This window comes from Solanum dulcamara, chromosome 5 (genome assembly GCF_947179165.1).
Source record: "Solanum dulcamara chromosome 5, daSolDulc1.2, whole genome shotgun sequence".
NCBI lineage: Eukaryota > Viridiplantae > Streptophyta > Magnoliopsida > Solanales > Solanaceae > Solanum > Solanum dulcamara.
This window is the reverse complement of record NC_077241.1, coordinates 12,712,958-12,785,046: the sequence shown is the minus strand read 5'-3', so window position 1 is coordinate 12,785,046 and position 72,089 is coordinate 12,712,958. Positions and strand designations below refer to the sequence as shown.

At 34.0% G+C, this 72,089-nt stretch overlaps 1 protein-coding gene across 1 annotated transcript; it reads left to right on the top strand.

Annotated features, from left to right (window-relative positions):
- The first annotated feature begins 17,086 nt into the window (after positions 1-17,086).
- On the top strand, positions 17,087-36,362 carry LOC129889041 (uncharacterized). The gene is made up of 4 exons (XM_055964148.1): positions 17,087-17,301; positions 20,860-21,011; positions 22,330-22,434; positions 36,290-36,362. The coding sequence occupies exons 1-4, from the start codon at positions 17,192-17,194 to the stop codon at positions 36,325-36,327; spliced, it is 405 nt and encodes a 134-aa protein (XP_055820123.1). The 5' UTR covers positions 17,087-17,191; the 3' UTR covers positions 36,328-36,362.
- Positions 36,363-72,089: the final 35,727 nt, after the last annotated feature.

The window sequence follows — 72,089 nt, the reverse complement described above, 5'->3', positions numbered from 1 at the left end:
GGTATTATTCATGGGTTCTTCCACCCATAGATCCCAAGTATTTTCTAAACCTAGCAACTCAAATTATAAATGATGAATTTTATAGGTTTTTCTTATTATGATTTCAAATGTATAGATCATTAAATATTTGAAGTTTATTTATCTATATTAGTTCATATTGACTCTAAAGTCATGTTTTATGTTAATTTTAAAGATCTCATGTTCTATGCATTTCAAAATGTCATTGTATTCATGTTGGGTTGCTAGTCTTCATTTCATTTCTTTTCTATGCTAATGATTCTCATTCAAGGATGAATGATCCCAAGGGAGAGATACTGTAAGACCCCATAAGTCAAAAAGTTAAAATGAATGAAAACCTCTAAAAAAAGTGATCTTTCCAGTCTACGAGTCTACCTATAAGTCGTAGGTACTTCTACGAGTCGTTAGAACAACTAGTAGAGAGGGTGCTGCGGAAAAGAAATTAGACCAAATATGGGGCAAATTTACGAGTCTCTTTGACGACTCATAGAAGTTTAGACGAGTTGTAGAAATGACTCATCTAAAAACTTCAGAGGCTTGGATTTGAAGGTTTTCCAAACCCTGCAAGACGACTCGAGTCTATGACTCATCATCAATTCCACGACTCATAGAAATAAGTCGTAAAGGAAGATCAGAGACTCAATCCTCAGGGTATCTTAAACCCTACAGGAGAGTCCCTTTGACAATTTTTAGAAGTGTCTACGACTCGTAGAGATGAGTCATAGAGAAACTTTGAGGGTCAGTCCTCAGGGTGTTTCTCATCCCTACAGGATGAGTCCTCTCTACGACTCGTAGAAGTTCCTATGAGTCATAGGGTCAGTTTCGGCCAACTTTTTTAAAGCAAATTTTAGTCTTTTCCCGCGTTCTAACATCAAAGTATGGTATTTTGGGGGACAGAATTGACCCTATCAAAAAACCCTAAACTATCTAAAATCCCTCATTCTCACACTTAGACTCAAACACAAAAATTCTTTCCTCTCAAGCTCTCCCAAGGGTCCCATCTTCCGAGTCTAGGATTCCACTTCAAGATCTTTAAGACTCCATTTTCAAGGCTGCATTAGGGCTTTATTCCCCAAGGTATATGGGTCTTATTCATGGGTTCTTCCACCCATGGAGCCCAAGTATTTTCTAAACCTAGCAACTCAAATTATAAATAATAAATTTTATGGGTGTTTCTTATTATGATTTCAAATGTATAGATCATTGAATAATGAAAGTTTATTTATCTATCTTAGTTCATATTGCCTCTAAATTTTATGAAGTGGTTGATTTATCAAAGGTTCTTATGTAAAATCAACAAAGGAATTTTAAATTGTATTGGTGGATTGTTTTAAAGATGTCTTAATTGATGCATTTTTATTACTCGCATGCATGTTAGCATTGATTTAAATAATTTGAAAATTGATTAAACAGAACCCACCTAGTTTCACTATATTTCAATAAAGTCTGAATTGAAAGCTTTGACTCCAAAATGAACGTTTATGAAAACAAATGTCTATTCTCAAAGGGAGTCTTCTAAAATGAAAGAATAATGAAATGATATGAATGAAGGATTCTTTATGTGATAAGGACAATTCTCACATATTTGAACAATAAAGTTTCTAATGAGATATTCTACATAATGGTGCTTTAATGATTTAAATTTATGTAAATTATTATGTTCTGATGTTATTATACTGTTCTATGGGATTTAACTTAGCACCGACTAGGGCATTGAGGTGGATTCGGTAAGGAAATCCTAGTAGCAACTCCTTGTCTCATTAACTATGTATCAACATAGAAGCCCTTGTAGGCTTAGGCTAGTGGATCCACAAATAGCCCTAAATGTTAAAGAAATGAATGAAGTTTGACAGAGCTCTACCCGAAAAGTAGTCTCCCCGTACCAACGTAGGAGATTATGTTGGATTTCATGTAATAATTCGTATGGTCTTAAATGTCGGTTCTAGTCATCTTCCCACAAAGTAATGTTTCATATGATCAATACTTTATTATTCATGCATGCACTCACTCATGTACTTTACTTATAAATGTCTTAATGCTTTTCATTATAATGCATGTTCATATACTTAGTACATTAAAATTATTAATGCATACTCCATTGCCTACATGATGTCACAATGTAGGGACTGACATTCCTCCTCATTCTCTTCTACGTGGCTAGTAGAGATCGTTGAAGGCTACTTTTGGGTGAGTTCCCATATTTCAGAAATAATAGTCCTTGTCTTTCTAGCTTATTAAATGTTGAGACTTTTAGACATTATATTTTGACTTTCTTTTTATTTTTATTGAGGGTGAGCTAAGGACATGTCTTAGCCCCTTCTAAGTCTATGATATATAGGTATTGTTGGACATAAAATAGCAAGGTTTGAATAGTTTGGTTCTCATTTAAATGTTGCCCCTTAGTCCCCATTTTCCCTTTCATTTCCGCTTATTGTTTAATGTCATTACCTATGAAAAGCTAAATGAATGCTAAAAGGATTGGGTGGGGTACCTCCATGTGTCTCATTCATCATGTTGTGTCTAGTCCTTAGGCTTGGATCGTGACAAGATCCATCTCCAACAATGTCGAGTCCCACTTGATAATGAAGTCTCCATCCTAATGATAACTTTTCAACATAAATACATGAAATACTGGATGGACTCCAGATTATGTAGGCAGCAAGGCTAATCTACAAGCCATTAGCCCCCACACAGTTAAGAATCTTTATGGGACCAATGTAACGAAGGCTAAGCTTATCCTTCTTGCCAAACCTCATGACTCTTTTCATAGGAGACACCTTCAATAGAGCTTGCTCACCAACTGGAAATGTCATGTCTCTTACCTTGCGCTCTGCATACTCTTTTTGTCTACTCTAGGCTGCCAAAAGCTTGGTTTGAATACCCCTTACCTTTTTCTGAGCCTCTCTTACCAAATAAACATCTAATAGTTTCACATTGTCAACCTCAAACTACCCTATGGGAGATTTACATCCCCTCTCATAAAATGCTACAAATATTGCTATATCAATGTTAGAGTAATCATTGTTATTATAAGAGAACTCACACAAGGGTAGAAACTGATCCTAATGACCCCCAAAGTCAATCACACATGCTCTCAACATGTCTTTCAATACTAGAATCATTCTCTCTGACTGACCATTGGTTTGAGGGTGAAATATTGTACTGAAAGTGCGTTGAGTACCCAACTCCTCATGTAACTTACCCAGAACTTCAAAGTAAACTGAGTACCATAGTCTGAAATGATAGAAAGGGGCACCCCGTGCAATCTTCCTATCTCCTTGACATAAATTTCGCCAACAAAATACGCATTATAATCCACTTTGACTGAAATGAAGTGGGATGATTTAGTCAACCTATCAACAATAACCCGGATTGATTCATACTTCCCCAGTTTCTTAGGAAGACCCACCACAAAATCCATGGCTATCCTTTCCCAATTCTATTCAGAAATAGACATTCTCTGAAGCAAACCTACAGGCCTTTGATGTTCATAGTTTACTTATTGACAGTTTTGAAACTTAGACACGTACTCTGCTATGTCTCTTTTCATACTCATCCACCAATAAAGCCGATTAAAATCCCAATACATCTTGATTACACCTGAATGAATTGAATATCATGAACCATGAGACTCTGCCAATATATTCTAGATCAAATCATCAACTCAGAGAACACAAATCTTTTCCCTAAAACTAAGTACATTGCCTGCATCAAGAGTGGCATCCTGAGCCTCACCATACATCGCCTTAATTCTAAGCTTGTTCAGATTTTCATCTATAAAGTGCTTAGCTTTAATTTTCTTAATAAAAATGGGTCTAACCTCAATACTAGCTAACACCCTACCCTTCACTGATATTCCCAACTATATAAACTTAGACTCCAAAGTGTGAAACTCCCTGGTCAAGGGTCTCTTACGCACCCTCAAGTAAGCCAGATTGCCCATGCTAATTGTCTTCTGGCTCAATACATTTGCCACCATATTAGCCTTACCTAGATGATACTGAATGGTGATATTGTAATCTTTAAGCAACTACATCCATCATATCTGCCTCAGATTCAGATCTTTCTGAGTGAACACATGATGTAGACTGGATGATCAGTGAACACCTCACACTTGACACCATAGAGATAGTGTTGCCTGATTTTGAGAGCAAATATTAACGCTGCCAACTCCAAATTATATTTGGATAGTTCCTCTCATAAATCTTCAACTTTCTTGAAGAATATGTTATGACATTCCTGTCCTGCATCAAAATAACACCCAAGCCCGAATGTGAGGCATCACAATAAATAATAAAATCCTTACCTTCCACTAGCAAGGCCAGGATAGGCATTATAGTCAACAAGGTCTTGAGCTTTTGAAAACTCTCTTCACACTTATCAAATCACTCAAAAGGTACCTTATTTTAAGTCAACCTTGTCAAATGCATAGCAATAGAAGCAAAATTCTTAATAAACCTACCATAGTAGCTATCAAGCCCCACGAAAATCCTAACCTCAATCATAGAACTAGGACATGCCCTAAGAAGGCAACCAAAGATAACTAGAATTCAGACTTAGGGAATTTAGCATACAAATTCTACTTTTCTAGGACACATCATAATAGTTCAAAGGTGATTTGCATGTTCCTCCTTACTTTTGAAGTAGATCGAATGTCATCAATAAAAAAATTCACGAAGGACTTTAAGAATGGTTTGAACACCCATTTTATCAAACTCATAAAGGTTGTAGGCGCATTGATAACCCAAACGACATCACTAGGAACTCATAATGCCCATATTGAGTCCTAAAGGCCATTTTAGAAATGTCCTTATGCCTAATCTTTAACTGATGGTACCCCGACCTCAAGTGAATCTTAGAGAAAACTAAAGCACCCTACAAATGACTAAATAGATAATCTATACGAGGCAATGGTTATTAATTTCAGATGGTGACCTTATTCAGTTGTTTATAATCAATGCATATTCTCATGCTACCATCTTTTTTCTTTAAAAACAATATTGGAGCACCCCAAGGATAAGCGCTAAGATGAATAAATCCCTTATCAACAGTTTTTGAAGCTGTCTTGAGTTCTATAAACTCTAATAAAGTCATGCGATGGGGAGGAATAAAAATCGAATAAGTACCCGAATCTAACTCAATGCAGAAATCAATGTCTCTATCCGGAGGCATACCAGACAAATCAAAATCAGTAGGAAACACATCCTTAAACTCAAAAACTACTGAAATAGACTCAATGGAAGGGGACTCTACGCTAACGGCCCAAAGATGAGCCAAACAACCCTATCCCACTAGCTTGCTCACCCAAAGAAAGGATATGATCTTTATTGTATTTGGCTTGTATACCTCTTCTAACTCTAATATTTTCCTACCCAGGATCTCTAGAGTCACAGTCTTAGCATTATAATTAAGCACAACAAAATAGGAGAACAACCAATTTATGCCCAAGATCGCATCAAAATCAGTCATATCTAAAATGACTAAGTCTACCCAAGTCTGAAATTCCATAAACAAACCAGACAAGCACGATATATATGGGTAACAACTATAGACTCTCCAATTGGGGTAGATACATGGATAGGGGCATCAACAATATCATATATCAAGTCAAGATTCAAAGCAAACCTAACATATATGTAGAACTCGAATCAAACAATATTGTAGCTATCTGGTCATAAATAAAAATAGTATATGTGATCATGCATTTGATGCCTCAACCTCATTCCTGGCCAGAAAGGCATAACATTGTGCTCTATCATCATTATAGACAACCCATCTACTTGGATGCGCCGCTACTTTACCTATATTACTATTTTTTTAGCCTTCACGGCCTCTCTGATTTCCTCCTCGCCTACCTTATGGATGTCCTCTGCTATTATTACCTCTGCCTGCCGGTATTACTGCCTTTTTCTGCTGCTACGCCTGATCGACTGCCCGTGGGTTAGGGCATTCCCTTCTGAAGTGTCCTTGCTCCCACAATTAAAACATGCACGGTCAAGGGATGTCCTGGTAGCTGATGAGTAAGAGGCTCCTAGGCCACCTTGAGTCAAAGTTTGTTGTGGAATACCTGAATAACTCCGTAGAAGTGGGCATAGCTGACTAAATTGAATGCGCTAAATATACTTGCTAACTTGAACCCCTGAAGTAAGAACCACAGTAGTTTCTCGTATTCTTGAGTTTCATAGCCAAAGCCTTGGCCTGCCCAACCTACCGAACTCCCTCAATTCTCTTATTAAATCTCTTTTCAATAGAAGTTAGGTGAACAGACAATACCTTCAAGTCAGTGTTCAGTCTTCTAACATACAAATAGATTCTCTTCTCCTTAGTGTTTACAAGTTGAGTATCAAAATGGGACAAGGCATGAAACTTAGCCTCATAAGTTGCAACTATAATACTACCCTGCTCAAGAGCCAGAAACTCATTATTCTTCCAATCTCTCAAAGTATGAGGAACATACTTCTCAAGGAACAAAGCGTGAAATTGAGTCCAAGTCAACGACGGCAGAACTAATGAATGACACTCCACATAAGCTCTCCACCACTGCTTGGCATCTCCCTAAAATGTCACGAAATCCACCCTATATTGTTGCACAATGCCCAACTTATGTAGCCTCTCATAAAATTCCAAGATGAACTCAAATACATTCTTATTCTCTAACCAGTGAAATACTAGCGGGTTTAACTTTAAAAACTTGATCAGCATCTCATGCTCAGTGCCAGTTATCACTGGGCCCATTAAAGATCGGAAGAATACATCAATACCTAAAGTTCCCTCCACCCTGAGGGTTTTAGTAGCAAACAGCTGAGTACCTTCAGCCTGAGGAGTAGAAACAGTGGGTATGGCTCCAGTACAAGCCAACTCACTCAAAATTGCCAAAACGTGTTGAACTACTGCATTAGACATGGGGAAGACCCGTACCCCTAGCTTGTGCTGCTACCTTTGGCCTGGCCTCTTCCTTGATCTAAATCTCAACTTATTCCTCAATATGGTCCTGTGGTAGTGGAAGGCGTCGCTTTCCTTGGTGCTTCCCTTGCCGGAGCTCCACCCCTAGCATATGTCACTCTTTCTCTACCCCTTTCCCTACCACGACCTCAACCTCTATCGCATCCTTGTGTTGCTGGCTCTATCACTGGCTCTGCTTCTGGAGCTACTGTCTTCATACCATTACATCATGTGTCAACCATATGTGAAAAAAAGAGCAAAGAAAGTCAGGTACCAATTTGGATCACTAGATATCAATTGGAATTAAGTTATAGCCCGAAGGAATGAAGAAGAAAGTTTTCCTAAAGTCGGGTAACCTCCTAAAGAAAAGTACAGATGTCTCCGTACCATTTTTCAAAACTCTACTAGATTTATTTTGGTATAATGAGATTAATGAATCTAGGTCTCTGATACCAACTTTGTCACAAGCCTGATCCGCCTTGAGTGGCACCCACATTAACCCTTCGGTGGGAGAATCAATTTCTAACCCAACTATACCAAGATAAGAACCAAGACATGCATTTAGACAAGTAAAAATAGTTTAAACAATTAAGACAATTGAGTTCCCATAAACTCAATCAAGATTTAAAATAAATATCGTGGAAATTAACTCCCTAGAACCTGAAAGTCATTGTACCAAAACTCTATCGAAGTATTAAAAAATAAGGGGATGCAACCTCCATCAAGAAAATAATAGACTAAATGTTTGAATGTCTATGTCCGAAAGAATGGACAAGAGCTAAGAGGAATCCATGGCAGCTTGAACAAATGGCCCACCCATGGATTCAAATATAAGTAGTCTCACAGTTGAGGTCTTCGAGCAGTTGCCGGAATATGTCATGTATTCAACAAAAATAGAGTAAATGCAGAATCAGTACATAAATATAGTGTACTGGTAGGATCACATGGCTATTTCCAAATATATGAAATATAAACAGGCAACCACACAGTAAAATAGATGATACACAATTACATCATAATAAGCAACACTCGAACTATCAGTCCTTAACTTGAATCAGTTCACACAATAAGAGTGATTAATCACAATTACCACAATCAATATGGTTCTCTCATGGAATCCACACACAAATTGTTAGTGTATCGGTGTGGTACCCGATCCAAAACACAGTTAGTATATCGGTGTGGTACCCGATCCAGTTATACCGGTATGGTATCCAATCCAAATATGTGTGTGGTACCCAATCCAATTGTACCAATGTGGCATCTAATCCATAGGAAACCACATATCACAATTACAACCACAATGAATAGCAATTACACTTGTACAGCCAAGTAAAACATTCATTACATGCAATTTGATCACATTTACCATTTCAACTCATATTCTTTTCTTTTCCCTAATCATATGTTATGAATGTAATACTAATGAAGTAGTTAACAAGCACGTATAACATAAACGGAAAAACAACAATCATCATCTACCTCGAATCAAGCCTGAATGCTCTAAAAAATCTGAGCTTTCCCTTTTGGAAGTGTCTTGGGTTGTTCTTAGTCTAAAATACTTATAAAATACAATAATCAATAATGCCCTAAAATACCCGAATTATGACTCAAATCCTAGCCCTTGGCCAATTTCACGACCATTACAAGTTAAGTTAGGGGAGTAATCAAATTACCTTCGCCGAATAATTTGATGGAAAACTAAAGAAAAATATCCCTAAGTCGTCTCTTGCTCTCTCAAGAACGAAATTGCAAAAATAAAAATGGTTTTGAGATTTTTTCCTATTAATTCGCGATTGGACCGCATAGCGGCCACCATCCCGCTATAGTAGCCCCGCCATAGTGGCTTACACAGAGACAAAAACTCAGAAATTCTCCCCCAAACCCTTATTTCACAACACAACCGCAAACCTTCACGTTCTAAACTAACTCTTTTACGCCAAGTTCGATGTCGGGAGTTTTACTCGCACCAATTCACTTTCAAATAGTCCTACGGACTCCTTAACTCCTTAGCTATCATAAAATCAAACTCTAGCTTAGACATTAACTCCAATTCATTCTCGGATTGCCTTAGACCTCACCTTACTCAAATTTCGTCTGGCATTGACCTAGCCTGAAAATTTTAAGTTACAACCCAAAAAGGTTTTAGGCCCAATTCTTTTACCATTTTATCTACCCTTAACGACAGGGCCCCTAAAAAAATTAAAAATAATAGTTTTAAAAAAATGATGAATACTACTTCTATTTAGCTAAATAAGCAAGTCCTCATAGTCTTAAATCAAATCATATAGTCATTTATTAATTGAAAGAATATTTTATTTACTTGAAAAGAATGCTAAGAATTGGTACTGAAAATTTATACCAATCATTCAGCTTTGCATTATCATTGTTGAAGTGGATTTGCATTAAAAGTATTTTTATTAGTATTAGTTTATTTCAAACACTAAGCAATGTTTTTCTACACCTTTGAAATTTGAAATCTACCTTTTCAATTTTATAATCATATTTAATAGCAGTAGACTCTATCACTCGATAAATAATCAATATTTACGAAAATTGAAATAAAAAAATACAATTTTATTTTATATAAGTATGATTCCGACAAAAAAAAATATTAACTTGAACATATTTTATGTGCAAATATATAATAAAACCCCAGTAAGACCAATATGAATGAGAAATAGAATTCAGAAAATTATTTTCAAAATCGCTCTTAATCGACACGAAATCTCAATACTGCACTCTACATGAATCTTCATTTCATAAGCAAAAAATAATTGAAGAATTAATCAATAATGACTTATATAAATTTTGTCATATTATTTAAAGAAGATAAGAAGGTCTAATAATTTTACGATGACAACAAACATATTGACAAAGAAAAGATTAAAAAAGAGAACAATAATATTCATGAAATATTAGATATATTGAAAAAATAGTTTTCCTTTCTATTTTAAATAAGAGGAGATATTTCTAACAACTCAAAATAGAAAAATAGTTTCTAACAATTTCAACGAAAAAAAATATTTATCTCTTAGCAAACAAACAAAAAACTCCCTCGTACCATCATATGATAAAAAAAATGGTTAAAATTTTCATATCTATTTAGCATTGGTATAGAGTTGAGACTAAAAATAATATTACATCTAAGCTAAAATTTTAAGACCTTCAAAGAACTAAATATAGATAAATAGTCTTTTTTTTCACTTTATCATAGTTACTTTAACAATTTATACAGGAAAGGATCTTTACTTTTATTTTAAATCCTAAATATATAGATACTAGTGGGGCTAAGTTCATGCTAAGTACGGGCACAATATTTATAAGAAAAATATATTTCTTATTAACCAACTTTTTAAAGAATAAATGTTTAATTTTAATTCTTTTAAAATAAATTGTACAACTAGCATGTACCTTAACTTAAACTTTTGATGATGCATGATATATTTAAGTAGCAAGGAGGGAATATAGAAAGAACACAAAATAGTATCATAAGCTTTTACATGTTCCATCAAAAAGTACTAATGCGGTTAGACCACTTGGAGATTTAAAATATACTCAAAGTTGGTCATATTTACTAAAATGTACGTATTGATGATGATATAAATTTAAAAATGAAGGGCAAAATGAATCCTAAAGTAGTGGATACATTTGCAATAATGGAAAGACACATGGGTCTACGGTCAATTCAAGCAATAGTCCAAATTTTCATTCAATGATGTACAACACTAAAAAGCACGATTTTTTTTTGAACTGCCATGATTGCCCTCATGATCGGCAAGCACATTGACCATGAGGTGTGTTTATATATTACTAATACAGAGAAAGCGCTTGGGAAGCAGCTAGCTGTTGTCTTGCCAGCTTGCTGACCAAGCCTCTTCTCTGTACTTCGAATATTTTGAGGGTAAAAATTATTTTTAATTTTCAATTTTACTTTACTAATATATAAAAGGTGTTTGGAAAGCAACTGGCCGTTGTCTTGCCAGCTTGCCGACTAAGCCTCTTCTCTGTACTTCTAATGTTTTGAGGGCAAAAATCATTTTTAACCTTCAATTTTACTTTACTAATATATAAAAGGTGTTTGGAAAGCAACTGGCCGTTGTCTTGCCAGCTTGCCGACCAAGCCTCTTCTCTGTACTTCTAATGTTTTGAGGGCAAAAATTATTTTTAACCTTCAAATTTACTTTACTAATATATAAAAGGTGTTTGGAAAGCAGCTGGCCGTTGTCTTGCCAACTTGCCGACCAAGCCTCTTCTTTGTACTTCTAATGTTTTGAGGGTGAAAATCATTTTCAACCCTCAATTTTGCTTTCAAAATCAAAATTTTCTTCTAACTTTAAACAATAATCAAACTCCCCATTTTATTTCATGTATTGTCCATTTTATTATTTTATATCACATCTATTTAATATTTCTTTATAATATATATAATTTATTTTTTAATATAGATATTTATAATTTTTTCTTTAAGTTCTTTAACATTATAGGTAAAACAATATTTTTAAGAATTTATCACAAAATTTAATATTATTCTTATGACCGTTATTTCAATATAATATGCATTAAGTGTGTGTATATGTATGCATATGTATATTTTTTATTTTTTCCACTCTTAAACTGCATGTGTTTCATATTACTTATCTGTTCTTGATATATATAACACCCCTTAAAAAAATTAATTAGAGGTATATTTTACTAAACTAACATTATTAATAGGCTTAAGTCATATGCGGTTTCTTAAAGTTGTCCGCATATTTCATCTAGACACCTCAACCTAGTCTTGTACCCATTAAATACTTTATATGTTCAAAAATAATTCCTATTAAACACAAAATATTGACGTGGCAAAAAATGTATTTCACCTTCCTTAAGCGCGTAGAACACTTAAAAATAATATTTTTCTTTTTTTTTCATCTTATACACCCAATTTAATAAATAATAATATAATAATAATTAATTTTAAAAAAAGATAGGAAGGAACGTCTTCTTCCTATCCAATTGTTTCCCTCAGTGAAATTATTCCATCATCTCTACACCCCTTCGACCTCTTCCTCTATCCCACTGTCTCTCTTTCTCGCTCCCTCTCCAATTCTTCTTCTTCTTCTGCCTTTTCTATTTTTTTGTTTTAAAATATGGATTTAATTATAGTCTCAAATATTTCGACGAAACTTCATTATTTTCGATGAAAATAATATGAATTAATTATTTTTCTAACAAAAATTCATTATTTTTTCTTATAATTGTGATAAATAATTACTAGTATAAAGAAGATAAAGACAATGGATAGAAGCTTTTAATGCTATTAGAATGAAAGGTAACTGGGGAGTTAGCTTAGGTGGTTAGCAATGGTGTATCATCGGCGCTGATGAAAGCGATAAGATTTGATGGAGAAGAAGAAAAAGATGGAGGCGCAGCTGCCCAGTGAAAAGGAAAACAAGGTCCCACAAGAAGAAGAAGAAAGTGAAGGCGATGGTAACGTTTGACTGAGAAGAAGAAGAAGAACTAGGGAAGGGTGGGGTGGGTGTGGGTTATTTTAAAAATAAAATTTTGTATTCTAATTTTTTTAAAGATTATTTAAATAGAGTATTTTAAAAAAAGTAATCCAATTGACAGCTGTCATCATTTCATTGGTCTAATTGTTGTGTATATGCGGTTGAGATACACGCATATTTTTCATTTTATTGATTGTCATTTTGTGTCAAATAGGTATAAATTTGTTAAGATTAAAGTGATCAATAGGTACAAGGCTAGGTTGAGATGTCTAAGTGAAATATGCGGATAACTTTAAGGTGCCGCATATGACTTCAGCCTTAATAATAATATTTTGAAATCTTAAATTTGATTATTGCTACTTTATGCAGTTATTTAATACTAAGAGTAGAAATAAAAAGATATTAAAAAGTTCTTTAATTTCATAAATTGGACAAATAAATTAAAATAATTATTTTAGAATGAGAGTCAAATACTATAATGGCGGTGGGTATTCTCTTCAATATAAATAAACAAGTTTTGATTAACATTGATGATAATTAACAACTTGAAATATTTGAAAGACGTATCAAAAATTGGTTGACTCTTAAAATTTTATCTGTATCATGTAAATTGGGACATATAGAGTAATATATATTATTTGAAAATTATGTAAAAAGATCAAAATTTGAATGATTCTCCGAATTCTAAATGTGTCACATAAATTGAAATTTTAAAAAAAACTAAAATGTAATGGCCCGTGCTAGCACGGGTTCCCAGGATGAGATAGTGGTCATGGCAGATGAGAAGGCTGATAGTATTGGTGTTTAAGGTGGAAGAAGTGGTAATGATTATTGTGGCGGTGGTAGAGGAAGAGGCGGAGGTGATAGTTATGGTAGAGAAGGAGAAAAATGTGGTGATAATGATGATGAAGGAGGAGGTGACAATAATAGCGGAGAAGATGATGATAATGACGGCAACAACGACGATATAAGGGGTAAGAATGATGGTGACGTCAGAGGTAAAGGGGAGAGGGAGTGGTGGTGGGTATGGAAAAATAGAATTTTTATGTAAAGAGTAAATACATCAAAACCCTCCTGAACTTGGCATCAAAACTTATTTTAACACTTTAACTACACGGACGTTTAAATACCTCCCCCCCCCCCTTAACAATTTTGAAGTGATTTGAATATCCCCTAAGGGGTGACGTGGAAAACTGAGTGTACTCACTTTTCTAAAAGCGCGTGAAAAAGAGAAAAAAAAACTAAATTTAAAATCATACCCATGACCTTTTTTTATTTGCTAATATATAACTATCATTTTAAAAAATAATTCTTGATATATTAATTCTTTAAAAAATATATAAATTTTCTTAATTAGAGGTAAATGAAATTTATGGGTCTTCTTTTTTAAAAAAATAAAAATAAATTCTTCTTCTCTTTATTTTGTTGTCTTCCTCACTACACCTCTTTCTCCATTAAAGCATTTTTTCCTTCATTTTCATCTGACCTTTATCAATTATTTTCATTCCACTAGGCTTTTAAAAATATATAAAATTCAACACCAGCACAATATTATTGACGTTGATTTAACTCTATATTATGTAAAAAGTGAAATTGATATTCTAGAATTTTGAATTTGAGAATACTTGCAAAGTTTAAAGGTTTTGAATAATGGAGGGAAAAGGAAAGAGGAAGGAGGGGAAGTTTCAGTTATTTTTTTAAAAAAAAATTATTGAATGATGGTGAAGAAGAAAAAAATCCACTAAAGATTAAAATGGTGAAGAACAAGAAATAAGAAAGAGAGGGAGGGGGGGAGGGGGAAGGGCGAGGGTTGGAGGAGAAAAAATAAGAAGTTGGGGCTACTTATTAAAAACATTTAAAATTAATAAATTAAACTTAATGAAAATGGCCCATATTTTAAATTTTGATTCTTGAAAATGTATTTTTTTAATTAATTAATTATAAAAAGTGTTTAAGAAAAAATGGTGAATAAATAAAAAAAAAAAAAAATTAATGACATGGTGCTTACATGGTAGTGATGTGGTGGGTGTGAGTGGTGTTAGTTAGCCTCATTTGACCCGCCAACCTCCTAGGCTCAATCCACCAGCCTTAGAGGCCAGTCCATGAATCGTAAATTTTAAAAATATTTATTATATATATATTCTAAGCAGTGTTTTATTTTGCCAAATCTTCAACAACTAGGCAATTGAAATTGTTATAACTATGAATCTTTGACCTCTTTTACTTTTGTGTTTATGTCTAATTTTTCGTTTCTCGTTTCTCATTTCTTGTCTAGGTATGAAAAAAATAATCATGTAATGTATATTGTTCTGATGAATCCTATGAATGTTGACTGTTGTATTTTGAATATTCTGTTGTTTTGTAAGTATTCCACTAAAGTGTGTGCAATTTATGAACATATGAATTTTTGACGTATTGATGTTGTGTTCATCAATGTTCGATAGTCTTTCTAAGAGGCCAATATTGTTCATCTTTTGATTGAAAGACCAACTCGTAGCCCGCTTAGGGCTGAGTTGGACTGCTATTTTATAAGCACTTTAGTTAAAAGGGTCAGCCCGTCCTAACCCATTTAATTCACTAACTATTTAGGATTGAGTTGGACCGGCCCATTTTGACAGCTCTACAAAATAGTTATGTAAAGTCCTCAATAAAAATAGATTTAAAAATAAATCAGTTGGGGTAAATGTGTAATTTACTATTTTAATGCATGTACAACTAATACACATAATTTATTTCATCTTCTATCATGCGTCACTTATACATATATATATTTTCTCAAAAGTTATGTAGATATTAATTGTTATGTAGAATTAAAAAAATGCAACTAAACACCGTATGGATAAATTTTATACAACATTTAGAAACTACCAATCAAATATAGTTTAAGTTATGTTAACTTTTACACCTAATACAAAACATCTATCAAACATAGTATAACTAATACAACTTTTTATATACGAATAATATGTATCTTAAGGGGGCATTTGGTAGCTGATTAGAGTTATGCAGATATTAGTTATACAAGAATTATTTATGCAGGTATTAGTTATGCATGTAGTATTTATGCAGGTATTAATTATGCATGTAGTATTTATGCAGGTATTAGTTATGTAAGATTTTTCAGAAGTATTAATAAAAGCCTGAAATTTGAACCAAAAAAAGAAGTTATGCATTATTTAATTATACAGGTATTAGTTACTTATGTATTAATTATGCATGATTTAGTTATATAGATATTATAATATATTAGTGAACTCATTCTTATTTCTTAAGTTCAAAAATATTTAATGAGATAATATTTATCATACTCATTAAAATAAAAAACTATCTAAATAACACATTAAATTATGTAAATGCTAATAACTAAAAAAAAAATTGATAACAAATAAGTAGCAATTTAAAGTAATTTGTATTGAATAAGATTAAGCAATTAAGTAATTTAAATTAAAGTAAATAACAAATAACTATAAATAAATTAATAGATGTATTGACAAAATAATTAACAAGAAATTAAGCAAAAATATTAAAATTAATTAAGCAATTAACAAGACCCAAAAAATCAATAGTGTTTTTTTTATATGTATTAATTATTTGATTTGTTGTAAATTAATAAACATTTAAAAGTAAATTGATAGGCGTAAATGTGTAATTTAATACATGTATAACCAATACCCGCATAATTTATTCGACATGCTATTCCACATAAATTATACATAGATTCACTTATAAGTTATGTAAGTATTAATAATACATGATTACAAAAAATGCAACCAAATACCGTATAAAATTAATATACAACATTTAAAAATCTACCAACCAAACATTGTATAAAACTAATACATGAATAATTTTTATCCTATTTTCAAATCAAACATAGTATAAAAGTAATACATGAATAACAAAAATTATTCATGTATTAGGTGCCACTTAAACTAGCTACCAAATGACCTAAACGGATCGTTTGGTTACTGGTTAGAGTTATGCACGTATTAATTATGTAGGATTTAATTATGCATGTATTAGTTATACAGATATTAGTTATGCATAATTTAGTTATGCATGTATTAGTTATATAGAGTTTAAAAAACATTAGTGAGCTAATTCTTATTTCTTAATTTCAAAATGTTTAGTAAGCTAATATTTATTATACTTATTGAAATAAATAATTATTTAAATAACATATTAAAATTTAAATAAATACCAATAGCTAAAACAATAAAGTAAATAACAAATAACTAAAAACAATTAAATAATTTGTATTGAATAGAATTAAGCAATCAAGACAAAAAAGAGGTAAATGTGTAATTTATTATTTTAATATATGTATAACTAATATCATTGACGGAATCAGAATTTTTAATAAGGGGTTCAAAATCTGAAAAAGTAGACACCGAATTAGCCGAAATGGGTTCGACATCTACTAATATTTTAATCATATATAAATTGTATAATTTTTCGCCTGGACACCATGTGGATCCGCCACTGACTAATACCATATAACTTATTTCACCTTTTATCCTGGATAACTTATACATAAATTTCGTCATAAATTATGTAAGTATTAATTATATAGAATTAAAAAAAATATATAATCAAATATTATATAAAAGTAATATGCTGATAACCATAAATAAAAAAATTATTTATGTATTAGCTTTGTGTTTATTCCATGACCAAACGATCCATAAACCCTATCAAGCTGTCATCGATACTCTGTTTGGCTTTATCTAAATCCATCAATGGAGGCACTGAAAGAGAGTACTGCGAATTTGGTTGTGTATTTACATCCATCGAAGGCAAAAAAGGTCGAGGCTGCTGTTTATCGCGAACTCAGCTCTCTTCTTTTCAAGTAATTCCTCCTCATCCTATTCACTACGCTTTCGTACGATTGATTGCTGTTTCCAATTTGAAGTTGCAGATTTTGGGTTTTGTGCTTCTCTCGTTGAATCTACAAGCGAATTTATAAATAAAAAAAAGTGATTTTTTTTGTATGAGGAATTTTGGTGAATGATGCATTTATTATTGTGAAGCTAATTAGTTGATGATGCATGTTTCAATAGAGTGTTTATCAATCCAATTTTAGGTGATGCTAACCTTCCCACGGTGGCTGAAGCCAGAATTTTCAACAAGGGGTTCACACAAACTAACCCGGGGGTTTCAACATATACCTATAACTATGTATAAATAGTATAGCTTTTTCCACTGAATCACCTGGCCGTAAGCTGGATCCCCGTATGTGAGCTTTTATAGCCGTCTCCGAGCAAGCATAAAAGAGGAGAATTGTGGTAGGTGACTGCCTGGAGAAATAGTCATAATATGATGAATCCTGGGTTCTTATTTAGAAAATAAAGAGATGACATGTTGGACAATTGCAATTAATGAGATAGAGAACTATATGACTTTCAAGAATGGCCTACTTATCTTGAAATTTCTCAAGAAAGTATGTATGGATATTATTCTTGTATACATACTTTGATCTCTTGATAATTTTCTCAGATCAAGTTTCAAGTTACATCTTAAAATAGTTAACTTGGAACAATAGCAACCACTAAAATTAGTGAACATCAGCTACATCCACAGTAACATTTGAAAGTTGTTTGTAAATGAAAATGTCTCATCGAAACAGTTAGTCATATATATGATTGGAGAAAAAATATTTTAATGAATTATATGAGAAAGGATGAATTACTTACTCTGTCTGCAAAATGATTCTGCCTATGGCTGCAGCTGAAAAGAGGTTGGAGAAACTCTTCCTGCATTGTAGATTAGGAAACATCCACAATTTCACACCCAAAATGCTTGAAATCATTAACTGCTATGTAGAATGAAATAGAGTTGCTTCACAGAACTATCTGAGTCTTCAGAAACATATCCAAGATAAAACATTCTGTTTCTTTTGACATTCTTAGCAAAACAGTAAAAAACGATTGTATGTTTTGGAGCATGACAAGACCACAGGTGCTAGGCTCTAAAATATGCGAGTATACAGGTGGAATTACTATATCATTGGCCTTTTCAGGAGGACAAAAGGAAGTAGGAAGGGAAACAGACAAAGAACTCGAGGAAAAAATTAACTATTTTGTTTATCCAAAATTTACAACTGTAATACCTCACAGAAGCAAACACCATAGCTTTCAGTATTACGTTGTGTTGATGCATTGTTTGAACTGCCAAGTAATTCAATTTGCTTTGTGTCACTGCTTCTTTTGTGTTAAAGCTCATACATACAAACAACTATTTCTTAAATGAGTTAGATACAATGTTTTGCAGTCATATGTGATGGCTTATTCCGACGTGTTCAACTAGATTAGTGCCCTCAACTGTCAACATCTCTTGCTACACAAGTTCTTAACTAACTCTTAACTTTTCGATAAAAATACCTAGTGAATAAGGCCATCATCAATTATGGAGTTGCTTAGCTACTTGTATAAAATATATAAGGCCTCCACATCATTGACAATAACTGCACAGAACATCAGAGAAATCTAAGATACTAAATTCCACCTTAAAACGAGTACTTATGGATAATAATATATAGTAGTGGCTATCAACATCATACAAGTTCCATTTTACTCATTATCTGCTGGAAGATCACAAAATCAAGAAGACATCTCACATCAGATAGGGAATTGCTTGAAGTAGCTAGAGTAAATAAAATAATTCTGAGTTACTTAGAGGAAGGATAAGGTTTCTGAATGCATTGCAAATATAACATAAATGCTTTAAATAACAACGCCTCACCGTCCAATATAGAATTTAAAGTTGGTTTTCTTTTTGCTTGCATAGTTTCCCATGTTGGAAAGGATGTTGTTGAGGATATATCCTGCTTTTTTTTTCGTGAATGTCCACTATTGAATGGAATATTTTCGGATTGGATGTTCAATTATCCAATTGGTGAAGTATCTAGATCATTGCACACCTCTCACCGGAGCAAGTAAAATGGGTAAGAACAGGGAAAAATATCATAAGGATCTTAAAATAACAAATTTATTTTACACTAATTTAGATTTATAGAGGACCAAGTGGTATTTCTGAACTCTCAACAAGTCTCAGAAGCAAGAGTATCATAGGCCTCAAGCAGATATATAGTTTTCTTCAAACAAAAGCAGTTCTTTAGAGAATGCATAATCCAGCAGAGGACTTAGAGCCTGTTTGGATTGCTTTTGACTTATGACTTATAAGTCAAAAGCCATAAAGTTAGGATTTCTAATTTATGACTTTTGGCTTATTTTGTCTTAAAAATAAGTGCTGCACTTTTTAACTTTACCCAAACACTTCAAAACTGCTTTAAAGCACCTAAACTAAGCCAATCCAACGGGCACTTAAAAAGCGACAGTTTGAGATCTTCACCTATACAGTTGACAATCCAACAGAAAAGTTAAATACCGATGCCTTCAAATAACCTAAAGTCCCCCCCCCCTTTTTTTTTTTGGGTATAACCCCCCGGTATCTGAAGCCCACTAGCCCAACTGATCCGGATTCGTGTTGTGTATGGCGCATTAAAGAGGGAAACACTCCATACTAGGGATTTCTCTATTCCTGAGCTCGAATCTGAGACCTCTGATTAATGGGTTGAGGGATCACAACCATCCTTCCACATCTGTTGGTGATGCTATTCATAACCTAGGTAAATTAAACCTCAGAAGAAATCATCATAACCTCAGTCTTAGAAAAGGGCTATTCTGATCATTTGTGACACAGAATTTAATGTCTCATGTATACTAAGGTTCAATTAACCATTCTAGTTTCAGGGAAATGCTAATTTAGGTATCTCAGCAATCAGCGCATCAGAGGACAATGCTTATAATCCAAAATAAGCAGAAGATTTTCTCTAGACAATGGATGCTAATTGTACATGTGTTCAAGAATTTTAACGGTTACATTAGCGTTTAACAGGAAGCTAAGAGACCATGTAACCTGGAATGCAATTTGCTACTCTTTTTTAATTATAACCATTAAGAAGTATTTGGAACCTACTAGCCCCATTATTTCAAAATCATGCCTTGTGGACCCATTAACGGGACATGCTCACCTACCTGGATGTACTGCTTAAAGGGCAAGAGGTTGCATTACATCTCTGCAAGTAGTTAGGGATTGATGTTTGGCTGGTTATTACATTTTTTTTATCAGTTGATGTGCAAGCAATTTACTTATTCAGCTTGTTCAATCAATTGGACAGATTATTGAGTTTATTTCAGGAGGTATCCGATGGCCGTCGCTTTACTGCCTGTTTTATTTTGGCTTGACTATCCTGCTATTTAATGCTCCTACTTTTCACGGGTTAATATTTTCCTTCTTCTCTTCCCTCCCTCATTATCACTTAGGATTTGGTGTTTGAGTGTATTTGGACTTCTGCCCTGCTTGTTTCTTAGGTACTTTTGTTCATAAGGTTCCTTTCTTTTAACAGGTTTAATGAATCTTTAGATGGTGTGGTATTGACTTACAAACCGAAGTTCAGTAGCAATTTGGCTAAAATTCTTCCTGGAATTCACCCTTATTTTGGTGTGAGATTTGAAGCAAAGTTGCTGCTTTTTTATCCAAAGCCAGAAATGCTATTAGGTAGTCTTGCAACTTAATTCTTATATGCGTAATATCATGTAGATTCAAGCACATTATGTGTATTATCATTTTCAACCATTTGATTCCTTCTATATGTGTTGTTTCATATCCCTTGTTTATAAATTATTAAAATCATAAAAATTAAGTCAATCAAACAAGTAAATGACATTTATGTATTAAAAAATAATAATAAAATTTTACATACCAATGCTTCATATCTTCCTGTGATTGGTTGATATCCAGCTTGAACAACAAATTGTGGATTTCCAATCAACATGCGTGTATGCTGTAGATACCAATAAAAGTAGTCAATTTGGTTTGCAACATTATTTATATGTACAATATGTTCAACGCGATGATTCCCTATATTTTTAGTATAAACTAACATTTGATGAACATCTTATGATATTCCTTTGCGCTTATGGAGCTTATAATGATCAGTAGAATAATTCACACTTTCTGGTATATGTTTTATAAAATCACACGGTCAACCATGTGCCACCCACAATGAATTTCAAAAATAAGTGGAACCTTGACCATCCAAACATTAAGTCCCTGCCGTCATCATTCGGACAACGCATTAAGAACTACTTCAGAAAGGCTGTCAAATAAACTATAAAAAAGATTAAAAAAGCAAACCATTATAGGATTTTTTTTTTCTATTTTAAATCTTGTAATTAACTAAAACATTTTTGTTATATTTGATCATGTTGTAGGTTGTCTAAAACATCTCTAAGTACGGGCAAAATATTTTGAGTCTCATTCTGATGAGTCCTTCCTCGGGACCACTTATGTGCAAGTGGTGCCTGATTGTTGTTGGGAGGCAACGTAGAAGCTGCAGTGGAATAATATGCTCTCATGCCCACACCTATAAAATAATAAATATTTTGTTATTAGTATTAAAAAAATAGTCAATCAAACAATAACAAGTATAAAGCTCACCAATTTGTAGTAATGATATAAAATCAAATACATCTGTAGTGTCGTATAAAGATGCACGATATAATGAATGATACAAATAAAAAGGTGTGACACCTTCCCAAGCTTGCATCTATGTAACCATTTTATTGAAAAAATCTGAAGTAAATTTAGTTCTTGACATATCAGGAAATAATGTTCTCCTAAGCAACCAAAATAGGTACAACCTAAATTTTTGTTGCACCTCTACATCAGTGGAACTATCATTTATTTTATTTGGATTTTCTATATAATTAATTAATGTCGATGAAAAAATTTTGTCCCCTTGAAAGCAAAATTTGCTGGGAGAAACCAGTTGGTTAAATTAAAAATTAAATATTGTCTCCTAATCAAATTTCAGGTTTTAGTGCCTTCCAGAAGAATTGGTGTTCCATCAACAATCATGCCGAACATTACTTTCATGTCCCGCATAATTATTGTTACTTCATCAGTTCTCATATGAAAGGTATGGGTTTCTGACCACAACCTTTCAATCAAAATAGTAATAATTTCGGAATAACATCGAATGTGTCCTACTTCAAGAATACCTCTAAAATCAATATAATTAAAAAAAATAATTAAGATATGATAATGTAGTGGATTATTTTTTTATTATCTTGTCGGCATACTGTTAAAAGTGCATCCTGTTCCATTTATTGATTATTCCAAAATGATGTTTTGCTTGTAGATTTATAAGATCATATTGCGTTGGTCCTGGATTTACAAAATTTCCTTGATCTATCTATATATCAAAACGAAAAGAAAATTAAAGATGTCCTGAATGCAATATTTTTCTTCCCCAAAAAATAAAAAAGTGTTATGAATGTCAAATTTTTGCTTTCAAAAAAAAAATAAAAAATATGAAATACATGCACAATTTTTTTTATAAAAAATAATAGAAAATAGAATGCAAACATTTTTCTTTCCATTTTTTGTCATTGATAAAGAGATTAAATAATACGAAAGAAGATAGTAGAAGACTAGATTGCCTAATTACTATAATATCTGCACTAGAATGTAGATAGATTAATACGACACCTTACGTCTAGAAATAATTTATAACATAAATTTATGAGAACACAAAGATTTGCTAAACAAATAAGGACACGATATTGGTATTTATTTAGAGAAATAGAAATAATGAAAAGTTATTAAAAATAGAAAAAAACATTAAGCGCTTATTTAGAAATATTAGAAACAGATCACCTATTATCAAGACTTAAAAACTTAGCATTATAAAGATCTATTAATTCAGAACACATAAGTGCACTAAGGTGGGAGTTGCACGGTATCAGAAGTGATATAGAATACGTTAATAGAAGAATAAAATTTCAAAAAGAGCTTCGTAAAATAACTATTCTGTTAGGATAAAAGTAGCCACAATAGATCCACTAAAGCACTTGAAATACTTAGACTTAAGAATCCACCCTGAGAAGAAATACAAAATATTAAAAGAAAATACAGTCATAATGTGCAACTTTAGTAAAGAAGAACACAGCAATATAATACATTAATAGACTTAATAATAAATTTCAGTGAAAAGATTCAAGAACAGGATAAAAATACATTAAGACTACTAGAAATAATAGAGATCACTCAGAACAAACAGAAAAGGATACTAGATAAACTAGAACAAAACTTTGATTTGTTAAAGTCACAGGAATAGAAATAGATAGAAAGATACAGTATTTAAATACAAAGTTTAATTTAGAAAAAATACCTATTAAAATCGAAATAGAAAAACTAATTAAGATAATAATAAAAAAAATCTAAATAATTAGAAATCGGAACGACCCAATTAGTAACGACCCAATTAGTAATAAAAATAACAGGGCAAATAGAAGCAGTAAATACTGAGATTAACGAATTAAAGAAGATAAAACAAAAACTGGAAGAAATCTCTCTTTCATGAATGATCTAGACCAAGACTCAATCTATGCAAAGGCATTAAAATCTTACGTCCAAGCTCCAAACTGATCCGCAAGAATTGTCAGATTACCCGCCGGCAAGTAAGTCAGACTAAATTATTATTAAACAAAGTAATACTATAATAGCACTACTATTAGAATTAAATACAAAAATAGATAAACTTGTCAAAGAAAAGGAAATTGAACAACCAAGAAATACCGAAGTGGACGAATTAATAACTCAATTGAAAAAGATTGAAATAACTACACATAAAGAAAGACCAAAGATAACTAGAAAACCTCAACCATGGACTTTCTTTCAGGTAGGACATGAAGAACCGAAGAAAGACCAAGAATGAGTTTTTTCAGATAATGGAATAAACTTATTACTAGAATATTACCACGCCATAAACCAGACAAAAAATAAAATCAAGAATTAAATCAGGTAATAGATATAGACATCGATTTAAAAATCTTTCAACAAAATCAGTTAAAACTACTGAACCATAAGACATTATATGACACACAATATTTCTCTACAGACAATCAACTATAAAGACATTACAGGGAAGAACAATTATCAGCAATAGGAAACAACATAGCAACAACAAATCTAGTCAATACTGAATAACTGTGAAGAATCTTGAATAGAAAAATGACTTTAATGCATATGGTATTAATTGTAATAGGATTAAAAGTCTTAACTAGAAAATTTTTAGGAAGTAAAGTATGAGTTGTACTCTATGATGATAGATAGTCAGATTTAAAGAAATCTATTATATGACTAACAAAAGTAGACATGACCAATAATGGATTGATATTTTATATTAGCCCTGACTTCATGATAAATTTAAGAGAATTTGGAAAAAAAATTAAAATAGGAATACTGACTAAAGGATATGAAGAAATGAATAATGAAAATAATCTATTAATGTGTGTAGAATTTATATGAAAGATGACATTAAGTAGTAATACAAAATTCAAAATAAAAGTAGATGATGTAATCGAAATAATGGGAAACAAAAGAATTAAATTGATTAAACCAATAAGAATAGACCCTGCAGAATATGCAGGGTTAAAATGAAATTTAGAAAAATTTAATAAAAGAAAGGTACTAACACCAGAATCTCATTTAATGTATACGGAATAAAATTAAATTCTGTTATGAGCCAAAAAGAATTTATGGAATCAACTAGTTCTAGTCCCTTCCAACGAACAAGCCAACAAAATACAGTTGAGTCAACCCTGCATATTCTTCAGGGTTAATACCTTTCTTTTATTAATTTTTTCTAGATTCAATTCTAACCCTGCATATTTTTCAGAGTTTGTTTTTATTGGTTTAATCAGTTTAATTTCTTTGTTTTCCATTATTTCGACTACATCATCTACTTTTATTTTTAATTTTGTATTACTATTTAACGCCATTTTTCCTATAAATCCTACACACATTAATAGATTATTTTCATTATTCATTTCTTCATATCCTTTAGTCAGTATTCCTATCTTAATTTTTTTTCCAAATTCTCTTAAATTTATCATGAAGTCAGGGCTAATATAAAATATCAATCCATTATTGGTCATGTCTACTTTTGTTAGTCATATAATAGATTTCTTTAAATCTGACTATCTATCATCATAGAGTACAACTCATACTTTAGTCCCTAATTTGTTTTTAGTTAAACCTTTTAATCTTATTACAATTAGTATCATATGCATTAAAGTCTTTTTTGTATTCATGATTCCTCTCAGTGATTCAGGATTGACTAGATTTATTGTTGCTATGTTGTTTCCTATTGCTGATAATTGTTCTTCCCTGTAATGTCTTTATAGTTGATTGTCTGTAGAGAAATATTGTGTGTCATATAATGTCTTATGGTTCAGTAGTTTTAACTGATTTTGTTGAAAGATTTTTAAATCGATGTCTATATCTATTACCTGATTTAATTCTTGATTTTATTTTTTGTCTGGTTTATGGCGTGGTAATATTCTAGTAATAAGTTTATTCCATTATCTGAAAAACTCATTCTTGGTCTTTCTTCGGTTCTTCATGTCCTACCTGAAAGAAAGTCCATGGTTGAGGTTTTCTAGTTATCTTTGGTCTTTCTTTATGTGTAGTTATTTCAATCTTTTTCAATTGAGTTATTAATTCGTCCACTTCGGTATTTCTTGGTTGTTCAATTTCCTTTTCTTTGACAAGTTTATCTATTTTTGTATTTAATTCTAATAGTAGTGCTATTATAGTATTACTTTGTTTAATAATAATTTAGTCTGACTTACTTGCCGGCGGGTAATCTGACAATTCTTGCGGATCAGTTTGGAGCTTGGACGTAAGATTTTAATGCCTTTGCATAGATTGAGTCTTGGTCTAGATCATTCATGAAAGAGAGATTTCTTCCAGTTTTTGTTTTATCTTCTTTAATTCGTTAATCTCAGTATTTACTGCTTCTATTTGCCCTGAGTTGTTCTGATTTTTAATTCTTTAGGCTTTTCTGTTATTGTCTTAATTATTTTTTCTATTTCGATTTTAACAGGTATTTTTTCTAAATTAAACTTTGTATTTAAATACTGTATCTTTCTAATTCCTGTGACTATAAGAAATCAAAGTTTTGTTCTAGTTTATCTAGTATCCTTTTTTGTTTGTTTTGAGTGATCTCTATTATTTCTAGTAGTCTTATTATATTTTTATCCTGTTTTTGAACCTTTTCACTGAAATTTATTATTAAGTCTATTAATGTATTATATTGTTTATCTTCAGAATGTAACGTGTTATATTTACATTTCATAGTGAAATCTTTTATAATGAATATAGAACTAATACAAGAAGGATGCGAAGTAGATAATGCTATAGAGATAGCAAAAGAATTATACAAAGAAAATAAAGATAATGGCTTTGAATGTAAAGGTTGCAAAAAGGGCAAAATAGATATTGTTGAAACTATAGAACATTTTAGAATCTGCCCAAAAAGAAATGATAACCTAGCATATTGAATACAAGATACTAAAGAACTAGATGAGAGTAATAATATAAAAGACACAAAAGACCTAGAATCTTTAGATGACATAACATCCTTAGTAAGCTACAAAGAACTAATGAATGAGGCAACAAGTGCCCATAGTGCAAGCCCTTTCCAAAGAACTAGTCCAGCAGCAAATGTTACACATGCTTCAGGCAATCTTCCAAGGAAAGCATAGCCTGCAGCACAAGAAATAGAAATAAGAGACAATATTAAACCAGCAGGTAGACGAATGCCTTTAGAAGAACCTATTAAATTGCAAGAAGGAGGAAATAAAGAAAAAATACTTAATATAGCAGCTAACGATCCACAAATGTGGAATACAGTAATAGACGTATGGAAAGGAATAATTGTAGCAGATTTCATAAAAAATATTAAGAAACAGACGCAGAAACAATGTATAAATATTTAGAAACCTTTTTAGGATAATCATGTAAAGCAGTTTGGGAAGCATATAAACAGACTTACCCTCAAGAATTTCAAGGTCTAATAGAGTTAGGACCAAATCCATACAATTTTGCTAATAAAATACATGTTTTGTTAACAAGTGAAGATCCAAATAGTGGATTATTAGCCTTACAAAGAAATGCAGTAATAAAATTAGAACAGTTAAGCATCACGATTTGGATGCATATTAAAGACTTTTTAAAAGATTATTTCTATTATTGCACAGTTAGTGGAAATACATTTGATGACGAACTAGATAAAAAATTATTTCATAAGTTACCTGGAGCTCTAGGAAGAGAAATAGAAGAACGATGGTATAAGAGAGCAGGAGTAATACAAGACCCAAATGCTTTATGGTCAATAGGACAAAAGATACAACATGTAATGGAAATACTACAAGAGAAATGTACTAATATACAAATTCAGAAGCAGCTTAAACAAAATGAAATAAACTTTTGTAAATCGGTTATTTATACAACTCAAAGTTATGACAAAAGACCACAAAAGCCAAAGAAGCATAAACGACAATCATATTATAACCCAAAACCATATAAACGTAAAAAATATTACCTAAAAAGATCATCAACAAGGAAATCTTATTTAAATAGAGATAGACACGTCAGAAAATATAGAAGTGATAGAAACTATAAAAATAAATTAGAGTGTTATACATGTGGAAGTATAGACCATTTAGCCAACATATGCCCTAAAAGAAATAATATTAGAACTAGAAACTTCCAATTAATAGAAGAACTGCAGGAGACACTTTTAAATGTAGACGAATGTATGTCAGATACTGAAAGCATATACTCCATTGTAAGTGTTGAAGTAGCAGAACAGACCTAATCCGAATCCTCTGATTCAGAAGAAGATAACCTAGTAAACGAAATAGGATTAGATAGAGGAATACTAAATTTAGAAGACTTACAATTAAGTACCATGATGAACGTAGGAATAGAATGTCACCATAGTTTTGAGAGACATAAAGGTATAGACAGTAATCAATGTAACATATGTAACTTAGTAACTCCTAATTTCTTGAAGACAATAAAAAACCCTAGATTAATGATGATGCATATGGGATTGATTGTTATAGGAATTAAAGGTTTAACTAGAAAAAACTTGGGTGCCAAGGTATTAATCGTAATATATGATGACAGATGGTCAGATCTGAAAAAATCCATAATAGGATTAACTGAAGTAGATATGACAAATAATGGAGGAATATTCTATGTAAGCCCAGACTTTTTAATGAATCTAAATGAATTTGGTAAGCATATTAAAATAGGAATACAAACCAAAGGATATGAAGAAATGAATAATGGTAATAACCTACTAATGTGTTTAGGATTTATAGAAAAAATGATGTTAAGTAGTAATACAAAATTCAAACTCCAAGTTAACGATGTGGTAGAAGTAATGGAAAACAAAGGAATAAAATTAATAAAACCAATTAAAATCAATCTAGAAGAATACGCAGGATTAGAATAGAATCTAGATAAATTAAGTAAGCCTAAATATTTTACACCAAACAACCATCTAATGTACACTAGTTTCAAAGGAGAAACTTCAATAAGATTTACAAATTATAGTTATACCAATCAAAAACTAGTAGATGACACAGACACAGAAAGTACAATAGCTACAGAACATGAAGAATTTATGAATTCATGTACAATCTAAGTATTTTTCCTGTTCTTCATACAGGTTTTTTGTAGTACAACTATTGCCACTTTTGCAATCTGTACAACATGCATCTTTCTCTTCTTTTGTCTGTATTTTTAGTTGAGATCTTCCCTTTGTAAGAAACTTTTCAGTTTGTACAGGGGTATAAGTTGTATTTTTAAATCGCATTATTCCATCTCTGGAAAACAAGCAACTTCCATTATTTTGTATGAGAAAATATAATTCTATTACTAGGTCGGTTTTTATGTCCAAGTCTTTTGCTAGTATTTTATACATATTGTAAGTAGGTTTATAAAATTCATTACAAGTATTAATAAAGCTTATTTGGGTTTTGTCTATGTAATGATTGTAAAAATTGTAGGTTCCATCCATTTGTATTGCTGATATAGGTTCTTTAAATATTTTAATACTTTTTCGGGCAATATCTTTTTATTTATAAGACAACTTGTACATCCTGTGTCTACTAATGCTAGAGTTTCTATTTCTGTCTTTAATTTTAATTCGAGCTAATACTTTAATCGTTCCAAATTGTTTGTCTTCATTACAGATAAGGCTAGTATTATTTTCTTCTATATTCATTAATTTTGTTTCAATGTTATCTAAATGTATTGTTCCTAGCGTTTCTTCATTTTCTTCTACTTTTTGTGTACCCTTTTCTAAGTATATCAATCTTTGTTCTATTTCATTTATTCTAGTTTCTAATGTTATTAATCTTAAATCTGTTACTGAGTCTTTTGTAATTTCTCTATCTTGTTGCTGTTCTTTTTGTTTTCTTATCTTTATTTCTAATTTAGCTTCTATACACGTAATGCATGCTTCCATATAACAATTATTGCATTTGGCTCTGTTTGCTCTACTGGGGCACCATTTTCTCCTAGTGCTGATATTTGTTCTTCTCTATAATGTCTGTATAGTTGAGTATCTCTAGAGAAACATCCTACCTTGTATAGAGTCTTTGGGTTCAATAGTTTTAATTGATTTTGTTGGAAAATTTGCAAATCTTTATTTACGTCTACTATTTCATTCAATTCTTGGTTTTGTTCATCATTAGGGCTTCTCCTCCTAGATAGTATCCTAGATATGAGATTATTTCCTATTCTATTGTCTGAGTAGCTTACGCTTGGTTCGTTTCTTTGGATATTTTCTTCGTCTGTTGATCTAGACTTGTGTGAAAAAAGGTCCATGGTTGAGGTTTTTTGACAATTTGTATTTTTTCTTTTTGGGGAGTTATTTCTATTCTTTTCAATTGGTTTACTAAGGCGTCTATTTCTTTATTAGGAAGTTGTGGTATTTGTACTTCGGGTTATTTTTCCTTAATATATCTGGCCATAATTACGTCCTTTGTTCAGGTGGACTGTCAAGGCCAATTCAAATTCCTAGGAATTTACAGGTTAATCCATAGTCGTTAAAAAGTGCAGAAGCTAACCATATACTAAGGGTATCAAAATTAAATATGTACAATCATTTACATAATAAAGAAGAGAATTAAACATAAACACATATTTTTTGGGGAAAATTAATTGTAAAACTTATAAAAATTTACATGACTTTGACTGAGAGAGGTTTTCCTTTCGGAAACCCCGAAGGTCTTGAGATAGAAAGAAAACTTCACACAACCACACACTTGTTTTATTACATAAACAACTTTTTACAAATAGAGAAAGGTTTTTAGTAGGGGACTGGTGTTCTTACAAGAAGGGAAGAGGAATATGTTGGAGGATTTTCTTACACTTAAACTTGGAGCGAAGTAGATAATGCTATAGAGATAGCAAAAGAATTATACAAAAAAAATAAAGATAGTGTCTTTAAATGTAAAGGTTGCAAAAAGGGCAAAATGGATATTGTTGAAACTATAGAACATTTTAGAATCTGCCCAAAAACAAATGATAACCTTGCTATTTTCTTTGTATAATTTTTTTTAATCTTAAGTACGTGGCGTTGTTACACCAGATCTACGAGCCTCTTGAAGGACTCTTTCAGTTGATAGTTCTGGTTTCCAGTCGATATACTTTAGATCTATCTGACTTACACCGTTCATCTCTTCTTTTAATTAATTATAAAAGATTAAATGATAACACTAAAATAGATGCATACAAGTTACCAGACAAAAACGAATTAATAAATAGAAGACAAGGTAAAAAGTTTTTCAATAAATTTGATTGTAAATCAGGATACTGATAGGTAAAAATGCACCCAGAAAGTATAGAATGGACAACATTCACTTGTCCAGAAGGACATTTCGAATGGCTAGATATGCCTTTTGGGTTGAAGACGGCACCACCTATATTTCAACAGAAAAATGGATGCTATATTCGGAGAATATAAAAGCTTTGTATTAGTTTATGTAGATGATGTCCTAGTATTTAGTAAAGACATACAAAAACACTTAGGACATTTACAAATAATGTTCCGTTTATTTGTCAAAAATGGAATCATAATCAGCAAAAAGAAAATGGAACTATGTAAAACTCATATTAATTTCTTAGGAGTAATAATAGGAGAAGGTAAAATAAAGTTACAACCACACATAGCCAAAAAGGTACTAGACATGCCAGATAAACTAGATACTACTAAAGATCTACAATTTTTTTAGGATTAGTAAATTATGCTAGAAATTTTATTAAAGATTTAAGAAAAATAGTAGGACCTTTATATGCTAAAATAGGTAGCAAAGGACAAAAACATTTTAATATAGAAGATATTAAACTAATTCAGCAAATTAAAGAAAAGGTTAAACATATACCAGATTTGCAAATTCCCCTAGAAACAAATTATTTAATAGTACAAACTGATGGAAGTCAGCTAGGATGGGGAACTGTTTTAAAAATTAGACCAAATAAATATAGTAGTAAGAATGAAGAAAAAATATGTGCCTATCAAAGTGGTAAATATAAAGAAAAAGAAAATATGAGTACTATAGAAGCAGAAGTTTTAGCAATAATATATGGACTGAACAGTTTTAAATTATATATATTAAATAAATCAGAAGTATTAGTGAGAACGGATTGTGAAGCAATAATAAAGTTTCACCAGACAATCAATAGTAAAGCAAGTAGTAAAAGAAGATGGCTAAATTTTATGGATATTATATCTATATACAATAATATAGTTTTTGAATATGTAAAGGGAAAAGATAATGATCTAGCTGATCAGTTGAGTAGATTGCAACTAAAAACTAATTGAACAACTGTGTTTCAGCATGAGACCCACTGGCCAACAGCCAACAGACAAAGGCAAGGGAATAGCCCCAGCAGACTCATACGCTCAGACATTTCTTGGTAAGCTTCATTACAGACCTCAGGGAACAATTGAGATGGTGAAACGAATTTACTTCGATAAATTTAATTTAATCTCCTATCCTCAATGTAACCTGTCTTTTAGAATACTCCCAGACTGTAATATACATAAGACTCAAAAATATTTAGTAGATAACTTGTGGATAACATATACTAAACAAGACACGAAACATTTTATTGCAGCCAATAACGCTTTATGTCAATATTCTCAGACAAAAATAGAGAAAATAAATTTAAATACTATGTAGTCATACATGAAAAAACAAATGGCATTTTTCAGACTTGGTTAGAAGTGATAAACTCTATAAATGGGGTGAAGAACCCGCTCTTTCAAAGGCTTTAATAATTTTACAGAAGCCTTAGACTATGCTAGAGGAATTCTGGGCCCAAACTATTACATCTCTCCAGCCCTCAGACAAAACCAAGTCCAAATACCCCAATACAACATCCAAAAAGACACAGACAAAATCATATTCTGCGACCACTGTTCTACCATGACCGAAGCCTTCAAAAGACTAAATACAAAAAATGAGACTCTCGTACAAGAAAATATGAGACTTATGAAACAACTGAAGACTTTCCAAGATAAGTTTGGTGCTAAATCAAATACAGGTACTCAGACCGAAGACATGAGTTCTCCATCTCAACCAAAAATGGATGAGAAGGGTGTGCATTCCCCTCTGAATGCTAAGAAATCTACTATATCATATCAGGGTATAGCTAGTCCGGCGCAAACGGTAGCCGGTAAAGACAAATCAAATCCGTTAACGGTTGTCACTTTGCCAAAAAGTGAAGAAGAGGAATCTTCTTCCTTACGAAGAAGGTTACCTAAAACTTTCTACCAAGACAGTTCTAAAAGAAATATGGCTATAAAAAAGAAAAAAATAATAAAATTGAAAGCCATAATTAAGTAGACTTTAGAATAATTTTTCAGAGACCAGTGATGTGATAAGCATGTTATTAGTAAAGACAGTCCAGATCCGGAAAACAGAAGAGTTCAATTAGACGAAGACACAAATACAAGCCCAATAAGAACACCCAGTTCGGAAGAAGGCTATGAAAATGATAATTATCAAGACGCCCAAAACCCATATGAAGACAACGACTTAGGCATGAGTTTTGACTCTATTGCCCTTCATAATCTTGATACTTAGAGCAGAAGCATCCAAGAAGATAAAGACGAAGAGGAGATAGATAAAGACAGATGAAAAAGACATAAAGATAAGTAAATAAGTGTGTCATGTGGGTATGCCCACAGATATTATGTGAGTGCTGTCACTTTATCACTACCCTCCAAAAGAGGGAAAAACTGTTGATAAAAGCACACGTCTGTAAATAGTCGGTCAAAAAGAAAGTTTGATAATGCATGTGACGATGGGGCCCAATGAGCACCTGACGCGCATTATTAAACCTTATCAACAAGTGTCGGCCGTCTAGAAGAAGGCCACGTAGCAGTTTTTTAATCCTTTCATTCGCCTATCTCTACCTCTATATAAGAAAGAAGTATGTAAGTTAGAAAGACAGAATTCTAGAGAGAGACGCTCTAAGTTTAAGTGTAAGAAAATTCTCTAACATATTCCCCTTCCCTTCTTGTAAGAACACCAGTCCCCTTCTAAAAACCTTTCTCTATTTGTACAAAGCTGTTTATGTAATAAAACAAGTGTGTGGTTGTGTGAAGTTTTCTTTCTATCTCAAGACTTTCAGGGTTCCCGAAAGGAAAACCTCTCTCAGTCAAAGTCATGTAAGCTTTATAAGTTTTACAATTAATTTTCCCCAAAAAATATGTGTTTATGTTTAATTCTCTGCTTTATTATGTTAATGATTGTACATATTTAATTTTGATACCCTTAGTATATGGTTAGCTTCTTAACTTTTTAACGACTATGGATTGACCTATAAATTCCTAGGAATTTGAATTGGCCTTGAGAGTCCACCTGAACAAAGGACATAATTGTGGCCAGATATATTGTAACACCCCCAAAATTTTTTACTAAGATTCGGACCGTTCTTCATGTACGTATAGGATCGTACTAGACGATTGTAAAGTGCATGCTTGAGTTAGGATCAATTCCTAAGAAATTGGAGAGTGTCGGAGGTGATTTAGGGTCATAAGGGATCCCTAGAACCAAGCTAAGTCCAAAGAATTCGTCTTGGCTAAGTTTTAGAATAACTTCGTATAAGGGGTCGACTTCTAACGATCATATCTTTTGAAATATGACGATCTGGGTGGCCCATCACCTATTAAATTAAACGTCTTCGAGTCTTCTTTCCAACGCCGCCAAGATTGTAATTTTTGGAGTTCGGAGTCAAAAGTTATGACTATCCTAAGACGAACTAGTACTGCAGGAATTTCAGGCCTGGGTTGTAACTGCAGGAAACCTAGGCTTGGTGCCGCAGTGGCGCGACGCGCCACTATAGCGCCAGAAACCACCCTCAGTAGTTTGGTCCCTGGCGCGGCGCGCCACTATTGGATGTGCAGGGTTTTTAAGCCTATTTTCCAGAACCCAAAAAAACTTAAGCTTGGCGCTGTAAGGGCGCTATGCGCCACTATAGCGCCATAAAACAGCCTCAGTAGTTTGGTCCTTGGCGCGACGCGTCACTATCAGATGTGCAGGTTTTAAGCCTATATTCGACTTGGCGCTGCAGTGGCGCGGCACGCCACTATAGCGCCAGGAGTGTTTTAGCCCGTTTTTCTAGATTTTTGGAGAAAGGGCAAATTGGGCATTTCCCAAATTATATATACATTAGCCTTGGGACGTTTTGGACCATTATTTTCAGTCCATTCCTCTCTCTAAAAAGCCCTAGAAATCTCCTCTCTTCTCCTTCAAATCCATTTCCAACAAGGATTGCCTTCAAGAACTTCAAGAATTCAAGCCTTCCATTGAAGACCTAACATCAAGGTTTCTTCAAAGTCTTCACAAGGTATGTAAGGCTACTCAAAACATAGGCTGAGTCCAACCATGTGCCCTACACCTTCTTTGAGGTTAAATGTTTATAAGAATGGAGTTTCTTGACAGGCTTATGTCCAAATGAGTCTTTTCATCTGTTAATTTGATTCTTGTTATGTTGATGTTGTTGAGTCAAGAAATTTCTAAAATATTCATGTTAGTATGAGTCGATGGATATGAGTTGTTAAACATACTTTATTGATTTTCTTAACTATGTTGATTATGTTAAATATGTTAATTTTCTTAAATATGTTGCTCATCTTGAATTGTTGATTTAGAATCTTGGAGTTGTGATGAGTCCCAAAGGATGTGTTAAATGAATAGAGGAACGATTGGATAGGTTTGTATATTGTTACAAATGCATATTTAACTACTCATCAAAGGTATGATTGTGATTGATCGGATAGTATGATTGGGAGAGGTTTGATTGTGATAGAATTGATGATTTGACAAGGTTTCAAATGAGACTTGTCGATATGATTTGATTGAGTTGATTGGATGGAGTTTTATGAGCATTGAGTCTTGGTAGGAGTATCGAGCACCGAATTGGGTAAGAGTAAGTAATAACTCGAATCCAATAACTACGTCGCCAAACGTAGGAGGGGATTGAACCGTTAAGGTCGGATGTTTTCCCAAAATTATTGTCCTGACATTATAGGACTTGGTTGGATTGGATCCATGATTGGTTGATTCGTTCATACCCTGGCAAAGTATGAACGGACGTGGCAACAACGTCGGTTTGTTGTACTGTCACTGGCTCATAAGTGATGGTTGTCGGATAAGAGAAACTCCTATATAGGTCTTGATAGTATTCTGAGTCGGATTGGGTTGAATGATATGTGATTGGTCCCGTCTAAACTATATTCATGTTTAGGCTTAAGGCACTTGATTGAGTTGTTCTTCTTTCTGAGTTGAGATTTCGAGTTGGTTTGATTCTCTCTGATGTTGTTTCATTCGGCCATTTTACATACTCGTACATTCCATGTACTGACGCCATTTGGCCTGCATCGTTTCATGATGCAGAGACAGGTACTCGAGATCATCAATCGGCGCACCGTTGAAGATCCACTTACTTCCAGCTAGTTGGTGAGTCCTCCCAATTTCCAGAGGATACCAAGACTTATCTTGCAGCTTTGATTTGTTTCCCTTATTTTGACTTTTGGTACCATGGACTTGTCATTGGCACCTCCTAGATTGTTGATAGAGGCTTCATAGACTAGAGTGTGGAAATGTTGATTTGTTCGTTTTGACTAGTTTTATTCTAGCTGATTATTAATTTGATAGTTGTTTGGTCTTTGGCCCTGGATTATGGATAGTAGTCCTATAATAGAGTCTTTCGCCGATAGAGTGTGAATGAATGAAAGTGTGACTGGACTAGGTGGTTCGCTTGAAGGCCAGAAATGACTTTCGAGTGCCGGCCACGTCTAGGGTACCCTTTCGGAGTGTAACATATATGTCCGGGGTAGGGTTAAAGATGAAGTTGTTAAAAATATAAGTTGAGAAGAAGAGATGAACGGGGTAAGTTAGATAGATCTAAAGTATATTGGCTGAAAACCAGGACTATCAATCGAAAGAGTCCTTCGGGAGGCTTGTAGATCTGGTGTAACAACGCCACGTACTTAAGATTAAAAAAAGCCTCATTTTTTGTATTTAGTCTTTTGAAGGCTTCAGTCATGGTAGAATAGTGGTTGCAGAATATGATTTTGTCTGTGTCTTTCTGGATGTTGTATTGGGGTATTTAGGCTTGGTTTTGTCTGAGGGCTGGAGAGATGTAATAGTTTGGGCCCAGAATTCCTCTAGCATAGTCTAAGGCTTCTGTAAAATTATTAAAACCTTTGAAAAACGGGTTCTTCACCCCATTTATAGAGTCTATTACTTCTAACCAAGTCTGAAAAACGCCATTTATTTTTTCATGTATGACTACATAGTATTTAAATTTATTTTCTCTATTTTTGTCTACATAAAGCGTTATTGGCTGCATATATATATATATATATATATATATATATATATATATATATATATATATACTCTTTAAATAATTATTGAAATATTTAATTTATAATAAAATGTTGTTGGGAGATTAAATTTTTTGACAGTAAGTAATGTACTCTTTAAATATTTATTGAAATATTTAATTTATAATAAAATTATATAATAATAATTTTTCGTCTCATTGCTAGAAATGTCTCAATCTCAAAATGATGAAGATGAATCTTCACAACAATATGTATGTTTTAATATTTTTAATTTACAAAACTTCAATATTCACATTTTTAAAATATTCAAATAATTAATAATAATAAATTTTGCAGGACATTAGCAATCCACGAAGAATAACAAGGTCACACGCACCAACCATGTGTGGAATAAATAACAACAATCGTGTTGAGGCAGATGATAATTTCTATTATTTAACCTGCAATGTGTAGAAGTTTAATCCTTATTTTATTTTCATGTAAATTTTATTCCTAAATATTATCAAGTTATATAATTTTTTTTTAATTTTCACTATTTTTAATTTAAAGGAGACTTAAAAGTTAGAGATAATAAATAATCATGGTTAAGTAGCCATTTTCTCCACCAAAGGGCCATCTGCTTTCCTTATCTCGCTTGTCCTTAATTCATCTATCGTGTTTCGATTGGGGTCCGCCCTGGGGTTAGGTTAGACAACTTGATTTTTCTTCATCTATCGAAGACAATACCTGTCAGCCATTCTTCCCCATTGAAGTCCCATTGGACTAGTCAGTCCTTTGCCCTTTTTCCTTTACCCTTTTAGTTCTCCCCCTCTATCCACAATATTCTAATAATTATTGGTTAAAGAGTTTAATTTCTAATTTGAGTAAGGAAGTTGATGAATCTATTATTCTTGTCTTTTTTGTGAGTTCAAGACCATCTACTGACTTTGTAATTTTCAATGAGGTTTAAATTCCTGTGTGTCAAGAATGCTTTTTTTGGGAGTAGGGACAATGGACTTTGAAAAAAAAAGAGAAATTAATTAATTTAGAATTGTTTTTTTATTTATTTATAAAAGGTATAATTAATTGATTTAGAAGTGTTCCATAAACTTAGAAATTTAAGTGTTAGTACAAATTTTTGCTTACATTTTTTAACTTTTTTTATGGCTATATATTATTTTGACTTTTTTTTAAAGAAAAATAGTTTTTTTTGACTATTTTTTGACCTTTTTTAGAAGCTCTTTTTGCCTATTACATTGGTCACTTTTAAAAATATTTTTGTCTATTATATCAAAAGTATTTTTTAACTTTTTTTTACTAAGTCTATTTTTATTGAAAAAAAATAATTCTTCGTCTAATAATTTAATCACAACAAAAAAAATAATGATATAATTTATGCTGCTTATAAAAAAATTTAACCTTAATTTTAATTATATTTATTACTATAAAAAATAATATTATAGAAAGTTGGGGTCGCCTGGGTAGTTGAATGTGGGAATGAGAGGCCCTACATCACCTGCAAGTCGCATGTGTTAGTGTGCCTTACAGGGTTCCTTCCTTTTCTTCATCAGTTAATATCGTAAGGCGGGGCCTATGCGCCTATACTCCTTTCGTTTCTTCCATAATTGACTTGTTGTTTTGGATTTTATTTTGTCTTTTTGGCTTCGGACTCCCTCTGTGTATATGTCTTCAGCACTGTCCTAGTGCTCTTAATATTAGTACTAACGTTACCATTATAAAAAAAAATGTCTTTTTCCGCCTTCATTGGCTTCAACCCTTTGGCTCACGAAGTTAAAGGTTCTCGCTGATGTAGTACATATTTCAATAGAGGAATATCAGAAGTATATCCTCCATACTACTAGGCTAAAATGAACTGCCAACTCTGAAATATATCAAAAACATACATGTAAGAATGTAATACATAAAGCACTTGTTGAAAAAAGAGATGAGTGAAGCTACTGGGTTTAAATCTGTTCAGGATCTCTGTGAAGTTTGGTAGTCTGGCTTAAAGACAAGCGCATTATGTTTCCTTTTACAGAAGAAAATCCATGGCATGAAAGGTGCATATTTGTTAATGTTTTCTTTGAAGAGGTAATGGTTGTGTTAATAAGTAGTAGCACAAAAACACTGCTAGATTTTTTTACTAAAAAAGAAAGAGTGCTAGATTTTTTGTACAAGTGAAAAAAAGACAGAAAAGCAAACCAAAAGTTTGTCCCTCTTCAATACAGGGATTCAATGAATTATAACAATATTTTGTGCCTCATTAGCATACTCCAACTTACGTCAAGAATGAAAAAACAAAGATAATCAAACGTAATCCTCTTAACTGATTTTCACTTCTCTCCAAATCATCTGGAGTTCGTTTCTCTCCAAACCACCCACCACCATACACGCCAACTATGTCTTACTTTGGCTATTCCATGCTTATTCCAACAATGCAAAAGATAGTTCAAGGCATGGACCAATTGAATACCCACAAAGTTCAGGAATATCTACCATAGTTGGTCAGTGAGAGGACAAAGCAAAAACAGATGAATAAGAGTTTCTGCTTGACAACTACATAGGTAGCATCTACGACATAGAAAAATACCTTTTTCTTGAAAATTACCAACTGTCAAGCAGGTTTCAATTATTGCACTATTATTGGTTCATCGTATTAGTTGCTATGTTTTCTTCATTGTTTTTTCCTACTTTGTACTTGGATTTACTGCACTCGAGGCGGGGATTTTTCGAAAATAGACTCTTTACATCTACGAGGTAGTGGTAAGGGCTGCATACACGTTATCCTCTCTAAACCCCACTTATGAGATTCCACTGGGTATGTTGTTGTAGAGTTCTACAACAAGATTTAACCGAGATTTCTCTTTTGCTGCATCCTTCGAAAAAATAATTTATCTACACTAGAGAAGCAACTTTGGAAACTTTCAAACAACTTATATAGTTTACACACTCTTTTACATTCCCAATCATAAGATTTAACCGAGAACTCTCTTTTATTGCATCCTTCGAAAAAACAATGTATCTACACTAGATAAGTAACTTATATAGTTTACACACTCTTTTACATTCCCAATCATTCATGTTCCTTCTAGAGTTGGCTGCCCAAGAACCATCATCTCTAGCATGAGCTACAATACCTCTAGTTGATGACAACATAAAAAGATTAGGAAAGGGGCCTTGTCAAAAGGAAGTTGTGCATCCATCACTCATTTTAATATATGTGAGTTACTACATGCCACAAATATATAATGCTTTTCCACACTTTAGATTCATTCCGGGGCTCTTTGACTAGACTGATGGAGTAGTATAGGAATAAGAATAAGAATTTATACATTGTGTTCATTGACCTTGAAAGGCATATGACAAAGTTCTAAGAGAGGCCGTTTATGAAGATGTTGGGAGGCCAGCTAAAGTGTACCTATGGCATACACTAGGGCGATCAAAGGTGCTTCAATGCAGTTATTACTAGCCTACCATCTATAGAGATACGTATGATCTGGCAAAGAGTTGTGACAAATGGCAGAGGCAGGGTGCAATATCAAGGCGCCAAGAGTTGCCTATGACTCCAATCTTGGAGGTTGAACTCTTTGATGTTTGGAGCATCGACTTTATGGGGCCATTTGTGAGTTCGTATGAAATGAAATATATTTTGCTTGCGGCTGATTACGTCTCCAAATGGGTTGAAACAGTCGTCGTGGTTGACAATGAGGGTAAGTGTGTGGCTGGTTTCCTAAAGAAGAACATTTTTTCAAGGTTTGGCACTTCTAGGGCAATTATCAGTGATGGGCCGGGGGGGGGGTCCCATTTTTGCAGCAAGATCTTTCAGACTCTACTGCTAAATAAGATGTGAAGCAGTACAAAATGGCTATCCCATATCATCCTTAGTCAAGCGGGCAAGTTAAAGTGTCCAATCGAGAAATTAAGGAGATATTGACCAAGTTCGTGAATACAAAAAGAACTGACTTATCAAGGAAGCTTGATGATCCACTATTGGCATACCTGACAACTTTCAAAACATCCATTGGTATGTTGCCATATCAGGTAGTGTTTGGAAAGACATGTCATTTGCCTGTAGAGTTAGAGCACGAGGCATTGTGGGCATTCAAGAAGTTGAATCTGAGTTGGAGTGAAGCTGCCAATAGAGGTTAGAGCAGATCAATAAAATGGATGAGTTCCGGTTGAGGGCATATGAAAGAGCAACTCCGTACAAAGAACGAATGAAGTTATATCATGATCGGCATATTGAGAAGAGAGAGTTTTGCTCTAGGACTTGGTGTTGCTGTTCAACTCTCAACTCAGATTGTTTCCGAGCAAGTTGAAGTCGAAATAGTCTGATCCCTTCACCATAGCACAAGTATTTCCACATTGCGTAATTGAACTCTAGGCACAAGTTGGGCATTAGTTCAAAGTTAATGGGCAGCGTGTGAAGTTGTACTTAGGAGCGAAAGAAGAGGTAAATATAGTCAAAGAGCTCCAACTTGATGAAGTCTGATTAATCAAAGAACTTGCGTCGTGTTGTGACGTTAAATCAGGCACTTCATGGAAGGCAACCCATGTGGAAGCTTGATGAAGTTTGAGTAGTCGAGTGACCAGTGCGTGCCGCGATGTTAAGTCTGGGCTGGGGTTTTCTTTAACAATTCCACAATGGAATAGTCTGGCAGTTTCATCCTTTTTAAGAACTCCTCTACTTCTTCTTCAGAAATTGGATTCTTAATTGGCATTTGATCACTTCTTACCTATTTAGTCCTTCTTAACTCTATCGGGGCATATCATCTCTCCAAATGGGTTAATCCCCCTATTTCGTTTACTTCTTCTTCGATTTCTTTCCCCTTGTATGTCACAATAGTTGGCTTATAATTCCAAGGGACAGCCTTGGGGTTAACCACTTGGAGTTGTTGCGCTGGCTTAATAATCACAGATGAGATAGGGGCCTCTCGCACAATTAGGATAGGTTTGTTGGGCCCTTTGGGGACAAACACCTTTGCTTCTCTCTGACTTTCCCAAACATCGTCAGATGCTCCTTTCATAATCAGAATGGGTGTCTTTGACGGGCTCAGCTTTTTTGGCGTCTTTTTTACCTTTGAAAACACTGTTTTTTGTCAAATCAACAACATTCGTCGATGATTGACTTTTTTACCTATGAATTCTCTATACCAATTTCGACCTTAATTATAGGCTTATATGGGACTGTCACTTCTTCTCCACCATTTATCATCTCTAACATGTTTATTTCATTGTGCATTAGAAATGGATTTTGATTGATGTTTGGTCAATTTGGGTTTTGCACTACAATTTGATATGTATCTATCAAATCTTGGATTGCCCTTTTCAAGTACCAACATATCTCTATGTCGTGTCCTAGGGTGTCAGAACAATATGAACATCTTCGAGTATAATCTAGATTTTTTGGGGGAGAATTTGGGATCTTTCTTTCAATAGGGCTCAAAATATTCTTGTCACACTCTGGGAGGGTATCCTGAATGTGGCAGACACTCAGAAATCATTACTGGCTGCCAAACAAACGACTTGGTCTGGTGATATATCCTTTCATTCATTCAATTAACAGAAGACTTAAAATAAAGAGACAAATATGTGGAAATTCCAATCAACAAATCTAACTCAAGGAAGAAAGGCCATAGGCAACAAATCAAACTCCAATCTATGTCATGAGAATATTCTGAAAAGAACAATTTAAGGAATAGAAATACTCAATTAACCCATCTCTATCTAATCTATAAAGCCTCTATCTCTACTGTCTAAATGGTGTCAATGTTAGGTTCATTGTTACCTCAAATCAAAATAAAAAGACTAAACTCAAAAAAAGAATAACATAAGTGGTATCCTCTGAATGCAAGGGAGGACTCACCAATTAGCTGAATGTGTACAAATCCTCAATGGTGTGCTTGTTGATGATCTCTAGAACCTATTTTTGCATCATTAAACGATGCAGGTCCAAATGGACTTCATTACATGGAATGTACGAGTATGTAATATGACAGATGAAACATGCATCAAGGTAGAATAATATCAGTTCAAATATCTTAAATCAAAAAGATGAAAAAACTCAATTAGGATGTCATTAGTCTAAAGTAAGAATAAGGTTTAGATAGAGACCAATCATATATAATCTAATTCAATCATTAGAGTACTATCAAAACCTATCTGAGAGTTTTTTTTATTCGATAACCATCATTTATGAGCCGATGAGGTACAACGAGCCGATGTTATTGCCATATTCGTCCAATACTTTGCCCGGGTAAGGGACGAATCAACTAATCAAGGATCCAAAATCAATCAATCAAGTTCACTTTAGGGAAAATAAAAGAATTCATCCAATTTATGGTACAATCCTCACCTACGTTGGCTACGTAGTTATTGAGTTCGAGTTGTTAGTTATTCTTACTCAATTCGGTGCTCGATACTGTGACACCCTGGAATTTTTTTTGCAAAGAATCGAACATTTCTTCACATGTGGGTAGACTCGGACCGGAGGACTTGCAATTCTACACATGAGTTAGGATTAATTCCTAAGTATTTGAAGTGTGTTAGATGTGTTTAGGGGTCATAAGGGATCTCTAACACCAAGTCGAGTCCAAAGAACTCCAATCGATTAAGTTTTTGGACGAGTTAGTATAAGGGTCAACTTCAAACGACCATATATACTAAGATATAAAGAACTGGGTGTCCCAAGACCTACCAAATTAAAGGTCCTTGAGTCTTCTTTCCAACTCCACCAAGATCGTAATTTTTGGAGTTCAGAGTCGAAAGATATGACGATCCTAAGATGAACTAGCACAACAGAGTTTTTAGGCCTAGGTTGTAATTACTGGAAAACTGGGCTTGGCGCCGCAGTGGCACGATGCGCCATTATCGCGCCAGAAACATGCCTCAGTAGTTTGGGCTCTGGCGCGGCGCGCCACTAAAAGGTGTGCAGGGTTTTTCAAGCCAAATTTCCAGGACCCAGGAACAATGGCCTTGGCGCTGTAAGGGCACGACGCGCCACTATCGCGCCAAGAATGTGCCTCAGTAGTTTGGTCCTTGGCGCGGTGTCCCACTACGAGGTGTGCAGGTTGTAGGCGTAATCAGCCTGGTGCTGCAATGGCACGATGCGTCACTACCGCGCCAGGGCAATTTGGGAACTTACCCAAATTATATATGTATCACCCTAGACTATTTTGAGATCATATTTTCAGCCCCCTCTCTCTCTAAAAGCCCTAGGAGCTTCTCTCTCTCTCTTCTTCTTCTTTTTCTTCTCCATTTCCAACAAGAAGAGTTCCAAGAGCTTCAAGATTCGAGTTCTCCATTGAAGACCCAACACCAAGGTCTTCTTCAAGTCTTCACCAAGGTATGTAAGGCTAACCTAAAATATGGATTGAGTTCTTCCATATGCCCATAGATGTGTTGGTTAGGAGTTGTGAAAGAGTTGCACCTTCTAGAAAGGTTTTCTTGAAAGTTTTCCCTAAACTAAGGAATGTTTTTAGATACAAACGGTCGATTGATGATTTTAATGACTTGAGTTACTAAATAGTTATTTTTCATATTATTGACAACAAATGTATCTTTGTATATAGATTTATAGGTATTGACGATATTCTTGAGTTGAGTTTTGTTGAGAGTAAGGATTCATGTTTCATTCACATGAACCCAAGATGAGATTTCTTTTGTCATAATTGTTTTGAGGTTGAGATGGATAGTTGTATGTATATATGTATTGATTGGAACGGAAAGAATGAATTGGATAGTTAAGAATGTCCCTTTGTTTCTATAATTTGAACATAGGACTAAAATGAAGATTGTGGAGTAGATGTTTGAAAATGATGTGATGATAATATTTGACAATGATGTGATGATAATATTTGATGGTGATGTGAATGGTGGTGTTTTGATGATGGTGTAATAATGATGCGAGTGACGATGTTTTGATGATGGTGTGAGTGATGATGTGAATAGTGATTATTTAATATGTGTACAATGATTGATGAAGAGGTATATTGATGAGGATGTTATGTGATGAAGTGGATTGGAGTCTAATGTGATTATGTGATATGTGATTTACCTAATTTGATGTGGTTGGAGTCTTATGAGCATTTTGAAAATAAATGATTTTGGAACCATTTTTGCATAAACTATTTATACACTATTTTGAGTTTAAAGAGTAATTATTTTCATCTATGATTTGAAAAGAGTTTAAGCATGGGTTGAGTTTGAGAAGTCTTTTAATTATTTTTGAACACGAGTATTTTGAGTATAAGTGAGTTGAGTATTTTTACTTTAAAATGTCGATTTTTGAGATTGTATAGATTTTAAAGAGAAGAGTTTGATGATTTGAGATGAGTTTATTTGAAAGAAGGTCCAATGAGGCCAGATTTGATTGAGTTTTGAAAAGAGTCCAATGAGACTAAATGAGTTGATTTGAAAGAGTCCGATGAGACTAAATGTGCATTTTGAGTATTTTACTCACTTGATAGATATGAACATATTGAGTCTTGGAAGGAGTATCGAGCACCGAATTGGGTAAGAGTATAGTTCATACTCGAACTAATAAACTACGTCGCCAAACGTAGGAGGGGATTGAACCGTTAAAGTCGAATGCTTCCCCAAAATATTTGTCCTGACATTATAGGACTTGGTTGGATTGGATCCATGATTGGTTGATTCGTTCATGCCCTGGCAAGGTATGAACGGACGTGGCAACAACGTCAGCTTGTTGTACTATCACTCGCTCATATGGTGATGGTTGTCGGTTAGAGAAACTCCCAATTGAATGGATTGTGCTTGATGTGATTGGTTTGATGGTGATTGTAGATGATTGAGTTGAATTGTAAAACATTTCATAATTTAATGTGCATATTTATTGAGTTGAGTCCTTTTAGTTGATATTTGAGTTGACTGTTGAGTTGATGGTATATGATCGGATTGGATTAGATGAATTGTGATTGGATTGAATAGAATTGTATGTGACTAGATTGGATTTGATTATTGAGTTGAATGTTGAGTTGAGTGTATATAATCAGTACATGATTGAAAGGGATCGGATTGTAAATGATTTGATTGAACTGTATTATACATAATTGGATTGGATTGTATGGTATATGATTGGTCTCTGTCTAAACTGTATTCTTAATTTAGACTTACGATGCCTTATTTGATGTCTCTCTTATCTTTCTGATTTGAGATATGTGTACCGATGTTATTCTTCCTTGAGGTATGTTTCATTCTGCCATATTACATACTCGTACATTCCACGTACTGACGTCCATTTGGACCTGCATCGTTTCATGATGCAGAGACAGGTTTAAGAGATCGTCAATAAGAGCATCATTGGGGATCTATTCACACTCAACGTATTAGTGAGTCCTCCCCTACATTCGGAGGACACCGTCTGTGTATTCTTGCATCGAGTTAGCCCTTTTTATTTTGATTTGAGGTATCCATGAACATGTCATTGGCACCAATTAGATAGTAGTGATATAGTCTTCATAGACTAGATAGTGAAGGGTCGATTGAGTATTTCTTTCCTTAAAATTATTCTTGTCAAACTATTTTTAATGACAAATATTAGAGTTGATTTGTCGGCCCATGGCCTTTATTCTTTGAGTTAGATTGATGTTTTGAGTTGCCCACCAAATATTCTCTTTATTTTAATTCTTCTGCTGATTGAATGGATGAACGGATGTCTGATTAGGCTATGTGGTTTGCTTGGGAGCCAGAAATGGTTTCTGAGTGCCGGTTACGTCTAGGGTACCCTCTCGGGACGTGACAGATACTCCCTCCAAAACTCAATGCTCATAAAACCCTATCCAATCAGTTCAATTTAGTAATTCGACAAGTCTCATTTGGACTATTATCAATTAATCAACTCTATCACAATCAAACCTCTTAACCAATCGTACTATCCTATCAAACCCACCATTCAAGTGAAATAAAGATATGCATTTATGAAAGCATTTAGTTCTACTAAGTTATTCATGCTTAATCTTAGATTTTTAAGATGACCTTCAAGGTTTATTAAAGCTATATTCATGTTCATTCTCACTCTCATTCAAACATTCATACTTTATGCTTTCCAATCCATTCAACACATATAGACCTTCAATTATCATCGTCATTTAATTAGGGTTCATGTAAGGAGAAATATAATCATTTATTTCAAGTGTTAAATTCATGAAAACTATCAATCTTGCAAGGTTATTCAAAAATATATGCAAAAATACTATGATTTAAAGAGAACATTCAGATGCTAGGTTAGAATCAAAAAGCAGAATTTGAGGTTAGAATCAAACTAGCTCAATGCCAGGTTGAAGAAAACTATCGGTCTACTCTGGAATCAGGATGGCCTAAGTAATGACATAAGGAATGCTAGAGAAGAGTTATCCAGTATGAGGCAAAATTTGACGCTAGAGTAATGTTGGTTTAGAAAATAATTGAGAAAGAGCATCGTTCCACTATTCAAACCCTGCATGAGGATTTGGGCATTGTCACAGGCGCTATGGAGCAAAGCGAGTATGGTTTATAGAAGAAAGAGCCCTAGTAGTAAACACACAATCTAGGTTGCAAGCTTAGTTAAAGGCTTCGATGGAACGAGAGAAGGATATAACTAGGCGTTTTACATCTTATCAGGCAGAAGTTGATTGACAGAAACCAATGGATAGGAGAGCGAGGCACACTTCACCAACAAATCGAAGAGCTACAACCACAAAAAGAGAATTTGAACCATGTGGTCAATACTACTCTATACTGGTTGCAGAACTGCCAAAAAATATGGGGTAGCCAAAGTACGAGTGCTTCAACTCGCGGAGAACCGTTATCTCCACTGAAATGATGAGTGTTTGGGATGACAGGCACATACACTAGTTCGACATCTGCCGAAAGCTTTGTTCAAAGTCTATTCAAGTCTAAGAGGCAATTAAGAGACAAAGCACCTCGAGAGAACATTTTTTATTATTGTTTTTCCTTTTATTTCCTTTCGGCAAGACTATTGCAATTTTTAACATTTTATGTTTAGCTGTTTTTTTAAGTCAGTAGTGTTAAGAATCTTTTGAAAATGAATGTAAAAGATATTTTCTTCTGTTTAAATAAATTTTGTTCTTTTCTTTTATAAAATCACTCTCTTATCATGAACTACGTAATTATCTGATTCATGTTCAACATGATACGTAGGCAACCCTCAATGGGTTCGATCAAAATGCTTTTAACATTAAAAAATAAAGGAAGATATGAACAAATGAGAGTGGTTGTTAAAATGAATTCACCTAAAAGCCGGGATTAAACATAACAACCTCCCGGGACTCATTGTAGAAATAGAAATAATTTAGGTGCATGACATACAATGTGTGATTAATATTTGTAAAGCATTAAAACCTAATATGTTTTTTCAATTTGAATAGAGAGAGAGAAAGAGAGGGATCGAAAAAGAAGAAGCTCAAAGGTGGTTGGTTTGTGGTTATGCTGGTATCTCATCCATACTATACAAGATAAAAGGGAAAAGAGAAGATGACCCGCAAGGATGAAATATAGTCGAACAATGAGAAAGACCAAAATCAGATGGTCCCACAAGAAGCAACATCAGTAGAAGAAGTAAGGATGTTGAAACACCAAATGTTTGATGCTTGGATGAATGGACAAGCCCCACCATCTTTGATCCGTGTTTATCTGAATACGAATATGCCATCCCCTATCCAAGTCTCGACAAGTGATCCAGTTTATCCACCTGGGTTTGGCCCATATGTTAACACATCCAACACCGTTGGAACCTCCGCGGTGCACCCTTTGAATATGCCACTAATAAATAACCCATTTTTTATGGAAACTGCACAAACTAATGCAATCCCGCAACCACCGTAGATACCAAAATCCAACAATTTCCCTTCATCCAAAGTTCAATAGGGTCGAGGTTATACCCTTGAACTGGCTCTTTAAACTCTAGGTCTTACCCTTACACTCATATGTATAGTTCCCCTGTCGAGGTCGAGAAAACTACAAAGGATAAGGAACATGAAGAAATGGATAGAAAAATTTGAGAGCTTGGAATAGAGTGTAAGATATATGCAGGGATTAAGAGGGCACAAATGCATCTCATACAATGAGTTGTGCATGTTTCGCACGTCCATTTACCTACCGGTTTTAAAACCCCAAAGTTTGAGAAATATGATGGTCATGGCGACCCTATAGCTCATTTGAAGAGATGTTGCAATCAACTGTGAGGCACTAGGGGCAAAGAGGAATTGCTCATGGCCTATTTCGGGGAAAGTCTGGTGGGAATTGCATCTGAATGGTTCATAGATCAAGATATTGCAAACTGGCATACACGGGATGATATAGCTTGAAATTTCATGCAATAATTCCAATACAACATTGACATCATACCATACTGCACCACACTCACCAATATGAGGAAGAAGACCATTGGATATTTTCGCGTGTATATAGTTACGTGGAGGCAACAAGCTGCTAGGGCTAAGGCCACGATGAAGGAGTCAGAGATGATCGACGTCTTTCTCCAGGCGCAAGAACTTTTTCCATTACTTACTTTTTTCTATGGGAAAAACATTCATCGAGGTTATTAAGGTTGGAGAAATGGTTGAAAATGGCATTAAGGCTGGAAAGATTGTAAGCCAATCTGTCTTAAGGGCCACAATACAAGTGCTTCAAAATGGCTAGGGAAGTCTTGGGGGAGGGGGGGAAGAAAAGGAAAGAAGATGTAACTACCGTTGTATTAGAGCCTAGAGCTGTCACGCCTCGAGAGGGTACCTTACGCGTGGCCAGAACTCAAAAACCATCTTTGGTCTCTGAGAGAATTAACTGGTTTCATCATTCATCCGCTCATCAACAGAAGACTTAAGTGAAAACAAGAATACTTATGTGGGCTCTCCATCATCAACATCAAAGGAAAGAAATAATCCTTAGGAGAAGTAGTTTCAAAGAAAAACTACTCTAATTACATCATCAAACTCTGCTTACGAAGCCTTTAACACTATCAGATGTTGCCAATGACATGTCCATGACTACCTCAAAAGAAATATAATACTCAACAATAATTATAGGATAAAGAGTTCCTCCGAATACAAGAAGGACTCACCAAATAGATGAAAAGTAATGATCTTCAATGATGCGCCTGTTGAGGATCTCTAACTCCTGTATCTACATCATAAAACGATGCTGGTCGAATGACATCAGTACATTGAGTGTACAAGTATGTAAAATGGCAGGAAAGTAAGGACAGATATTAAGATACTCCTCTCAAGAAGACTCAGCTCAGAACTAAACATCATCTTAACATCAACATGTAATGCAAGTTTCAAACAAAATAATATGCAATGCTTACTTAGTTGGAAGTTTCTCTAACCGACAACCATCACTTATGAGCTAGTGATGATACAAAAAAGCAATGTCATTGCCACATCCATCCAATACCTTGCCAGGGTAAAGGACATCACCATCTTAGATCCAATCAGCAAAATCTCTTTTGGGACTTAAGAGGCATAGCCTCCATCCTACGTTGGATACATAGTTTTGGGGTTTGAGTCAATTAAATTTTTGCCCAACTCGGTGCTCAATACTAATCCCAAAACATGTGCTCATATTAACCTCATCATTTAGTCTCATTAAATTTTAATTTAAAACATCAAACTCATCTCAACACATCATCATCATCATTACCTCTTTCATCAATCATTACACTTCAAAACATCATTTACATCTCATCAAAATATCTTGCTCAAAATATTATTTAACCCAATGAATCAAATTTATTTAAAGTCAATGTTTTTGCTCTTTTAAAACTCAATAAAATACATATATAGTATTAATTCAAATCACTCTTTCTGTCAATGCATATTAAAATCCAACATCTTTACATAAAGCATGCATGAAAAAAAATCATGAACATCAAATAATTAGGGTTAATCAAAAAGTAGCCACAAACAACAATGCCAACAATATGAGAGATAAAATAATAATAATCTCGATGCATAAATATATCTAACTCAATAGAAGAAGAATTAACTCATTTAGAATTCAAGAATTTGGGTAAAATTCAACTATAACTCAATAACAATGAATTTAAATATTGAGCGCGTGGACGAACTCAATCCAATGCTATAAATAGTCTTACATACCTAGATCCAAAGCTTTACTTAGAATCGAAGAACTTAATGAATCTTAGCCTTTTCTCCTCGTCGGAGTATTTTATATACTAGCCGGAGTATATGAATCATCGGAATAATATTTCTACACTACTAAAAATTAAAACTATATTTGAGAATAAATAAAGAAGTTTATAGAGAGAAGAGTTGCTTGAGAAAGTTTGATGAACAACATGAGAAAATAAGGTGGGTAGATCTAGGTGTGAAGTAGGGACCTAACAATAAATAAAATAATTACAAAGAATGATCTTGAAAATTCAATTGAGGATTGTGATATCATGTCATGTCATGAGTCATGTCATGGATCTAGATCATTTATGGTTGGTAAGATGAATCTTTTTTTTGAAATATCTTTTTTTCGAAGCTATGTTTGAACAAGATAACTTTCTCATTAAGATTTGGTGCCTCATATGAATTGTAGCTCGAGAAGTTCCCTTTTATGTCGTTCAAGAATCAACTGAATTGGATCATCCTATAGTGAGATATGATTTTCTTATACAAACACTCTATTTCTTAAAAGAACTAGGTCTTGCAAAAATTAATTTATTTGACCTACTTAGCCTCTGAATCTTAAGCTATGGTCTTTATGAAAGTTGTAGAGAATGATGTCGGGGTTCTTCATCAACTTGAATCACCTAATTCGGACTATTCCCAAAATACAGAAGTAGTATTATTTTTGTCGAAAATTGGAACACCACATACAACATTTTGGGGGGTGTTACAATATCTCCCCATCATTCGTTCTTGAATGAAGATGAAACTAGGAGACATCAAGCATGAATACCATCAAGACATCAATTATCCAAAAACTCTGATATTCAAATGCTCAAAAATTACACATACTCAAATAGTCAATGACTCAAACTCAAGAATACACATCGACTCAAAGGTAGAAGTAAGGAATATTACCTTGAACATTATCAATGGAAGGCACGAATAGATGAGGATATTTAGCCTTCATATATTGTTTAGCTTCCCATGTAGCTTCCTCAACAAATTGATTTCTCCACAAGACTTTGACTGATGCAACCTTTTTGGTTCTAAGCTTGCGAACCTGACTATCAAGGATTTGGACAGGAATCTCCCTAAGGGAAAACTATCTTTTACTCTAATACTCTCAATAAGTACAACCAATGAAGGACACTTCTTACGCAACGAAATGTGAAACACGGGATGAATAGCCGCTAACTCTGGTGGTAGCTCTAACTCATAGGCTACATTACCTACTCTCTTCACAATATGGTAAGAACCATTATATTGAGTACTTAACTTCCCCTTCTTTCCAAATCTCACCACACCCTTCATGGGTGAAACCTTAAAGTATACCCTATCATTCACCTCAAACTCCAAATATCTTCTCCTAACATCGGTGTAAGATTTCTAGAGACTCTGAACAGTCCTCAACCTCTCTTAGATGATCTTCACTTTCTCCTCAACGTCTCTTAGATGATCTTCACTTTCTCAATGGCTTGGTGAACTAAATCTGGTCCTATCAACTCAGCTTCACCAACTTCAAATTAACTAATTGGTGATCTGCAACTTCTCCCATAAAGTGCCTTATAAGGAACTATCTGAATACTCGAATGTAAACTATTCTTGTAAGCAAACTCAATAAGGGGTAAGTGATCATCCCAATTACCTTTGAAATCAATGACATTCTCTCAGCATGTCCTCCAAAGTCTGAATAGTGCGCTCTGCTTGGCCATCCATTTGAGGATGGAAAGGGGTGCTAAGGTTCACTCTCGAACCCAACCTTTTTTGAAAGGAATTTCAAAACTAAGCAGTGAACTAAGCTCCTCTATCTGTGATTATATAAAGAGGGACTCCATGAAGTCTAACAATCTCTCGAATATACAATCGGGCATAGTCCTTTGCGATGTCATTAGTCTTAATGGGTAAGAAGTGGGCTGATTTGGTCATCCTATCCACAATCACCCAAATCGAATCATGGTATCTGTGAGACCTTGGTAAGCCTGTAACGAAGTTCATATTGATAATCTCCCACTTCCATTCTGGAATTTCTATATTCTGAGCTACACCACATTATCTTTTGTGCTCAACCTTGACTTGTTGTCAATTTGGACATTTGGAGACATAGTCTACAATGTCCCTTTTCATACCATTCCACCGGTAGACTTCCCTCAAATCATGATGCATCTTAGTAAACCTTAGATTGATAGAATACCTAGAGCTATGAGTCTCTTCCATGATCCTATCTCGGATACTATCAACACTAGAAACACATAATGTACCTTGGTACCTCAACACACCATCTCCCTTTTTGCAAAGACCATCACCTTTTATTTATGTAAATTTTCTTTTAACTGAAGTAAAATTGGATCGTGATCTTGTTTCTCCTTCGTCTCTGCTACAAAAGATGACATGGACCCATTCTGAACCATGACTCTGCCTTCACTAGAGTCAATAAGTTGGACTCCCAATTGTGCAATTCTATTCACTTTCTTTGGCAACTACGTTTGCTTTATCTGGGTTGTAGAGAATGCTCATGTCATAATCCTTGAGTAACTCTAGCCAACTCCTCTACCTCAAGTTTAGCTTCTTTTGACTGAATACATACGGAAAGATCTTGTGGTCCGTGAATACATCCACATGTATACCATAAAGATAGTGATGCCATATCTTAAGAGCAAATACCACAACTGCTAACTCAAGGTCATGAGTTAGGTAGTTCCTCTTATGGGTCTTAAGTTGTCTGAAGGCATAGGCAATGACATTACCTTTTTGCATCAGCACACATACCAACCCAACTATGAAAGCATTACAATAGATTACATAACCATCCGTTCCCTCGGGTAGGGATATCATTGGAGCTAGGGGTGTACAAGCCAATCAAAACGACGAACCAAGTCAAACCGGCCAAAAAATCGACTTGTGGTTTGGTTTTGTTGGTTTGACGTTGAAAAAAATAAATTGATCATTGTTAGTTTGGTTTGGTATTAATAAAAAAAAGTCAAACCGAATCCAAACCAAACCGACATAATGCATATATAATTTTATATTTTTTATACACAAAAAATATTAATTATAATATGCTTTGTAAGTATTTTTTAAATTAGTTTATAACTTTCAATGTTTACGTATATTATTTCATATTTGAGCTTGTAATATGACTTAAAATATTGACATGTGTAGTGTCTTCTCATGAGGTTTTGATATTTTTTCTAAGACAATGTCTTGAAAATAACATTGTACATCTTAATTTTTTTGATTTTATTTATTCAAGTGTCTTAGAGATCTCTTTAAGAAATATATTCACACGATCAAGGGAACAACCTTCAATTGAGAAATTCAAGTGCAATATTAAATTACACAATCAAGGGAATAACCTTTTCAATTTTATTTATTTTTAATCATGGTGTAATTGTAAGAAAAACTGAAAAACTGAGAAAATTGAAGGACCTAACTAAAATCGAAACTGAAAAACCGATATTAGATTGGTTTGATTTAGTTTATAAGTTTAATAAACCGACATAATTGGTTTGGTTATTTATTAATGAAAACCTAAACCAAACCGACCTATGTACACCCCTAATTAGAGCAGTAGTCAATCTAGCTTTCAACTCTGAAAAGCTATTCTCACAGGCATCAGAGCATTGGAACTTGACCTTTTTTTTAGTCAGCTTAGCCAATGGTGATGATATGGATGAAAATCCCTCAACAAATCTCCTGTAGTAATCAACCAAATCCAAAAAACTCCTTATGTTAGTATGAGAGGTGGGTTTGGGCCAATTCTTAACTACCTTAATCTTTTGAGTATCAATTCGAATACCATCACCAGATATAATATGGCCTAGGAACGCTACAGACGCAAGCCAATACTCACACATTTAAAACTTAGCATACAACTCCCTTTCCTTGATAGTTTATTGGACAATCCTAAGGTGGTTAGCATGCTCACCCTTACTTCTATAGTAGACCAAAATATCGTCAATCAAGACAATAATAAACATATACAGGTAAGGCGTGAATACCCAATTCATAAGGTCCATGAAAGTTGTAGGAGCGTTAGTCAATCCAATGGACATAACAAGAAACTCAAAATGACTATAGTGGGTTCGGAAAGTCATCTTTGAGATGTCACATTCTCTCACTTTCAACTGATGATAGCCTGATCTAAGGTCTATCTTAGAGAAGCATGTGGCACTCTAAAGTTGGTAAAATAAATCATCTATCCTGGGGAGAGGATACTTATTCTTTAAGGTGACTTTATTAAGCTGACAGTAATCAGTACACATCCTCAAAGAATCATCCTTCTTTCGCACGAATAGGACAGGAGCGTCCCATGGTGAGACACTCGTCCTAATAAATTCCTTATCTAGGAGATCTTTTGACTGCTCCTTCAACTCTTTTAACACACCTGGATCCATTCTATAGGATGGAATAGAGAGAGGTTGTGTATCAAGAAGAAAATTAATCTTGATACACAGCCTCTCTCTATTGACTTTTGGATTGATATTCTTCCTGATACGCAACCTCTCTCTATTATGAAATATGGAAGATTTTGAAACCTATGCATGCAAATGAGATTGAGGGGGTGGAACTTGCTTCCTATCAGTTGAAGGATATGGCAAATATTTGCTATAATCTGTGGAAAGAGAGTTGTGGTGAGGATGCTGAGCCTACAATGTGGGATTAATTCGAGGGTGTTTTCCTTGATCACTTATTTCCTCAAGAGTAGGGAAACAAATGTTGAGGAGTTTGTGAATCTCAAGTAGGAGGGCATAATTGTGATGAAGTATAGCTTAAAGTTCATTCAGTTATCTAAATATGCTCCAGAGATTGTTCCAAATATGAGGGCCAAGATGAAGAAGTTTGTCTCTGGCTTAGAAAAATTTATGAAGAAAGAGTGTCAGGCAATACTAATGATTTTTGAAATCGATTTTTCTAGATTGATGGTGTATGCTCAATAGGTTGAGGATGACAAGAAGAAGGACCGAGAGGAGTACTTAAACAAGAAGGCTAAGTTTGTTGTACATGAGAATGTGCAGAAGCGATGGAAGGGTAACAATTCCTTTCAGAAGAGGCCTTCTAATTATGCACCTTCATCAACAAGTGCACTTACACCTAATACATAGTATGATCAGAGGTCGCTGAGTCACCAAAACTTTTGAGCTCAGGGTTCTTAGTCCTAAGAAAGTGTGGCTCAAGGTTCTAGAGGAAAGCCACTGTGTGCTAGATGTGGGAAGCTCCATTTTGGAGAGTGTCATGAGGGTATTAATGCTTGCTACAGATGTGAACAGACATATCATTTCCAAAATGAGTGTCCTTCGAAGAGACATTGAGATGGAGGTAGTAGAGCTCAGTTTTCTTCTATAGCACCATAAAATAGAGGTAACTAGAGAGCTGCAGCTTCAGGTGCAGGCGGGGGAACAAACAGTCTGTACGCTATGGGTAGTCGCCAAGACCAAGAGAACGCACCCGATATTGTTACTGATATGCTTCGAGTCCTTTCTTTTGATGTGTATGCATTACTTAATCTGGGTGCGACATTATCTTTTATGACTCCCTACTTGGCTAGTAAGTTTGAGATCCTTCCTGAGTGTCTTCTTGAGCCTTTCAGCATATCTACTCCCGTTGGTGAGTCCATCCTAGCTGAGAGAGTTTATAGAGATTGTACTGTGTCTATTTATCACAGAGATATCATTGTTGACTTAGTTGAATTATATATGGTAGATTTTGATGTTATTCTTGGCATGAACTGGCTTTATGCTTGTTATGCCTCAGTTGATTGTAGAACTCAAATAGTCAAGTTTGACTTTCCGAATGAGCTTATCTTAAGGGGAGTTCTGTAGTGCCTAGGAGTAAATTTATTTCCTACCTTAAGGCTAGAAAGTTAATGTCCAAGGGATATATGTATCAGATCATTCGAGTCAAAAATGTTAATGATGAGCCTCTATCTCTTGAGTCAGTTCCCGTTGTGAATGAATTTCTTGAAGTCTTTCCTAAAGATCTACCTGGAGTCCCTCCTAATAGGGAGATCGACTTTGGGATTGTTGTTTTTCCTGATACGCAACCTCTCTTTATTCCACCTTATAAAATGGCTTCAACTGAGTTAAAAGAGTTGAAGGAATAGTTGAAAGATCTCTTAGATAAGAGATTTATTAGGCTGAGTGTCTCACCATGGTGCGCTTCTGTCCTATTTATGCGAAAGAAGGATGGTTCTTTGAGGGTGTGTATTGACTACTATCAGCTTAATAAAGTCACCATAAAGAATAAGTATCCTCTCTCCAGGATAGATAATTTTCTTGACCAACTTCAGGGTGCCACATGCTTCTCTAAGATTGACCTTAGATCAGGCTATCTTCAGTTGAAAGTGAGAGGATGCTACATCCCGAAGACGGCTTTCCGAACCTTCTGTGGTCATTTTGAGTTTCTTGTTATGTCCTTTGGATTGACTAACGCTCCTACGATTTTTGTGGACCTCATGAACTGGTATTCAAGCCATACCTAGATATATTGTGATTGTCTTCATCTACGATATTTTGGTCTACTCAAGAAGTAAGGGAGACATGCTAACCACCTTAATATTGTCTGTCAAACTCTCAAGGAGAGGGAGTTGTATGCTAAGTTTTCAAAGTGTGAGTTTTGGCTTGCGTCTGTAGTGTTCCTAGGCCATATTATATGTGGTGATGGTATTCGAGTTGATACTCAAAAGATTGAGGCAGTTAAGAATTAGCCCAAACCTACCTCTCCAACTGACATAAGGAGTTTCTTGGGTTTGGCTAGTGACTACAGTAGGTTTGTTGAGGGATTTTCATCTATATCATCACCATTGACTAAGCTGACTCGAAAAAAATCTAAGTTTCAATAGTATGGTGCTTGTGAGAAAAGCTTTCAAGAGTTGAAAGCTAGATTGACTACTGGTCTAGTGTTGCCCCTACCCAAGGGAACAAATGGTTTTTGTAATCTATTGTGATGCTTTCAGAGTTGGGTTGGGATATATGTTGATACAGAAAGGTAAGATCATTGCCTATGCCTCCAGACAGCTTAAGACCCATGAGAGGAACTACCCACTTATGACCTTAAGTTAGCAGTTGTGTTATTTTCTCTTAAGATCTGGTGTCACTATATTTATGGTGTACATGTGGATGTATTCACGGACCACAAGAGCTTACAGTATGTATTCACTCAGAAGGGGCTGAACTTGAGATAGAAGAGATGGCCAGAGTTGCTCAAGGATTAGACATGAGCATTCTCTACCACACAGGTAAATCAAACGTAGTTGCCGATGCTCTTAACAGGTTATCAATAGGGAGTACGACCCATGTGGAAGAGGAAAAGAAGGAGTTGACAAAGGAAGTGCATAGACTTGCGCGATTGGGAGTCCAACTTGTTGATTCTAGTGAAGGGTGAGTCAGGTTTAGTATGGGTCTCCACCATCTGTTGTAGTGGAGGTGAAGGAAAAACAAGATCAAGATCTTGTATTACTTCAGTGAAAGGAAGATAGCTTAAGATTCGGAGGCTAAATTGGTTAAATAAATTAATTTTTGCAAGACCTGGTGCTGTGACGAAATAGAGTATTTGTAGAAGAAAAATCATATCTCACAGTAGGATAATCCAATTCAGTTGATTCTTGAACGACATGAAAGGAGACTTCTAGAGACACAATTTATATAAATACACCAAATCCTAATTAGGAAACTTTCTTGTTCAGACAGAGCTCCGAAAAAGGATAATCCATAAAAGAAAGATTCATCTCAACAACCATGGAGGATCCTAGACCCATGACATCACCCATGACATGACATGACATCACTCATGATATCACAATCCTCCATTATATTTTCAAGATTATTCTTTGTAATTATTTTATTTATTGTTAGGTTCCTTCTTCACACCTATTAATAGCCACCTTATTTCCTCATTTTGTTCATCAAGTTTTCTCAAGCAACTCTTCTCTCTATACACTTCTTTACTTATTCTCAAATATTTTTAGTTTTTAGTAGTGTAGAAATACTATTCCGGTAATTCATATACTTCAGTAGTACACAAAATGCTCCGGCGAGGAGAAAAGGCTCGAATTCCAGGTATGTAAGGCTATTCATAGCATTGGTTTAGGGCCTCGAACCTATGTTCAAGACCTATATAACGACCCACAACACTACTTTCCTTCCCAAACCCCAACGTATCCCACTCCATATCTTCAATATCCCATTTTTAATGCGCAACTATATGCACAACCCCCTTCATACCCATGATGGCACGCCCCCACTCCTTAAAATCGTCCACCACCCCCACAATTTTACCAAAATACCACTAAGGTTCCTTTTAGGCCTAGGCCGGAATACTAGAAAAGAAATGTACCTAAAGATGATTTAACTTCTGTTGGAGGATCATATGCTAGTTTGTTCCAAAAATTAAGGGCGTTGAATGTTTTGAGCCCTATTGAAAGAAACATCCCGAATCCTCCACCAAGAAATCTAGATTATTCTCGAAGATGTGCATATTGTTTTGACGTCCCCTGGGTACGACATAGAGAAATAGTGGTACTTGAAAAAGGCAATCCAAGATTTGATAGATACACATCAAATTGTAGTGCAAAACCCAAATAGACCAAACATCAATCAAAATCCATTGCCAATGCACAATGAAATAAACATGTTAGAGATGATAAATGGTGGCGAAGAAGTGATAATCCCATACAAGCCTATCATTAAGATCAAAACCGGTATAAAGAGTTCGATGAATATTGTTGATTTGACAAAAGCAGTGTCCTCAGAGGTAAAAAAGATACCAAAAAAGTTGGGTCTGTCAAAGACACCCATTCTGACGATGTTTGGAAAAGTCGGAGAGAAGCAAAGGTGTTTGTCCCCAAAGGGCCCAACAAACCTATCCTGATTGTGCGAGGGGCCCCTACCTCGCCTGTGATTATTAAGCTAGTGCCACAGTTCCCAGTGTTGGATGTCGATGCAGAATTGATCGGCTATTTTCAAAACTTATTTGTCGAGATCGATATGGTTGAAGTCGGAGAAGGCCCGAGTAATAGGGATGTGAAATTCATTGGCCCTGATGTCTAGATGAACAGTTGGGAGGCCACCCCTCTCCCTACTAAGAAGGAATCTTGTTGGTCTATCTTATTTACCTTTATGATGTCCGATTTATTTCAGAGTTGTAATTCAAAATATTTTCTTTTCTTGTTATTTTATTGTTCAAACTCTTTATCTTTCATTTTAGGAAATACTAGTATACGTACCTTTGCGATGCGCGGATAATATTAAAGTTTTTTTTTTTTGAGAATATTAAATTTTGTTTCATGATCATATACATAAAAAGCTAACATAAATGTTTTATTCTATCTAAAGTTGTTGTAAGGTCATATGTTATATACAAATGTTATATACAATAAGATTCAAAGTTTGTTGATGAATTAGATAGTTTTCTCAAGAAATGATTTTGTAAATATTTATTGGTTCTAGGCTAAGATTATAAAGTAGCACATTATTAATTATCTGATTTTGTAAGTGAAACATAACAAACTCCAAGGTAAAATCAATTTATAGTTAAAGACAAAAACAAAATGCTCATTTAAGTATTCACAGAAAGGGACTTAGTTTTATACTGAAATTTAAACTAATAACCAATACTACTAAAAAAAAGATTTAAATGTAATATTTTCTTACTTTTAAGTAGTATTATAGCAGATTATTATTTGTTTTATTTTTTGTGCGAAAACTTATCATCTTTAACATAAAATTGAAGAAAAAATATTTTTCAATTCATATTCAAAAGTTATCTTTCAATTCATGACAAAGTCAAATAAATATATCTTTACATATTTTTTTTAGTAAAAGTATATACAGAGAATTAGTTTATTATTTTATCATAAAATCTATTAATATTTTAAGTGACCGCTAACTTAGATTTAAATGCAATAAGTAATTACATTTTCTTTACTTTTGTTTTCTGTATAATTTTTATTTTTTGTTGTATGTCTCAAATTTTCAGTTTACCTTTGATTCTTTAAATTATCCAATGAATTTTAGTATTTACTCATCTTCTTATGTCATGAACCTTCTAAATTTTTGCTACTATTATAAATAAAATTAGTCACTAAGAAGTCAAGTTGTATTTGGTTTTAATAAAATTAAACTCCCAGAAATATCTCTATAATTTTTTAAAAAAAATATTAGCAAAGAAATAGATTTTTTCTTAAACATTAATTTTTTTTTAAAATTAATTTCTTAGAATTTACTATCAATGCTTTTCGATAGAGTTATTTTAGCTATGTACTTATATATGAAACTTTATTTTTTTGACTGATTCTATCATCAACAACAACAACAACAACAACAAACCCAGTATAATCCCACCATGTGGGGTCTGGAGAGGGTAGAGTGTACGCAGACCTAACCCCCACCTTGAAAGGTAGGGCGGCTGTTTTCGAAAGACCCTTGAATTAAGAGAGAAGAACAAGAGAGGAAAAACAAGGAAAACAAGACATAGGTCAGTAGAACCAAGCATATCGAAAACAATCTAAAAATATGAATAATGAGAGCGAGAAAGTTAGGGTAGAGAAGACCGGAAAGAAATGAGCATTAACTACTATAGATAAATAGGATACCCAAAGTAAATCGGATCAACAAATATAAGCAGTAATCAAATGTAGAAATCAAATGTTAATAAACAAATGAGCAAAACTACGACTACTATGGAGAAAAGATAAGCCACCTAGCCCACTATCTTAGTATGAGTCCTCCACAGCCTCCTATCTAAGGTCATGTCCTCAGTGAGTTGCAACTATACCATATCATGTCTAATCACCTCTTCCAAATACTTCTTCGGCCTCCCTTTGCCCCTCCTAAAACCGTCCAAAGCCAACCTATCGCACCTCCGCACTGAAGCATCTGTGTCTCTCCTCTTCACATGCCCAAACCATCTCAGTCTCGCTTTCCGCATCTTGTCCTCCACCGATGCCACTCCCACCTTGTCTCGGATATCTTCATTCCTAATTCTATCCATCCTAGTATGCCCACACATCCACCGCAGCATTCGCATTTCCGTGACTTTCATCTTCTGAACATGAAATTTCTTGATTGGCCAACACTCTGCCCCGTACAATAGAGTTGGTCTAACCACCACCTTGTAGAACTTGCCTTTGAGTTTTGGTGGCACTTTCTTGTCACACAGCACTCCGGAGGCGAGCCTCCATTTCATCCATCCTGCACCAATACGGTGTGAAACATCGTCGTCAATATCCCCATCTTCCTGTATAATAGACCCAAGATACTTGAAGCTTCTTTTCTTTTGAATGGCCTGGGTACCAAGCCTCACTTTCCCATCAACCTCACACGGAAGGCCACTGAACCTGCACTCCAAGTATTCTGTCTTGGTCCTACTCAATTTAAATCCTTTAGACTACAACATCTGTCTCCAGCCCTCCAACTTGTCGTTAACTCCATTGCGAGTCTCGTTAATCAGGACTATGTCATCCGCGAACAACATACACCAAGGCACCTCACCTTGTATTTGTCTTGTCAATTGATCCATCACCAGGACGAATAGAAATGGGCTAAGAACTGATCCCTGGCGCAACCCCATCGTAACAGGAAAGTGCTTCGAGTCCCCTCCTACCGTCTTTACCCTGGTCTTAGCTCCATCTTACATGTCTTTAATCGCTCTAATGTACGCCACAGGTATACATTTCGCCTCCAAGCATCTCCATAGGACCTCTCTTGGCACTTTGTCATAGGCCTTTTCTAGGTCAATGAATATCATGTGTAAGTCCCTCTTTCGCTCCTTATACTGCTCCACCAATCTCCTTACAATATGAATGGCTTCTGTAGTCGAGCGCCCCGGCATGAATCCAAACTGGTTTTCTGAAATAGACACACTTCTCCTCACCCTTTCCCACACTTTCATAGTGTGACTAAGCAGCTTGATACCTCTATAGTTGTTGCAGCTTTGAATGTCTCCCTTGTTCTTGTACACGGGAATGATTGTACTCCACCTCCATTCTTTCGGCATCTTCAATGCCTTGAAAATGACATTAAACAACGCAGTCAGCCAATCCAATCCTACCCTACCTGCATTCTTCTAAAATTCCCCAGGGATCTCGTCAGGTCCGGTCGCTATTCCCCTGCACATCCTACAACTGATTCTATCAAAATATGAAAATAAATAAATTGAAAATATTTTGACCAAAAGTTTCGAGTTCATCTTATAGAATGCCTATCCAAAATCGGAAACCTACCCCCACCCCCCTTCCCCTCAATAATGTCTCTCAGCGCTTGTTATTTTTTAAATAGCGATTGGAGAAACACTAATACAAATATACATAAAAATATCTTTTGTGAATTTTAATTTGTATGATCTTTTTCACCTGAAAGAAAAAAAGACATAAATTTTCATATATCTATTTTTCCTTTTTTTTTTAATGGTGTTGATGAATTCTCCCAACATTTGTTTGAAATTTACACAATGTGAAACGTATGTGCCCAAGATCATGTAATATAGATATATTTGCAATGAAAGATTTTTAACTTACATACTAAATGTACATAAAGAAAAAAAATATAAAAAATAGAGGTTCTAAATTAATATAATGATATAATGCAATACAAACATCCTGTATTCAAATAGCTAATTCAATCAAGTTGCTAAAATTTTAATTTTAATTTTGATAGCTACAAAAAAAATGAACAGGCTATAAACTGAATGAATATTTAAAGCAAGATCATATAGTGGTTATTTAAAAAAATCTAAATTTATTTAACGGAAAAAAAATCACTTCATCATTGCTTCGATGTGAAAAGAGATCCAACTCTCTAAATTCATCCATGAAGCAAATTGTAAAGTCTTTGATCATTGAAAAATCTCTCCTTTTTTGTTTGTCAATAATCATATTTTCTAGCAACAAATTATATATAACAAACGACACAAAAGAGATCAAACATTTTTTAAAGTAGTCAAAAGTGAAGCAAAAAATTGATAAAAATAAATTTATAGGATAACATAACTAACTTTTCGGCGTACATTAATATATGCCTCTAAAAGGAATATGTTTTGTATTTTTAAGATTGATATCCCGACTTTTGTTTGTAACATATTTTTAGTTATAGTTTGAGAGGAGATTGAAACATATCTATGTAAATTGTATACATATATGAATTTGTAAAGTTGTTGACTAATAGGAAGAAAAGGCATACCACAAAAGTCCGATAATATGAATCATTGTCTATTTTATATAAAAATCAAATGTGTTATAAATATAATTGTGTTGTACATAATTTGATTTTTGATTTTTAAAAAATGAAAATATGTATAATAAAGAAATGAGATTTGTTAAGATTAATATCATGTTAGTCAATAACATAAATAATTGTTGGATAAGAAATGCAGAGACAAACATGCTGAGAAAAAAGTAGAATATCAAAGAAAAACTTACCAGTTGCCACTATGTTATCAGTTGAAGAGTCTCATTCCTTAATATATAGAGCTTTTAGCCGTCTTCATCATCCTTAAACACCACAACGAATTCAGGAATTCAAATGCTTATGTAAAAATAGTTTTGTTTGAGATTTTTTAAAAAAATCTCTACAAGAAATTGAGTGAAATATTCATTAATTGACATGTAAAAAAAATACTTCCTTTTTCATTTTTAAACTCAAAATTATATTGTAAAGTGTGTTCAATTTAATTCTTGAAAATTTTCAAATGTGATCAAAATTACTATACACAAATAAAGAATACAATACATGTATAAAGTTCTAAATTCAATAAATACAAAAATAACAATTCATATGCAGTTCTTTCAATGAGTTTGCATATAGGCCTAATATCTTTTAAAAAATATAGTTAACTCACGTGATATATATATATATATATACATATATATGTATATATATGTTGCGATATATGATTCCTAAAAACATTGTCCAATTTCAATTCTATTCATAGAGACCAAATTACTTTTAGAAGAGTAGCATTCATGCAACAAACTTAATAACACACAAGAAAAAATAGAGTAAAGAATTAAAAGAATAAGTTGTATGAATACTTACGATCTAACACATGCTATTATCATGTAATTCGAACTTTCACCGTAGGCTGATTATTATTGATGCATTTATTTTGAGTAGGCACATTATGCATTTGAAAAGATATTAATACTCACCCATTTTGAGGATTAATCTATAACAGATCAATATTTTCAAAAGCAAAAAGAATTGAAAGATCTCAAGAAAAAAAGCTATATTTTATTAAATAATAATTTTCTGAAAAGATACTTGATTTTCAAGACTGCTGACTCTATTCTTCATGTTTCTATAATTTTTTATTTGTGATTTATTATCCACCAAAACTGTAATATTGTAAAGTAACCTATGAAAATTTTAAACCATTATCCGTATTAGGTGAAAGTATTGTTCCACCATAAGTGTTAGAAACTGTTTTTTCCAACTAATTTTATAATAATATATTAGATATAAAATTTATAAGGATAAAATCAAGAAGTTGTAACCACCTTATCTTCTAAGACACGTATAACACTCTTCTCAATTTTGAATTTAATTTTTTTAAAACAAAATAAAAATAACCTACGATGTTGTTCATTTGTTTACTCAAAATTTATTATATAAGTTTAAAATATTATATTTAAAATAAAAGAGTGATTATCTTTCAAAATTCTAGTTCCACGGAGAATTCACACCAATGTGCACTTTTTTTTTATAAGAAAATTATCATTAATGAGAGGCAAATTTATTTAAGTATTTATTTAAAAATGTTTGATGTACAACAATAAATAATAATATCAAAAATCTATTTTAAGTTTTAAAAAATTAAATTAAAAAATAGTAACTAATAACTAATAATTAAATGATCCATTTTTTTTATTTTAAAAATTGATAAATATTTTATTTTTGTGGTGTAGCACTTTTGCATCTCCTATTATTTATACATATATAGAATATAGATATAAATTTATTTTTTAAAAAGTTATTTCGTAGAATTTTCTAAAAGTTCCTATTTTTGGTCTTTTAATTATTTTATATTATATATGTAATCACAAATGTCTATTAAAAAAAAAGGGAAAATGCTTTAAAAACTGGCCATTTTTTCTATAGGATTTGTAGTTTTTTGTTATTACCTTTTGTTTTGTTTTTTTGAAAATGTAATAATAAATTTAAAAAATAATAACTAACTAATGTCTTTTTTAATCTAAAATAATTGCTAATTTTATGGTGCTGACACATGGCGATTTTGACTCTCCTATTATATATGGATAGATAATTTTCATTTGTCTCTTTCAGTCTAATATATATCCCTTTGTTTTTTGTTCTCATATAGTTCTTTCTATGCTCACTCTAGTGATATGAAATGCATAGAGAATTTGTTGTCTGATCTTAAAATCCAATCTAATTCTGAAATAATTAACTGAGAAGTCGAATATGATAAAGATGGGGTATTTGAGGAAGTAAGCAAGGATTTTGAAAACTTTTAGAATAATTCAAACCCTAACCTAAGTGAAACTGAGGTAATCAATTTAGGGGTCTTGAAAATGTTAGGGAGACTAAGATAAGTGTATATACTCAACAACCACAAAGGAAAGATATAATCTAGGCTTTGTTTGACTACAAAGATGTTTTTGCATGGTTTTTTGTTGATATGTCTGGGTTGAGCATTGACATGGTGATTCACAAGTTGCCAGCTGACCCCTCATTTCCTCCCATTAAACAAAAGCTGAGAAAACTTAAAACCGACATGAGTGTAAAAATTAAAAAGGAAATCACAAAGCAGTTTGAGGCTAAAGTCATTTGAGTCGCTCAATATCCTACTTGGTTAGCTAATATCGTCTCGATCCCGAAGAATGATGGCAAGGTTCGAATGTGTGTTGATTATTGGAATCTCAATAAAACGAGTCCAAAAGATGACTTTCCCTTGCCCAACATCCATATTTTGTTGGACAATTCAGCCAGTCATGAAATTGCATCTTTTGTGGATTGCTATGTAGGGTACCACCAGATCATTATGGATAATGAAGATGCAGAAAAGACGTCTTTTATCAGATCATGGGGTACATACTATTATCGAGTCATCCCATTTAGATTAAATAATGCTGGAGCAACTTACATGAGGGCAATGACAACTATGTTTCATTGGTATGATGCATAAAGAGATAGAAGTTTATATGAATGATGTGATCATTAAGTCAAAAAAATAGTCAGACCATGTCAAAGACCTAAGGAAATTTTTTGAAAGGCTTTGCAGGTATAGTATCAAGCCTAATCCAGGAAAATGTGTGTTTGGAGTACCATCAAATAAGCGTTTGGGGTTTATAGTCAGTAGATGAGGTATTGAGACAAACCCTTCAAAGATAAAAGCCATTCAAGAATTCCCACCTTCAAAAAAGAAAACTAAAGTGATGAGCCTTCTAGGAAGGATAAACTATATCAACAGATTCATTGCTCAACTCACGACAATTTGTGAACCCATTGTTAAGTTATTAAAGAAGAATGCTATGGTGGAATGGATCGAAGAATGTCAAGAGGCATTTGAAAGCATCAAAAGGTACTTATCGAATCCACATGTGTTGGTTCCTCCCGAGTCAGGCTGACCCTTGATATTGTATATATCGGTGTTGGATAATTCATTTGGCTGTGTGTTGGGTCAACATGATGTTATTGGTAAGAAGGAGCAGGCCATTTATTACCTCAGCAAGAAATTTACCACTTATGAGTCTAAGTACACTCTTCTGGAAAGGACGTGTTGTGCCCTGACTTGGGTAGCATAAAAGTTAAAGCATTACCTATCATCATACACTACCTACCTCATTTTTCACATGGATCCATTAAAATACATCTTTCAAAATTCTATGCCCACGGGCAGACTTTCAAAATGGCTAATGTTGCTCACATAATTTGACATTATCTATGTGATACAGACCACAATAAAAGCCCAAGCCTTGGCATATCATTTGGTAGAGAACCCCATCAATGAAGGGTATGAGCCAAATAAGACTTATTTTCTTGATGAAGAGCTATCATGTATCGATGCAATTATCCTCGATAATAATCCTGGATGGAAGTTGTTCTTTGATGGGGCTTCTAACAAGAAGAGAGTTGGGATAGGAGTTGTTCTAATGTTCGAATCAGGGGAATATTTCCCAATAATTGCCCAACTTAGATTCTATTGTACCAACAATATGGCAGAGTATGAAACTTGCATTTTGGGTTTGAGATTAGCTACTGACATGGGAATCCAAGAATTATTAGTGCTGGGAGATTTAGATTTGCTATTCCATCAAATTCAAAGAGAATAGGAGAATCGTGACTCGAAGCTCATACCGTATCAATAGTGTTTACAAGATTTTTGTCGACGGTTCTTATTAGTGAATTTTAGACATATTCCTAGAGTTCATATGAGATTGGTGATGCCTTGGCCACATTATCTTCGACGCTCCAGTATCCCGATAAAGCTCACATCGACCCTTTGTAGTAAACCTTGGTTCTGGGATATTAAAGCATAACTTCAATCCGGAGAGTGTATGATGGATGCTACTAGTTATCAAAAGAAAACTATTTGGCGGCTGGCTAATGGTATTTTCTTAAGTGGAGGAGTCTTGGACCCCTGACTTGGGTCTTCTAAGGTGTGTAGATGCTAAACAATCCTGATTAAAGTACATGCCGGAGTTTGTGGACCGCACATAAATGGGTATGTCTTATATAAGAAAATACTTTGAGCAGGTTATTACTAGCTTACCATGGAGCAAGATTCAGTACAGTGTGTTTGTAAGTGTTATGAATTTCAAATACATGGTGATTTGTTATATTCTCCTCCCTCAGAGTTACATGCAATGTCTGCCCCATGGTCTTTTGTGGCTTGAGGAATGGATGTGATCGGGCCGATTGAACCAAAAGCACCGAATGAGCACAAGTTCATGTTAGTAGCCATTGATTATTTCACAAAGTGGGTGAAAACAGTAACTTTCAAGTCAGTGACTAAAACAGTGGTGGTTGACTGTTCATTTCAACATTATTTATCAATTTGGTATTCCAAAGGTAATCATTACAGATAATGCTCCAAATCTCAATGGTTGTTTAATGCAAGAGTTATGCCAACAGTTTAAGATTGAACATCGAAATTTAACTCCATATGGCCTAAAGGAAAATGGGGCAGTAGAAGCTACTAACAAGAACATAAAAAAGACACTCTGCAAAATCTCGACAATGGCATGAAAAATTGTCATTTGCTTTGTTGGGTTATCTCACTACGGTTCGCACGTCGACAGGTGTCACTCCCTATTTGCTGGTATATGGGATCGAAGAGGTTATACCTGCAGAGGTTAAAATTTCATCCCTCCAAATTATTGTGGAGGTTGAGATCAATGACGATGAATGGATCAAAATACGAAGAAGCAACTGAGCTTTATTGATGAGAAGCGATTAACATCAGCGTGTTATGGTCAGCTGTATCAAAAGATAATGGAACAAGCATATAACAAAAAGGTGCATCCCAAATGCTTTGAAGTGGATCAGTTAGTATTGAGGCGCATTCTGCCTCAGCAAATTGAAGCTAAAGGCAAATTTTCTCCAAATTGGCAAGGATCATTCATTGTAGAAAAGGTGTTGTTCAATGGTGCTCTGTATTTAACAAATATTGAAGGCAAGGTAAAAGGAATGGTCATAATGTCGATGTCGTAAAGAAATATTATGTATGATTCGATGTCCTGATATTAAATCTCTCTTTTTGTACTTGACATTTTGAAGGTTCATGTGAGGAAAAACCTGCATTCCGTGTCTAAAAATTGTGTCATCCATTGCTACTATTGATAAAATTTTGTTTACTCCTTTACCCTATTTTGAAAAAAAATAATCAAAAATCTGAACTATGTTCGACCTGATTTTTATTTTAGCAAGATACCTAGGCAACCCTATCGTTGGGTTTTGGTCCAACCAAATGAAAAATTCAAAATTCCATGTTTCAAATAATGGGGCAAAAGTCATTTTTTTTATCAATCCCAAAAGTTGAAAAGTCAACCCCGCTCGTTTAATGTCATCCTTTCTAGACTTATCCAAGAGTTGTGTTATAACCAAAGAAAGATCTTCTGTTCAACCTTTAAGATATCAAAAGTAAACATGTTGAGGGTATATACAATTGTACCAAGGAAAATATTCTTCCTCTACCAATAGAAGAGAGATAACTATGAAAGAGTCTTATTGGTGAAAACTCTAAACGACATCATGAGGCGAAGGTGAGTTGAGAGAAATAAAAATGAGAGAGTCTTATTGGTGAAAACCCTAATGGACACCGTAAGTTGAAGGTGAGTTGAGAGATTTAAAAATGAGAGGGTTTTATTGGTGAAAACCCTAATGGGCACTGTAAAGAAAAGGTGAGCTGAAAGAAATAAAATGAGAAAGTTTTATTGGTGAAGACACTCGGGGAACCATAAGGCGAATAAGGGTCCGAATAGAATCGTGGTTTGTTAAAAGGTTTGTCAATAGTTTGGATGAGAAAATTGGGTTAATTAATTCAAATTGCATGTCTTGATCATTAGAGTCAGCTACCACACTCCGATAAGTTTTATTTTTCTTCCCTTCCCTAAAAGAATCCTCTCATTGAATTATTTTATTTGATTATTTTTTTATCACTTTGATATCTTGTATCCTTGAGTAAAGTCAATGCCAAGAAAACTGAAAGAGGATTTCAAGATTCACTGCCAACCTTTTCAATTGCACAAAGCAAAGCATCCAACCAATACATAACAATCATATGATTCAAAAATGAGGCAACATACCAAGGGGTTATTGTCTACGGCCAAGTTTTGAATTCAAGAAAAATGCAAAGATTTAAGAAAGGTTGGAATATTTGATATTGCGAAATAAAGGTAGACATTGAATTTAAGTCACTCTGTGTAGACAAAATTCGGTCCAAATAGTGCAGCTAACCAGTAACGAGCATTGACTGCATGGAAACAAAGTCAGAATGACAAGTACAGGCTGCATGTAAAAGTCAATATGACAAATACAGGAGCAGTCATTGGAAGAAGTCAAAAGCACAAACCAACCACCGTGCTTTTAAACTCACAATTTGTTTTTGTTGAAACAGGGATACAAGCTGTGTTCAGATTAAAGATCCAAAATTCTAAATGTTCAATCTAATCTACAGAAAGCGAAATGACAATATGGCAATACAAGTTTGCAAAACTCAATTAGAATGAAAATGATGGGGTTTTCCAAACACTGAGGATTGCGATTACCTAGGAGATAACACCTCTTATTCTTGAACGTTCCACAAATATGTTTATGATTTTGTAACACTCACAAAAAATTTCTAGTTTAAATTGGGGCAATTTGTTTTATTTGTGTTGTTGGTCTATGGGATTTTAGCATAGCAGGATTCTCCTGGACAATGGGATTTAGCGTAGCAGGACCCTCCTGGACAATGAGATATTAGGATTTTAATATAGCAGGACCCTCTTGGAAAATGAGATTTTAGCGTAGCAGGACCCTCTTGGACAATGGAATTTTAGCGTAGCAGGACCCTCCAAGACAATGGGATTTTAGAGTAGCAGAATCCTCCTGGACAATGGGATTTAGCGTAGTAGGACCCTTTTGGACAATGGGATTTTAGCGTAGCAGGACCATCCTGGACAACGGAATTTAGCGTAGAAGGACCCTCCTAGATAATGGAATTTTAGTGTAGAAAGACCCTCCTGGACAATGAGATTTTAGCGTAGCAGGACCTTCCTAGACAATGGAATTT

Bases quoted from the DNA above. Each gene is read 5' to 3' on its own strand.
- LOC129889041 (XM_055964148.1), top strand. From the start codon at position 17,192: ATGGAGGCACTGAAAGAGAGTACTGCGAATTTGGTTGTGTATTTACAT. The intron at 21,012-22,329 runs GTAGTCTTGCAA...ATCAAATTTCAG, and splicing joins AAAGCCAGAAATGCTATTAG to GTTTTAGTGCCTTCCAGAAG. The intron at 22,435-36,289 runs GTATGGGTTTCT...TTCATGATGCAG, and splicing joins CATCAGTTCTCATATGAAAG to AGACAGGTACTCGAGATCAT.